Raw genomic sequence first — 72,089 nt, 5'->3', positions numbered from 1 at the left:
TATATATATATATATATACATATAATGTCTATTATCACCATGCTTACCGATGGGTGTTGGAAGGATAAGGTCAGAAGGACCTTGTCCGACCTGGAGGTAGGAATTCAAGCAGGATGGGAGCTGTTTGAAGTTAGCCATATTTACGCATGGATCAAGGCCTAATTAAGCAGTCAGCCAAGTGATTTCATTGCCATTAATAAGCGCAGTACAGGATTAGTATGAAAGGCCTGAGGTGAGAAGCAGTCTTCGAAAAACGAGGGAAATGAAGTCATCAAGAGACAGGAAAGTCAGGTTAAACCTAAAAGTAGGAGAGCGAAATGGCAGGAGGAAGTACACTTTTGGAAAGTCTATTAGACGAAAAGGGGTGTAGTCCTAAGAACCTCAAAGGAAGATTTTCGCTGAGTAAAGAGACACTCGTTAAGAATAGCGATTTGATTATGATTAACAGTGCTGGATGAGTGCGGTGTAGGGAAGGCATAAAGGGGTTTGGAAAGTATGTGAAGCTGAAAAAGCGATGATTGTGATGGTGTGAATCAACATGTACTCATCAAGTTGAGTTTTACGTGTCTATTTTATGTAAGTGTAGTTTTTAAATTATTCATTACATTTGGTTTTCCTTTTTCAGCAAATTATCTACGTATATATTGTTATATCCAAGCAATAATTGCTGTTCACCATGGACGAATGTGTTGAATGGTATTACTGCTCAGGGCGTGGCGAGAGAAAGGATTTTTGCAGGAGAAAAAACGCAAGAAAAAAATAAACCTAAAAGACCTACGATATGGATATTTTAATTGTTTTCCGTGAAGAAGGTGTAATATTTTTCTATTAGTGCCGAAAGATTCATCCTATCTGAGTTACACTGGTTTCTGGACCAGTCATTCGGTTAATATTCGCTTGGAAGAAGAATTAAGAGGTGATTGGCTTAATGGTATCACTTTACCTATAATTTAATCCTCCAATTTATCCTTATCATATTCGATAGGCCTTAAAGGATGATTGTTTTCCAAAAATAATTTAAGTTTTCCTAAGAGCATCTGTCGATATTTCAGGGTTTCATACCTTTTTCGCGACGACTCTAGTAAATTTTTTCATTTCGAATTTAACTCGGGAATTTAATTTTCTTTATGCAAACATTTATTTATATCCCAATATTCGAAAACATTATTATACCGTATTATCTACGCGCACCTATCCCTTTCAAAAGAAATATGGAAAGAGATGTTCACGTGGGTATATTTTTTTCGGGAAAATATGCGGGTCCCTTAATGCACAAATATCTAGATAGGTGTTCCCGTATGTCCTTTTTATGTTTTATTAGAGGAGCAGGCCTCCTGTATCGTTATGAGCGCTCTGAAGGAACGTCATAAAACACCCGGGAACATCCTAAATCATCCCAGCAAACATATACATAACCAGACTCAATAACTCGGGTCCCAGAGTCGGCGGCTTTTACCTGTCCGGCTGCCCTTATCCATACGTACCTACGCCACGCCAAAGTCCCAAAGTGTATGGAAAACATTTTTATGGGACCCCCAAAAGGGGAGATATACGAATATCACTTTATTTTTACTGTCAATTCACCTTTTCGATACGAAGAGACCCACTCACCCAGACAGAGTGTGCCACGCAGTCCTACTTTCTCCCTAGCGTCACCCACGGGTGCCATTCGAAGCTTTATTGGAATTTCTTGGGCGGATGTCGAACGCACTGGCGCCGAAAAAATACCGACAGCGACGGCGATGAGTATAAAAAAGTAATAACTCACCACCGTCCTCAGTGGAGGGGAATCAATGATAAAAGTAATACTCATGCAAAATAAAGCCTTCAATTCTTAGGAGCGCGAAACACGTCTCCTTTCTTCTTTCTATTCCAGCGCAGGCTCTTTATTAAGACGCTTCCATGCTAAGAAAATTCCAAGGCTATTCATTGGTGGCTGTACTTAAATTGCCAAGTTCATGAAAGGGTAAAACTGAACTTGATGGGTCTCCTAATATCGGGGCGTGGCGAGAACTAGAGTACCTAAACTTATGTAAATATTTCCTTGATTATATGGCAATCGTGACCAGAAGGCTTGGTTGTCTAGTTCATGCAAGCCAAGAAAGCTAAAAGGTGTTTTTTTTGACGTTCCCTTCTGTTTTAAGATTGGTCCAAGGTTCACAAGAAAACAGGCTGAAACTAACAGATGCTCAAGTGGTTCGAGCATCGGCCCGGCAAGTCGAAAGATCCGTGGTTCAATGCCCGGTCAAGGAAATATTAATTTTACAGTTCAACAGAGGATGCATTGAAGTGCCCTTAAATCGCCTTCCGTAGTTCAATTTACTTTCCCCACACATTTCCATTGCCATTCCTGATCCATTAGAATTTTGCGGATAATCTCCAGATACACGGGGATCATTTTCTCCTAGTGTGTGTCATGAAATATTTACCCTGGGAAGTCAATGTAGACTTTTATTTCGAAACCGCATTATTGCATGGCATGCAATAATGCGGTTTCGAAATAGAAGCAAGCACACAAAGCATATATATATATATATATATATATATATATATATATATATATATATATATATAAAACACTTTTTGAAAGTCTCACGGACGTGAATAATAATGTATAACACTTAGCACTAGTGGACACAGACAAAAACACAGAAACACAAAAAAAGAGACTCACTATTTTTCGAATTTTCGGTGGTCGTTGCCACCTTTATCAAGGAAGAGAGGGACAGAACTGAAGGGAATACGAGGGCTGGAGCGATGGATGGAAGGGGAAGGTGGGGAGGGAATTCCGAAGGGACGGGTATGGAGGGGCAGCGTTAGAAGGGTGGGGGATATGTAGCAGGTGATGGGGGTGGAAGGGGGATGAAAATATAATTAGAGCAGGGTAATTAGTGCCGAATATTAATTCCTGGCCAGTTCCATGACTCCAAAAGCCAGATGAAGGATTGCTCCAGTGTTTTCAGTTTCAGAGGAGGATCAGAGGGTGGGAGGGATGCTATGATGGATACACTATAGCATTTATCAAAGGGAGTGTTGTGTTCGGAGGCGTGTTTGGGGATAGGGAGCATGTCAATTAAGGAAGAGTTTTTGCATGAGGCTCGGTGGTTGTTGATTCTGATATTGAGGGGTGTGGTGGTTTGCCCAATATAATAGGCAGGGCAAAGTTGGCACTTCAGAAGGTACACTACATTGCTAGAAGTGCAAGTAGAGGAGGGAATTGGTGGGAGAGAGTTAAAAAGCGGGTGGGAGAGGGATGGGATTTTGGTTTGCACAACATACTTCCCGGGCTTAGAATCTATACGATCAATCCTGAAAGACCTCTACCCTATCCTAAAAAATCATAATGCCACCGCCAACCTTTTTCCCAAATGCCCCTCAGTTACTTTCAAACGCCCCGCCAACCTATCCGATCTCCTCAAATCAACAAATCCACTCCTTAAATCCCCAACCCGTCCTAAAACCACTCCAACGCCATGCAATAAACCCACATGTAAAACGTGCCCTATTTTCAAAACCAAAATCTGTATATAAAACCAAATATGAATGAGATATTCGATCAGTTAAGCGGAGTGCCTGTAGGGCACCAAAAATATCCATCATGATCAGTATTTCAATCCTAGGATTGGTTTACGAGTTGCAGCCGTCCATTCTATTCTATTTAAAGTCAATTCCCTCAATCCCTGATATCTTCTCTGTTTTACGTCCGTCTTAATTTGTCCTATGCACATGTCTCTTGGTCTTGTTCGTGGAATCTTACCTTCTATTTTTCCTACTATTATATTCCTAATCAATTCATTGTGCCTCAATGTGTGTCCGATCCACCTATTTCTTCTTTGCCGTAGAGTTTTCCACTTGGTCCTATCTCCTTCTGCTCTTCTATATAATTCCTCGTTCGTTACTTTGTCTGTCCGTTTAATCTTCAGCATTCTCCTCCAGCACCATGTTTCAAAGGCTTCTATTCCTCGCTGGTCCACTTTTCCAATGTTCCAAGTCTCGGAACCATAGAGCGCTATGCTCCACACGAAAGTCTTGACGATTTGCTTCCTTGTTCCCAGTCTTAAGTTCTTTGATCATATCAATAGCCTCTTCATCATGAATGCGTTATTAGCTTGGGCTATTCTTCGCTTGATGTCGGTCGAACTTCTTCCATCCCATGTTATGCTGCTGCCGAGGTAGATGAAGGATTCTACTTGCTCTAGTTTCACCCCTCGCATGGTGATATATGCATTCAGCTCCTCTCTCCCACGCACAAGGATTTTAAACAGATTTATAGGAGCTATTTACGGCTATTGTAGTCTTTTCATTTATTCAATGCTGCTAGTCGTAAGAGCTCAATTCAATCAATATTACAAGGATTTTAGTTTTCTTCTTGTTGATGTTCTTATTATATTCTCCCAGTACCTGATCCATAGCACTTAGAGTTGCTTGTAGGTCCTCTCGCGTTTCCGCCACTAATGTGATGTCATCTGCAAACCCTCAGCATGTTGATTTCTTCTCCATTTACCTTGAATCCTTTGATACCCAGTTCTTGTTTCTTTTATTGCCTCTTCCAGGTATACGTTGAATATTACTGGAGAGAGGTTGCATCCTTGTCTTACTCATTTGCGTACTTTGGCTTGTATTGTTCTTCCATTTTTCGTTCGCATTGTTGTAACCTGATTCTTTTAGAGGTAATGGACAATTCTTAGGTCGTTTTTGTCCAATCCAAGCACTTCTAGTATCTTGAATATATTTTTCCATTCGACGTTGTCGTAGGCCTTCTCTAAGTCTGCGAATGCCACACAACGAACGAGGTCTGTTCAAAAAGTGTCGCACCTTTTGTGTTTTTTCCAAAATTATTTATTTATTCATGAATATCTATTTTTCCCCTTAAGAGTATTCCCCATTACATGTTATACAGAATACTATTTTCTTCACTTCATAAATGTTTTCGTCTGTTGTGCATGTGCTCGGGCGTCCGACACGCTCCTCGTCGTTCACATATTCTCGGCCCTCTGAGAACATTTTGTACCACCGAGAAACGTGGCTTTGGTCGAAAGTAGCTTCTCCATATGCCACAGTCAACATTCGGAATGCGTCCGCGTACTTAATTTCGTTTTGCACAAAAAAATTTATACATATTCTTTGATCCATTTTTTGGAACAGGCAAAAATCGAAGATAAGCCAAAACACGTCCAAGCAAAACAGCTGTCAACAATTGACTCAACATTCAAAATGGGTGAAATTTTCGGCATAATTGAGAGACATAATTACAAACATAACTACAAAAAAATCGCAAATCAAATTAAATCAACCCGAGGAAATTCAAAATTCGCGATACTTTTTGAACATAACTCGTATAATGGCTTATTTACGTGTATCAGTTTTTCGGCCATAACTCTCAAACTTAGAATTGCCTCTAATGCTCCTGGGTTTTTCCTGAATCCGAATTGGTTTTCCGGGAGGTTTTCTTTTTTCTATTATTTTGCTAATTATCCGAGCAAGGATTTTTGATACTTGAGTCACTAGACTCAATGTTCTGTGTTCTTCGCATTTATCTGTTTTCGGTTTCTTCGGTATTACAATCATTATACTTTTCTCGAAGTCTTCTGGTGTCTTTCCGCTGTTGTAGTTATCTTTGATTATTCTATAGAGGACATCCATCGCTTTGATCCCGGGTGCCTTGATTATTTCTCCATTTATTTTGTCAAAACCTGGTGCCTTGTTCTTTCTCAGGTCTGCCTCGGCTCTCTCGAATTCGCTTCTTAATGTCTACGGACCCCGATCGCATCAGGATTTCCTCTTTACCTATCAGGATTTTGTCTTTAATGAAGCCATCTTCAAGTGGTTTGGGAGCTTGATAGAGTACTTCAATGTATTCTTTCCATCTAATCCCACTGCCGTCATCATCTATTATTATTTTTCCATTAGCGTCTCGGAGGCGTTGCAATTTTCTTTTTCATTCCCCGAATTGCCTCTTCGCAATTTTATTAGTCATCTCGCTATTTCCCTTTTTCATGTAGTCATCAATTTCCTCGCAGCAGCTTTCTATCCATTCTTCCTTTGCCTGCTTGCACTCTCGTGTGACCTGGTTCCGCAACTGTTTTTAGAGGTCTTCTTCATTCCCATTTCTTGGATTCCTGTATTTTCTTCTTTCCTCTATGAGACCTCTTATTTGAGCTGTTATCCATGATTTCTTAGATATTTTCGCCTTGCTCACAAGGAGCTCATCTGCAGCTTTGGTAATTATATTCTTCATTTCGTTCCATCGCCGTCAGTGCTGGTATTTTCATTATTTCCCTCTATTTCCCTTTCGATGGCCGCGGTGAACCTTTCTCTAGCGCTCTTTTCTTCCAGTATCTTTGTGTTCCATCTGGTTGTTGTGTCTCTTTCTTTATCTTCTTTTATCGCAATCTGCTCTCCATGATCACCAGGTTGTAATCGCCATTTATATCTCTTACACTTCTTAACATGGTTCTTGTATCTCTCTTCCTGACAAGGGTGTAGCCAATTTGGTATCGTGCTTTGTCTCCAGGCATCTTCCATGGGTATCTTCTTCTCAGATGTTGATCGAAGATGGTATTACCACTACCATGTTTTCTCGTTGCAGAATGGCAGAATCAGCCCCTCTCCCGTGGAATTTTTCGTTTTCCTAATCCGAAGTATCCCATGCTACTTCCCTCTCGCCCCTTGCCAACCACAGCGTTCCAATCTCCCATCACTCTTAAGGTTTTCCTTCTCTTTTACTGTTCCGTCCAGGTGTATATGATGTCGGCATATGTACCTGTACTATCACTGTATCCGCAGGTTCTGCCTTCAACTTTATCATCAATATCCTTTCATTATATTGTCAGCATGATTTTATTTTCCTTGCTCATTTCTTTGTGAGTATGATGCCTACTTCTGCAATAACGACACTTGTATGTGGGCGTGCATTGTCATGATGAAAATGACTTTCTTCTTTACCAAACCTGGCCTCATTTCGTATATCTCTTGCTGTAGTTGGTCTAGGAGGTCAGCGTAGTATTTTGCAGTAATCGTTTGACCAGTGGGAAGATAACCTATCAGCAGAATCCCTTTCGCATCCCAGAAAGCTTAAGCCATCACCTTTCCAGCCAACTGTATTGCCTTTGCTTTCTTTGGTGGGGGTGAATCAACATATTTCCACTGCTCTGACTTCTCTTATATCTCTGGGGTATAGTGGTGGACCCAAAGTTCATCTGTGGTCACAAATCGCCGCAGAAAATCTGGTTGGTTGCTCTTAAAATGGGTCAAACATTGTTCGAAAATTTCCACTCTGATTCGTTTGTGACCCTGCGCGAAGAGTCAGGGTACCCATCTAGCAGATAATTTTCTCATATCAAATTCAACTGTTAAAATGCAATATGCCCGATCAGATGGCATGCCTACAGTTTCAGCGATTTCTCTTACTTTCAGTCGTCTATCCTCCTTGACCATTTTATGAACTTTTGCGATGATTTATGGGGTAGTGGCACATTTTGACAGGCAACTACGCGGATCATCATCATCTAAGCTGTGCCGAACAAACTTAAACTCGTTTGTCACACTTGACAACAGTTGAGTATGAAGGAGCAGAGTCCCCCTAGAGTGTTTTTAAAGTCGGAATGAATTTCCTTTGCTTTCATACCTTTCTTTATGAAGTATTTGATCACTGCTCGAATCTCAATATTTTCCATCTTCACAAACCACTACACGGAAACAACAGCAAACCGAGTCTGGACCTCAGATCTCTTCCCTGAGTACTGTGGCGTTTAGTATTTGCTCATAAAGGATTACCGATTACTACGGGTGAAAATCGTTGCGCTAGCGCTGACATCTGGTGGTGATTCCGAGAACCTTTCTAACTACTCTCGCACTCAATGAAATTTGGATTTTACTCAATACACTCTCAGTATTGGTTTAGAAAATAGCCGTATCTCAACAGTGTATGAGGCAGAAATAAAAATATAAATAATTGTAGGGGAGGATTTTTTCAAATTACAGCTGTTGTAGTAGGCACTATTTTTCCAGGCACTATAATATATTTGTAGCTCACTCAAACTCCGTTCGTAAGTAGTTTCTGATCACAAAAAAATATAAATGATGAATTTAAAAATGCATTGGGGTTCAATCTGTGTCCATCAAAAATCTAACTTTAGCAGTGGAATACACACAATAATAGTAGTAATGGCGTATTGAGTACCACCAGACCCTTTTCCCTTCCTTCCCCTGTGGAAGTTAGGCCATTCAGCGGGTTGTGACAAGTGTGTAGACTAAAACCAGTTACCTGTAACCAGTAACTATTTATACTAAGATACTATATACTATATATTATCTTTGGACTCAGTTTAGGGAGATAGATATTGAGACGTTACTTTGGAACAAAATCTGAGAGGGAAACGTCAAAAATACCTTAATTTGTGAATAACGTGAAATGAAATCATTAACTTTTTGAATCTTATCTTCAAATTGAACTAGTCTGTGAAAATACTTTCCACCTACCGTATTTAACGGTAGAATGATCTAAAAGCGAATGTGCCATTCGCTTTTGAACGTGCTCACTGGAATGCAAGTTAAAAATGCAATGCTTCTACTCACGAATGGAATTTTAAAAAATAGTGAACTGGAAAGTTGTGAAATATATGTAATTTTCGGTTTCATCGAAACATTATAGATAACTTTTTCGAGACATTTTGCGACCAGTAGACACTTTTTTCCTGCGATGGACATCTTTTTGTTCGTGTACGTGTATAAAAGTCCTGTTGAACTTTTCAGTAATATTATTTTCATTCTGTTTGAATAATTTTTCTTAAACGATTGAATTATCGCATTGAAGGGTTTACGGACGGCTATTATTAGGTAGTCTAGTGTTTAAGGCATATTTTGAATGAACATAAGTTGAACAACGATGTATCTACTAAGGAAACAATATGAGACTCAACACTACATCAAACTCTTCTTAATTCCACATAATTCCTTTCTCCCTTTATTCCGTCCAAACGCCACTTAATTATGTCATATTAATTAACCTTTTTGCGCCTTTGACTGGTTTATATGATACCTATTGTATGACTTTTTCTGTATGCGTGTCTTGTATGACCTGATGTTCGTTACATGCTCGTAATGTAGTTGTTCTCTTGGGGAAAATTAAAATAAGTATTACTTGAGGATCGGTATGTGAAAACAGAAAATCCTACCAGTGCCCGCTATATCCAGATGGAAACGATATAGAGCTGGCTAAAATTACATTTGTGTAAGCAGGTAATTGTATTTCATTCATATTCGTGACATTCGGCCCAATATTTACAGCGGCCCTATGTTGTAACGGTTGGCACTCAGGACTCGGAATCTAACAAACCAAGTTCAAATCTCGTTAGGACTTAAAAGCTTTTAGTTAACATGCCAATTGGTTTTTCATTTTTTAGAAACTATGTGACCACATTTTTACCACGAAATGGTCGAAATAAGTTTGTTCATGAATGGGATTTGGTGCTACAGAGGTCGCCGGCCAGTCAGAAGCTACATATGACTGCCATTACGTGTATCACCTGGGAATGACTGAGCGCTAATTGGTCGTAGTAAGCTGATAAACTTCTTTGAACCAGAAAAACCACCCATCTGAGATTTGTTTTACGGAGCCCTCCGAAAGCATGGCGCAAAGTGTACCACATTAATGTTCGTACATCCTTGTTTATTTCCTGTAAAAACAGAATACTAAATAGGAAATGTAATACAAAGAACATCCTTATCGCATCACACTTTCGAAGATAACGCAGCGCTGAAGTCCATTGTCGCACCAACGACGAGGTGACTGTCGATGTATTTTGTGTCTGGTGGGAATATCACTGCAGGTGGTGGAGGGCCGGTGGACGAAGTAGGAGTGAGGAGGGACGTGGGAAGGAGTGGTGGAGGGGGAGAGGGTCGTGAGAAGGAAGGGTGGGGCAGAGGGTTGGAGGGGAAGAGAGAGAGAGAGGAACGTAGTTTACGCCTTCCAAAACTTCATAATGGAGAATCGATAGGTGACCGAGTCCATACGGCGTCCGTTGCCAGCGCGTCTTCTCCTTGCCTTCCGTCACTCACTCTTAGCGGGGGAGGGACAGTCATCGAAGTTGGCCTCCAATATTCCAAGATATCACTCGTGAGCAGAAGCATTACATTATCTCCCGATGACATATTATCTGTCCGCTATAAAGGAACTGGGACTATCTTTTCGACGTTGTCTACTGGATACATATAATTCTCTCTCTTATATACAGGTATATATTAGTTGTTATGAAGTGTAGCGTTCGTTTAAAAAAGACAAGGCATGGGGTAGCGAGTTAGGAAATGGAATGTGGAAGCATTAAATGGATTCACAAGGAAGGAGTATCAGCAGGCTGTAGAGAAAATCATGGGTGAGAGTAAAGAGCTAAGTACTATTGAGGAAAAATGGGAATACATCAAAAAAGGGATATCGTAAGCGAAAAATGAAACTATAGGAATTTTTAATGGGAAAAGGACTAGGAAACCATGGATCACGGATGAGATGATTAGAAAGATAGATGAGAGAAGAAAAAGGTAGAATGTAAACATAGAGCATGGTGGAAGACGCAGCGCGAGGAAATGGAAAGATTGCAGAGGAAGGGTGCAACCAGTGCGCTCTATAACAAGGTTAAATCACTATCGGGAAATAAGAAGGGAAGATATGTGCTAACAGTTAGAGATAAGGCGGGTAAGATAATAGTTGACACAGGAAAGATCCAAAAGAGATGGAAGGAATATATAGAAGAACTGTATAGTAAAGAACTTAGACCAACAAAGTTAGACATTGAAAAAGAATATGACGTAGATGAAGACAGCTTAGGTCCAGGCATACTAGACAATGAAATAGAAAGGGCATTAAGGGAGATGAAACTAAATAAGGACGTGGGGGTGGATAACATTCCCGCGGAACTATTGAAATGTTTAGGAAAATGTGGGAGGAAGAGGCTATATGGCTGATTCGTAGTATCTATGAGGAAGGAATCTGGGCGGAAGACTTCGTGAGATCAGTGTTAGTCCCTATTCCGAAAAAGGTAAAGGCTACATCATGTGAGGACTACAGGAAAATAAGTTTGATATTCCACGCAGCTAAAGTTGTTCTCAGGATCATAAACAAAAGGATAGAGAGTAGGGCAAATGATTACTTAGGGGATGATCAGTTTGGGTTTAGGAAGGGGAGAGGTACGCGTGATGCCATTGCAGTAATGAGATTATTAATCGAGAGGAATATAGGAAACAACCAGGAGGTATTTGCCTGTTTCGTAGATTTCGAAATAGCGTTTGATAGAGTGAATTGGGAAAAACAAATGAGTATATTGCAGAAAATAGGAATAGATTGGAGGGAAAGGAGGCAAATCCGCAACTTCTACATGTCTCTGACTGTTCAGGTGCGGGTGGGAAACGGGGAGTCCGGATGTGCAGTGTTAGGAAGAGGTGTAAGGCAGGGTTGCCCATTGTCACCGTTGCTGTTCAACCTGTATGCAGAGGAAATGATCAAAGAGGCATGGGAAGAACTCGAGGTAGGAATGAAAGTGGGCGGGGAATTCGTAAAATCAGTTAGGTTTGCTGATGACCAAGCTTTAGTTTGTCAGTCAGCCAAGGGGCTGCAAGCATTGCTGAGTGAATTGGAAATTCAGTGCGACAGGTATGGGATGAGAATCAATATAAATAAAACAAAGCTTATGCGATTTTCTAGAAAGAAAAAGGCCAAGCTTAACATTAAAATAGGAGGGCAAAAACTAGAGCAGGTAGAACAGTTTACGTATCTCGGTAGTGTTTTGGACCAACACGGTCAAAGTAGTAGGGACCTAAGGAGAAGAATTGCGCTAGGCAAAGAGGCTTTTACAAGGAGGAGGGAGTTGATGAGTAGGACGTTGAGTAAGGATATTAATAAATGACTCGTAAAAACTTTGATATGGAGCGTAGCTATATACGGCGCGGAAACGTGGTCATTGACGCGGGAGGATAGACGCAGACTGGAGGCTTTTGAAATGTGGGTGTGGAGAAGAATGGAGAAGGTGAAATGGACAGAGAAGAAGACAAATGAGGAAGTACTGGGTATGGTGGATGAAGAGAGGGGTTTGTTGGGAGAAATCCTATGGAGGCAGGAAAAGTGGATGAAGTGGATCATGTTGACCGGCAGTGGGATGTTGAAGACTGTGATAGAGGGTAGAATGTTGGGCAAAAGAGGAAAGGGAAGGAACAGGATAGGGATGTTGGGCGGGATGAAGGGAGGAAGAAAGTACTCAGAGATGAAGAGGGACCTGATGTAAAGTAGGATGTTGTGTTTTGCTAGGGGTCACAAATTATTAAATTAGTAATTATGTCCATCCAAAACCTACCTTAACCGGTAGATTACCTAATAATATATATATATATATATATATATATATATATATATATATATATATATATATATATATATATATATATATATATATATATATTGATGATACTGAAAGAGTAGGTTGCTGGATTGTGCTTTGTTAGGAGTTACAAAATATTTATTTAGTATTTGTGTCCATGAAAATCCTACCTTTACCTTAGTAGATTATTTAATATATATATAGTACATATATATATTTATTCGTATATATGTATGTACCTGTATATTACTTACACATCTGAATACCAGGGACGTAAGTATCGAAAAAATGTACTCTTACAGACGTCGTCGTCTAGGTAAGGAAGTGAAAGCATTGTCACTTAGCGGATAACTATGGACAAGGCCGAATACTATATAATGTCAGTTCCATCTACTCCAAAGAGAGGTATGAGACTGACAATATGGGAATGTAATGCTTGGTACATTATTTCACTTTTATTATATTATTATAAGCTTTTCCTTCCATCCCTCGTCTCTCTCCGAGGGGGTACGACGTCCGCTGCCTATACAGCGGCGTGTCACGTTCCCTACCTGTGACTTCAGGGGCGGAGACCATGAGTTACACATGCATGAAATAGTAGAATTTCTCCTTCTCACTTTTCAGTTCTACATGACCTGTCTTGGTGTACTGGAGGTCAGTTGTATAAGTGGCGGTGGTTAATGTATTAGGAATGAAAAATATCTTTGCATAACTTCGTATAACTTACCTCTTTTTTCGTATAACTAATGAATAATTTATTAGGTGATATTAACGCTTATTTTCAATTAAGTCTTTCTCCAGCATGTACACAAATTTGCACGTAATTTAAGGTTTTTTATTACATCCTTTTTTTCCCTTTTCCCTTCCTATCCCATATCCGCCCTTATCATTTACCCATCCCACTTCGTGCTTACACTCCCTGCCGCACACCTTTTTTGCTGGGTCGCGTAATATTTATGTAGATGAAGACACTATCTAGGGTGAAACTAGAGCGAGTGGAATCCTTCATCTACCTGGGCAGCAGCATAACATGGGATGGAAGTAGTTCGACCGACATCAAGCGAAGAATAGCATCAGCTAAGAACCCATTCATGAAGAAGAGGCTATTGATGTGATCAAAGAACTTAAGGCTGGGAACAAGGAAGCAATTCGTCAAGACTTTCGTGTGGAGCATGGCGCTCTATGATTCCGAGACTTGGAACAGTGGAAAAGTGGACCAGCGAGGAATAGAAGCCTTTGAAACATGGTGCTGGAGGAGAATGCTGAAGATAAAATGGACAGACAAAGTCACGAACGAGGAAGTATATAGAGGAGCAGAAGAGGATAAGACCATATGGAGAGCTCTACGGCAAAGAAGAAATAGATGGATTGGACACACATTGAGGCACGATGGATTGATTAGGAATATAACAGAAGGAAATATAGAATTGACTTTAAATAGAATAGAATGGACGGCTGCAACTCGTAAACCAATCCTAGGATTGAATTACTGATGAGACACTATCCGGAAACATTTTCTCTCTCCCCATGCGTGAGGTCAGAAATGGGTTCTCCAATTCGGGATACACACCCGAAGCAAAACTCTCCCTCGGTGCAACAAGAGCCCCTCGGAGCGCCGAGGGGGGAAATGCCCCCACGACGCACGCCTCGACGCCGGTGAGCGGTCACCCAATGGTGGGCGCGTGAAAGCCGGAATCCGCGGGGGAGGGAGAGGGCGGCGGGTGCGGCTGGATTCGGGTGTATAGCTTCGAGGGAACAGAGAATTGTGGTTCCCCGGAGTCTCACCGCCTGACAAACACTGGCCCACCACTCACATCTCCCACGCTTGATTATCAGACATTTGCTGATTTCCTGTCGCACATTTGGACCGTACCTGGATTCAGAGCGTGAATTTGAAATTAATTTATTTCGAAGGCCTATAAAATATGTAAAATGAATATATTGGTACCCACGGATAATATCAATGAGGTTTCGTCAAAATTGGGGTCCATAAAACAGTGGTAAGCTACGTCTGGTTGCAAATAAATTTAAAACAGTATCCCTTATAAGATATCCAAAACTTGGGATCTTAAAATTGCTTTTGAGATATAATTAAACCTCATATTAAGTACTTGGGTGAGCACATTCGGTGGAAATTCAATCCACCCAGGGCAGAGTATTTGTAACTCTTAAGGACAGAATCAAGCATAGGCGATTATTATTTTCGATGAATAAGTATATTACTGGGGAATATTGTCTATTTGAGTAACTACTCCGTGTTACCTTCACGTGTTATTTTCTTCATGATTGATGCCTTTATTGCATTGTAACTACTTAAAGCGAGTATTTATCTAATAAACTGGACTAAGTAGAGTGTACAGAGTTAAAAGGCGAAGAAAGCACTAAGAGATAAATAATAAACTAACAAAATACGAGCGATAAATGGCGAAAAGTAACGGGCGAATAAAGAAGTATGGAAAAATTGAAGAAGCATGGTGAAGTGGAGAGCCAAAGAAGGAAGTGAAATATAGTTGGGAATCAAAAAAGGAAAAACGATAATAAGTAAAAATTTATAAAAATTAAGTAAATAAATACAAGTATTAATCAAACAAGAGCGAACCGCCTAAGTTGAAGAATATACGTACTTATGCGCATGTATTTGAGCAATATTTTGAATTCAAGAGGGCACAGTAGTTGGGGCATAAAGGGAAGAATTCAGCCTGTGAAAAAGACATTCAGGAGGAGAAATTTGTTTCTAAGATGATCAAATGAAAGAGTAAATAAATATTCAACAGCCCGATAGAGCGTGTACTGGTCACTTTTGAGGAGGGTAGTGGAAATAAAATGAAACTAGTTGACTACGGAAGCGTGAGGCTAGACTGGAATTATTATTATTATTATTATAAATACACATGTGCTAATAGACACTGTCAGGTGGCACACAAGTCCCAAACAATTGCAAAATATAATACATAAAACCAGACAAACACAGATCTCTTTAACAAAACAAGTGAATCCCCATCCCATTTACAACCATTAACCAGCAAGAAAAAAAAAGATACATAAAAAAAAATTAAGCTATAACATATAATACCATACACCACACATAAATCAAATTTTTACATATATACCTTACATCTATTCTTAAAAGTATACACTCTGTTAGGAAAGGGCTCGAATATTTTTGCAGGTAAGGTGTTCCACTCAACAATTGTTCTATTTAGAAATGAAATTTTTTTTTTATTTGTCCTCTGTGCCCGGCATTTTATCTTAAATTTGTGATCATTTCTGCCTATAAAATTTGGGTTCCCCGCCTCTTTCCTAAGATCTGCCCAAGCTTTCTCCCCCTTCAAAATTCGGAACATTCCACAAAGTCTGCTTACTTTTCTTCTAGATTCTAGAGGTTCCCAGCCCAGCGTTTCTAGCATGTCAGACACACTCTCCATCCTCCTATGCTTCCCCAGTACATATCGGGCAGCCTTTCTTTGCACCTTTTCCAGTTTTTTAATATGACCTTCTTCATGAGGGTCCCATACAAGAGAAGCGTACTCTAAAATTGGTCTTACTAGGGTCTGATAAGCCTTCTCCTTGGTTGCTCTAACGCTCCCTTTTAGGTTTCTCATTACCCAATGAAGAGTTTTGAAAGCTTTCTTATAGATGCACTCCACATTTAGCCCCCACCCTAAGTCCTTAGTTAAATATACACCTAAGTATTTGACAGTATCACTTCTAGGAATGACATTTTCTGAGAATTTATATTCCCTATGGTTTCCATTTACCTTATTGCTAAAAGTGATGGATTTGCATTTGTTAACATTAATATCCATCCCATTTTTTGTCACCCAATCAGCCATTTTATTAATGTCCCTCTGAAGTTTGTCACGGTCTCTGTCATTTTCGACTTTCCTGTAGATAATACAGTCGTCTGCAAAAAGTCTTAACTGAGAATTAATATTTATTGGGAGATCATTTATATATATTAAAAACAATAGCGGGCCAAGTACACTTCCTTGTGGGACTCCCGATGTTACCCTTGCTTTTTCAGAATACACTTCTCCTAATTTTACCCTTTGTGTTCGACCTTCCATGAAATTTCTGACCCAAGAGATTACTCTTCCATCTGTGTGTAGTGGCAATTGGCCCATCTTAAGCATTAAGCGATCGTGGTCAACTTTGTCAAAGGCTTTTGACAGGTCGACTATTATAGCATCCACCTCTATTCCCGCATCCATAGAGTCGAACATTTCTTGGCAGAACCCTAATAGCTGAGTTTCACAAGAGTGCCCTTTTCTAAAACCGTATTGGCGACTATACAACCAATTCTCACTCTCCCACAGGTCCCAGAGATAATCAGCCATTATCTTTTCTAATAGCTTGCATACAACTGATGTCAAGCTTACCGGTCTATAATTATCAACTAGTGCCTTATCTCCTCCTTTGAAAATTGGCGTAACATATGCCTCCTTCCAAGCATTTGGCAGGGCATTATTGTTTAAGGTAACATTGAATAAATGATTTATATAATTTGAAACTACACTACCGCCCAATTTAAGCAAGTCAATTGAGATACCATCTGGCCCTTTTGATTTATTTGCCCTCATTTTCATAATTTTTTTATAAATTTCTGCGCTCGTCGTTTTAATACTTTTGGTATTTAATATTTTTTCGCCTCCTTGTTGACTCAGAGATGAATCTACAGGATCCTTTTTATTTACCATAACCTTAAATACACTTGCATACCAATTATTAAACGTATTAGCCTTTTCCTTATCATCAACGATTAGTGTCCCATCCTCTTTTTTTAAAGCTGTTATGTTTTCCCTGTTGCCTTTCCTCCTCCGGAGGTACTTGTAAAATTTATTTCCATTATCTATCCCGATTATTTTCTGTAGAAAACTATCTTTGGCTATTTTCTTTTCTCTATTCAATTCACGAACTAATTTTTTGTAAATTATGAGCCATTCCGAGCTCTCGTTCCGTTTTTTGTGAATCACTCTCAGTTTTTTCTTCAAGGATCTAATTTTGCGGTTGTAGAATTCTGGATCAGTATTTTCTTTAAGAATTTTTTTCGGGACAAATTTATTTAATCCCTCCTCCATTATCCCCTTAAATGTTTTCCAGATTTCTTCTACATTCTGCCCACCACTTACCCATTTTGAATATTTTTCCCTTAAAAAGGTCTGTAACCCTTCCCTGTCACCCCGTTTATATTGCCAAACTATCTTTTTGTTTACTAGCCCCTTATACTGAGCCCTCTCCCAGTTTAGATATATACGCACAGCTGAATGGTCACTTATTCCCGGAAGGACATCGACTTCCCCTACCCACTTTATGCTTTGAAGGATAGCTGATCAGGAGAAATTCCTAGACTATAACCATCTTCATTTGTCATAGTGACATTACGCTTTTTATATGGTACACTCACACGCTTGCGATAAATATTGTGGCTTGACCTTAAAATTATTTAGTGAGGTTTTCTCTTCATCGGTTTACAGATTTTAAGGTTTCCCCTCGAAATGGGTGAATGAGAAACTTAATTGACGCCAGGGTATCTGGATTACTCCCCCGTTGTACCAACTGGCTAAAATATGGTTTCTCTGGCTTTAAAGTCAACATCTTCATGTCCTGCGTTGCTGACTGTAACGCCAACAAAACCGTCGTCCAGCCAGATGGAACAACAAGGGAGTTACCCGAAAACCTTGGTGACATCTTTGCGGAAGCCTTCGTCATAAGGGAAACATGTTTTTGTAAATTAAATATAGGTTTATACACAGAAGTTTTGTACCTTAGCCTTAACATGAGAAAATTACAGTATATGGATATTTCAATTTCTAAGTGCAGAATCTGACATCGTAAATCCATATGTTCTACACTTAATCACTCTAATGTTATTTATATGATCTCTCTTATTGTGGTACAATGGGGCTAATAATACATTTTCAACATACCTCATAGTTTCAGGCGTAACTTGGTGGTAACTTTCCATATTGGAGGGAAATGATAATTAATAATTGTGATTTCTACCATCGTATAAAGTGGAAATCACAATTGTTATTTATCTCTTTTCTCCAACATTTTCAGCATCATCGCTAAAGAGACATAGTACTTCCAATTTATGTAAGATTTTAAATCTGTAATTTAAACATTGCCACAAGAGTGATTTCCAATCTAGTTTCGCTGATAATTTTCATTCCCTACTTAGTTTATCATTACAAAGTTTTAAAAATCTATTCCTCTTCTAGCAAATACTTTTGCTTTAGACCTCTATGATAGAAATGGATAGCAAAAAATAGAATGAAAACTCATATGCCTGTACTTAAGTTTGTCACAAATTGATACCAAAATAAACGTAAAAAAAACACATAAATTGGCGGCGCGAATATTTGAAACCTATGGTTGTCCTTGGCGAGGAAATAATTTTCCTAAAGCGAACAACGGAGCAAATACAGAAGTAGATTCAAAGAAACTGCGGGAGATGCCGCGACAGTAACTTTAAACGAAGTCATCCGCTAATATGCATTAAAACGCAGAAATTGAAACGTGTTCATCCGCCTTGACCGGGACTCGCAGTGTGTAGAAGGACGCCTCTGGTAGCTTAAATGGATTAAGCACACGACCGGACATCGAGGGATCCGGGTTCTTATCCCGGTCCAGACGAATGATTTTTACAATTTGAAAATTATCGCGCTGTACAACAATATATTGTTGTTGACCCTGATCCACGTGTTTAGTACCCAGGCGCCCCACGCATAGAACCCACATATTATCCCATTCGTGCGATGACGTTTGCTTCAGTTTGACTCTGCAAATGTTGCATCAAAATCAAATCAGGCCATAAAGGCAGTTTGACTCTTGACTCTCAAGACAGTCTTTCTTGAAGAAGGCCTCTGAGAGGGCCGAAAGCTCGAACAATTTACGGTTTGAGTGTCCTTTTAAATGTTTCTATTCTATTCTATTTGTGTTATATTGTGTCAGCCCATTATTGTGCCGCTCGGGTGAGGTTTTCCGTACAATCGCTATATATATATATATATATATATATATATATATATATATATATATATATATATATATATATATATATATATATATATACGCAAGAGGGTGCATAGTGAGCATTTTGTGGTTGTTAGGCCACAAATCAAAAGATCGCAAGGAGAAACGCATACTTGGAAGCCAAATAACGGCGACTTAAACTCAAATTCGTACAAAAAATGCCTCCAATAGCACTCGGCATCGGTGTATTCACGCCCAAGTCCAAAACTCAACACCCAGATGAGTGGGTGTCCTCGGAGAGGAAATCTGCGTCTATGAAATAAGTAATACCCATCTGAGAGAGTTCGCACAATGCTCTCTGTGGTATTAGCCTCTCATTTCCATCCGAAAGGTGTTTTTCGCGGACGCATTCTCGAAGTTGGGGGTTGGCGCTGTGTGTGCACGTTCAGCCCCCCAAACCCCTCCCTCGACCCGCCCCGCTACACGGGGTGTACGGACACGCACGAGCGGACGCGCATAATGCGATTCGGGAGGAGGGGGATGGTGCGGGAGGGTGGGGGGGGGTTTCTGATGCGCGGGAGGGGTTGAACGGGGAGCGGGAAATGATAGGCCGGTTCGAGTCATAATTCAAAAAAGAAGTCCCTTTCCATTCCATTTCCCGGGTGTCGGACTCGTGTTTCCCGGGGCCAAGAATAAAAGAGAAAAATGAGAGGGGAGGGAGGAGGGGGAAGGAGCAGTAAGTACCTAAAGAAGGTCGAAGGGTGAATGGATAATGTCGATAATGGAACCTTAAAAAAAATTAGAAAAAGAAAACGTTGAGAGGAGAGAGAGAGAGAGAGGGGGGTGTGTGAGGGTTGGAAACGGCTGGTGAAATATTTTCCGTTTCTATTTTTATCGCCAAAATCCCTTCTCCTTCCTCTTCTTTAAATGGCGTTAAAGGAAAAGTTTTCGCATCTTTCATTTGGTGCCTAATGGGTCAGACTATTAAGAGTTTTTTTCCCCTTTCTTCACGCATCCCTCCCTCCTCTCCTTCTCAGCACTTTCTCCCCCCTCCCCGCGACCCCTTCCCCTCGCCCCTTTGGAATACCCCTGGCGTCTCAGGGAATAAGGGCGGATAAGGGTGTCGTTCCACCGTTCCCGTCGGATTTGGCAAGCGTCGCATACGAGCGCCGGCACACTCAGAGGACGCTTTCGTTTTGTGGAAGCCGTTTCATAAATTTCCCTCGATTAGTTCGGGAAAAGAAACGATCAGCCTTTGACCTTTTTTAATGGTCCATGTTTATTGGGAATCAGCTCAAAATTTTACGCTCTCGGGATTTGAAATTTGATTAGATCCTAGAACTTGTTAATGAAAATTAAGATAACATTGCTCCTTCAAAATTGTTACTTTATTTAAAAAAGTAAAAATTCCGACAATATTTTCATTAAATTCAGTCGTGATTTTCATTCTTATGAATGAATGAAAAGTACTGATAATTTACAAAACCGAAAAATGCCATTTATAAACTTTTTATCAAGCCGCTTCCTTTTAATTTTCAACTTTGAATATTTATAATTTCACTATGCTATGAATTATTAATTTGGAGCGCAATTCAGATATATTTTTAAAATATTAGCCATGCTGCTGGTGCTTTCAAATATTAGGTGAGTCATTTTCAAATAAACACTTATGGTAATAAAATAAGAGAAATAATTTTAAATTCGTGCTGTTTTATGGCAGCTTGATTGAGGCACCGTTGTTCAAAGGTCTTGAAGATTAAGTGTATAACACAGTTAAAAGGACCTCGGCCGGGATTCGCTCACCGAGGGAAGGTTAAATTACGGATTCAATCTTTTGCATAAATTGGAAGGATGTCTCTTAAGCAGAGTTATTGAAAATTTATTATTAGCCATATCGCACTACGGTAGGAGAGATTACGCACTACGGTAGGAGAGACAATAAAATTCGAGAGATTAAGTGCATAGCACTTACGTGATGGATTTATCATGCCATTTCTCCCACGAACGATAATGGATTAGAATAACGATGTCCTTGCGCCCAAGGGGGGGGTATTTTGTGTCAAAGGTAGTCTGGTTTGTTATCACCCCCCGCCAAACACCCTAGTCGTAGCTTGCAGGGTACAATGTAACATTAGCTAATGAACATTATTTTCAGCATAGAACGAACTCAATTTATTTGGCTACATATTTATTGGCCGCTGGCGCGAATGCCCCATAATCATTATACGTCTTTGGGTACCCCAGCGCCCGTGATTTGCGTACGCCTCCGGGTGGTTTGGGACGCTGTGCGTGTGGTCAAGATTGCCCTAAGGGGGCGCCGTTTTCCCTCAAGGCATGCTACACACCGTGTAATGCATATCAAAAACTGATCAGTGGGTATTTTTTAGTGCTTTGCATGCCACAGTTTGGGGTTGAATATATTCCAATATATGGTTGAATACCACACTATTTTGAACCGAATATTTTTACCTCTACCACCGTCGGATAATGCTATTCTGATCCCTTATCGTTCTTGGGAAAAATGACATCTTAAATTCCAAAATCTCTTTGTTCTACACTAAATCCCTCTAATTGTATTGGCATGATCTCACCTGCCGTAGTATGGCGGGGGTAAAAATACATTTTCAACATCATAGCTAAAGAGACGTCCGTCCAATTTGCGCAAAAGATTTAATCTGTAATATTACCTTCTCTCCGTGAGTGATTCCCAGCCTATTTTCTCAAATATTTTGGATACATTACCAAGTTTATCATAGCAATATTTTACGAATTTAGCTCCTCTCCGCTGCACGCGATCCAATTCTGGGTAGAGCTTCCGTGACCGGGGAAATGTGCACATTGCATGGGCACTGCAAAGGTTATATACAACCCATATAGAAAGAAAGGTGACCAGCATAAGCCGCACCAGTGTACTAGAGAGAAGGCAGTTTCATACTATTGAATCTGAATTGAAAGCATCCAGCAAATTGCTGACGCCCTGCACGTGTCCACATTCGCGTTACATGGGATACATGGGACCGAGGAGCTGGAAATGCGCAAGGTCTGCGCGAAGCTTGTGCCAAAAGTGTAGACGGAAGACCAGAAAGAACTTCGAGTTTCGCGCTGTAAAAATTGTTGGATTTTATTAAAAATAAGCTGGACTTTTTTTAACTATGCCGTAACCGGAGATGAATCCTGGATGTTCGAGTACGACCCAGAATCGAAAAGGCAGAGCAGGGTGTGGCACACGACACCATCGAGCACCATCGAGCACCCGCCCCAAGAAAGCACGAATGAGCAAGTCTCACATCACAAATATGCTCATTGTTTTCTTTTGCGTCCGAGGAATTTTTTGTTTTTGAGTTTGCACCGCAGGGAGGAACGGTCAACTCAGCGTTTTACCTGGAGGTGCTCAAGAGATTGAAAAGTCAGGTCGCGCGCGTCAGGGCTGATACGGTGAAGCCCCACCATAGCAATGTCCCCAGCCACACGTTCTTCATCGTTACCAACTTCTTGGCCCGGAGCACCACCACGGTGGTTCCCCAGCCCCCTTACAGTCCCGACTTGGCTCCGTGGGACATGTTTTTGTTTCCCCGATTGAAGAAAGAGCTGAAAGGAAAGCATTGGGAGACCATGGAAATAAAGCATAATACGACGTTCCTGACATACATTACCGTCGAGGAGTTCCAGGATACCTACGTCTCCGTGATTACTTATCGATGCAGGGGGAGATTATTTCGAAGAATTTTAAGCCTTTGTACAAGTGCGATCAATAAATCCTTTTTTCCCAGTACATGCGCATTACTTTTGTAGCCGACCATGTATGTCAATGGTGTACATGACGGAAGAGAAGTTGATGTAAGATAGAGTTTGATTGAAAAAGTTGTAATAATTTAAACTAGGAAAATGAGAGGATGTAAATGTCATATCAAGGGATGTGTAGTGTGATTGCATATTATTGATGACTTGTTTGCGCCACCAGACCCCAGGCCAAATTATGAATCGTGGTTTAAAGTGTAGAAGCTACGTGACTGCTTACAAAAGAACCAATAATATTATTAAAAATAAAATCGATTAAAAATAAGTTAAAGAATGGAGAATTGTTTTGTGATTTAAAAATCGAAAGAATTTTGTATCTAAAATAAATAAATCTGTCTTACAAGGCTATCTACATTTACATAATGCCCCGCAAGCCACCGCAAGGGCGTGTGGCGGGGGGTGTTAGGTTACGACCCGTAAAAAAAACAATACCACTTGCAAAAACAACAACATGGAAAACTATACCCACCACGGCGCACACACTCATGCAAAAATCCCTTCATCCAACACTCATGCAAACACATATACCTTAAACCAACAAACAACTGCACCCCAGGATGCAACACGGAAGCCATCCAACAACGCGCAAGCCAGGACACAACAAGCAAGAATACGAAACTCCAACACCACATGAATATGCAACACAAAACGCTCTCTTCCCCCAGGAGACTCTGAAAGGCAGGGAATGCGACACAACGAGGGATTGAAAGTCAGACTTAAAAACGGATGAACAGAGTTATTTGTCAGGAGAATGTCCTCCCTTGATTTGGTTTGTATTTAGTATTATTACATTTTAACACCCCACAGGCCACCGGTAGGGTGTGTGGCAGGGGGTAAATGCACGGCAGACTAATTTTTATCCGAATATGACCCTAGCGTGGTCGGGAAATGTTATTCTTATCCCTTATCGTTTGTGGAAAAAATGTATTAAATATCAATCGTAGATAATAAAAATATCTTTATCTATCTGTTCTACACCTAATATCTATAATTTTATTGGCATTATCGCGCCTACCACGATACGATGGGGATAGGTTAAAATAGATTTTTAACATCACTACTAAAGAGACATCCTTTCAATATATAAACGTAATTTGTAATTCAACCTGACTCCTTGAGTGATTCCCAGCCTAGATCTAATATTTTTATTGCCACTAAGTTTATCATAACAACGTGTTACAAACCTAGCTTTGGGCAAGCCTTTAGACACCCGAATAACCCGACCCGGAAATTATTTCATAATAAAATATAATCACTAATCTTGTAATCACGAGTGTAGGACATGCCTCTCGCAATGAAACAAAAACTCCGAAAGATGTCTCCAAGTATCCAACGCATTAACACACTAGACACACTCAAAAAAACGACTAATACCAACTCCTCTGGTTACGATGAAGTACTTTGAAATTGAGCATGCGACCAGGAAAATGCAGCCATCTGATTATAATTAAAAAACTTTTGAAATCATTGAATCTCGAGTAAAATTAGGTCCCACCGAGATTTGAACTCGGATCGCTGGATTCAGAGTCCAGAGTGCTGACCGTTACACCATGGGACCGCCGTCGTAAAAATAATTCCGGTTGTCTCATTATTTCATTGGGATTTCTTCATGAAGCTTGGGAGGGGGGGATGAAAGGTTACGGGGCTTTGGATAAATTGAAGTTAAGCATAACGAAAAAGTTATTCGATAAAATTTAATCTATACTCCTTTTTAATTTACCAAAAATTCATTGTATCCGAAGCGTCCCTATTTTAGTCTTTCTTGAAGAAACTGAAGGGAGTAATGGTTAGTACTCTGGTCTCCATGACCAGTAATCTTAGTTCAAATCTCGGTGGGATCAGCTTCTATCGAAGACGCTTTTGATATTATTAATTTTTTCCCCTAGTTTGCTTTTCATTACGTTGTGTGTGACGTCATATTATTTTATAGGAATATGGATTCTTACAAAAGGAATTATTGAATAGTTGTAGAGTTAGTAGAGTTTGAGACGTCACTTGTGGGGAAGCGATTCATATTAGAAAAGAAAACTTTGTTCTTCCACATATATATTATTGTACACGACCTAGGTTTCGACTTACGAAGGAATTATCGTTTGGCAGAGTCATATGATACCTAATAAAATTTAAGGTGAATATTTAAATTTTCGGGCGTTTAACACTGTTAACTGTAACTTGGATAAAATCTCATTGTACGAGGGCGATTCGAAGAGTAAGGTTTCCTATTTTCTCATGAAAAATTGAATGTATTCTCAACTTTGTGTAAATCGTGGGAAAGGCTAAGCATTTAGCTATTTTTCTGCATAGTTGCCTTGATGATAAATCACTTTTTGCATCCTTGTAACCAGCTTTTTAATTCCGACGTCGTACCTTCCTCCCGCTGCGTCACGAAGCCAACTTACGATTGCTTCTTGCACTTCCTCGTCTGACTTGAATTTTTGTCCTCCGAAGTGTTTTTTGAGAGCGGAAAACAAGTGTTAGTCGCTGGTAGCAACGTCCGGGTTGTAAGGAGGGTGGTCGATGATATCCCAGCCGAATTCATTGAGTATGGTGGTCGTTTGATGTGACACATGTGGACGTGCATTGTCATGATGCAAACACACTCCTTTGGTGAGACACCTTGTTGTAACCGAGGACCTCCGACACAGATTCTGCACGGAGAAGTAACGACTCTCTTCATTAAGGCCTTTATTTATCTCATGAAGGGTAATTCTCCGGTTATTGCGCACCATCTCGTCAATTGGAGCCACCGTTGATTCCGGCAAACTCGGCCGCCCCGACCGCTGCTCATCGTGGGCGTTTTCCCGGCCATCAAAAAACTCCGTGCCACTTCCGCACGTTTATGATCTCCATACACTTCTCACCGTACACTTCCACTAAATGGCGATGAATTTTTATCGGAGAAGCGACGAATATGTAGAAAAATGACTAAATGCTCAACCTTTCCAACGATGTACGCAAAGTTGAGAATGAATTTGATTTTTCATGAAAAAAATAGGAGACCTTATTTTTCGTATCACCCTTGTAATATCATTTACCGCGGTGACAAATACTCCCTTTTGCATACTTAGCAGTGCTTGGTTTGTGTTTGGTGACTTTGAACCGAATTTATATCAGTGACAAGTGACAGACTAAGCTTTAATTGTCGCACGGGAGATAAATGCTCAACTTATTGTTGAAAAAAGTTGTAAATTCTGTTTTGCCATTTCCATTTACCTTAATCATAAATCAAAATGTCCTAAAATAATAGTATAAAACGGATCGGAGATAAAATGAAATTCAGCATCGACACACAATGCATCAACTATTGAACTTTGTTAGCATTAGAGCAAGAACCTTTGCAAATAAATTGTATTCTCAAATCTAATTTCAATAAATGTAGAGTTAAACATTTTAGACGTCATAAAGTTTGACTGGTCCATTTTGTTATATAAAACTAACGCTTTTACCATGCGTACCTCTATTTGCATTTTTTTACTAATCAAATAAATAGACTTACGAAATTTGCAATGCAATTGCAAATTTGGTAAGTCTATTTATTTGATTAGTAAGAAAGTAATATTTCTTTCAGTAATTCTTCTTTATTCGTTTTCCAAAAGTCGAGTACGAGTTACGCTCTTTTTTTTCAAGCCAGAATATAGAAAGCCAATTTCATAAAATCTGTGCCAAGAAGTACCAAAAGCTATGGACCATATAATATGGCTTAAGTATGACTCCATTTCAATCATCATATTATGTCTAACTTTCGCAAGGATTGTCAGTGAAGTAACCCCGCAATGACTTCATTTGTTTTTATTCCACAAAAGCAAACTGTGACTCGCATAGAATTCCTCCTCTTCGATGACTTTCCTCAGAGTGAGGATCCCTCGAACCCGTAAACTATACGTTCATTCCAGTACGTCAAAATTCTTATCCCTTGTGTTCGTAGTTCTTTTGTAAAATTCTAAATTGTTCGTAATATTTTGAAAATGGCTGCTAATGACGTCTGTCTGTTGGGTCAGCGGTTACGACACACTAGCACCGTTGATCGCTGCTTCGAAGTGAGCGATATCGGTTATGCTGTGAGAATTTCATCATTGAATGTCGCAAGAATGCCATCGAACGAGGATTAACCGCGGGAAAAAATTAATTCAGGTTTCATCCATGACAGTAAAAATCGACCTAAATTTTGGGATAACACCCAACCAATACTTAACGAAAACTTATTGCACAGAAATTCATCAAATGTCGTCTAATTTACTTTCTTATTGGCAGAAAAATAAAAACGTAAATCTTTCAGGTTCGTTTCAATCTGAATTCTGAAAATATTATTCCACAAAAACGCCGAGTTACGAATTATATGTATTGCGTATGTTGGACTAAAATCTCAGGTTATTAGCATTTATTGACGCAAGTTAAAAATGTACGAGATTATTACTAGGAAATAACCGAGCTGTTACATTTATATACATCATATATGTATAACCTTATAAACACTTCCGAAAAATTCTCCTTCTTTCTTTAATTTACGGAAAAAGAGCTGTTTAACCTTCAATAAAACTTACCGTTTTACTTGTGTGCTATTGCTCCAAGTTATATGTCCATGGCAACAGCGTCAACAAGTTTAGGATTCCAAATAAACAATATGGCGTGTTTCAGGAACGACATTTTCTCTACTCACTCGTATATCTATTCGTTTTATCCTCACCGAAGTTAGTGAGCACTGCAGCCGAAATTCTGTCGGGAAACCGAAGAGGAAGCGCTTACAGTGTGGCCTCGCCTTAAGGTCCCACAACAGGCCAGGAACTTATTCATCCATGTATCATCCACTTTGACTGCAACAATTCCCGTTTTCGATTGAGTCCTACACCCAGAGTGGGGTGATACAGCGGGCTTCGAACCAAGGGAAAGGGGGAGAACGATTACTTCTTTTTCCCTCGGTTCGAGAATGCATGCATCTCGCTTCGACGACAGGCTTTATGACTCGAAAATTAAATTAGATGAAAAATGAGAGGGAGGGGTGAGTTGGATGAATCAGGGGGTGTCTCCCTCCCTCTTTGCCTCTCGCGCCCCTCTCCACCCCCACCCCCAGCCCCCTAATGCCTAACGCCATGCCGTCGTCCCTTTCCATAATAAACGCGCGTTCGGATGAAACCTTCCCTCCACCAACATTCGAAATTAAAAGTCTCCGGTAGCCATGTCGAATGCATGATGGCAAGGGGTGCTCTCGACGGGCTATGCCAAGCAATGGGACCCCTCGATCGACAGGAGGAGTGAGGGAAACCCATTTTGTTTGTTGCTTCAGTATGTCTTCAGGAGATCTGAGAAAACTTCTTTTTTCCTTACTTACTTCCTTTTGAACATCGGAAGCTGGATTGTTTAAAATAGAGCCAATATTTCCTGAATCCTTAATCGAACAACACAATATTACCATTGCGTTATCGTCTCTTTAGACTTATGAATGAAAAGATTCGATCTTAATTGTGCACAATTTCTCTTAATTATGAACTGAATGCATGTGAAGAACTCCATTTAATTATTATGTTCAGAAAAATACATACAATTCATTTGGTATTAACATCATCTAAAGAAACATTAAACGAGGTAAGTCTCCAACGAAAAAATCTAACCAAAATTTTACTAAAAAAGTGGTATTTTGCTAATTAATTCCTTTCTTATAATTTCATATTCCCCATGCAATTGGTAGTCGGTCTCTTCTATCAAGTTCTTTGATACCGATGGCTGCATGTTGAGGGATATGATCAACATCATATCCCTCAAGCAGTACATATTGCTTGAAATGATAAATAATAAAAGATTAGACTAAAACGTATTTAAAGTCGACAAAATGGATGTGATACAACATAAGTAATGTTAATACCCATTAAACATCAAAGAGTATGCACCCAACGGAACTGAGGATAGGGTTTGAATAGGGATTTCCAAGCCTGAAGTAAGTCATGCTATGACTACATTTTAACATACAAAAACAAAGCTTTCAAAATTATGCCAAGACCACACTCGTCACTGGACTAACTTGTGGATGTGTGCATTTGAGGCTGTAATTATTTGAATTTTAAATTTGCGTAATTTGAACAGCTTTGCATGAGGTAAAAAAAATACGAGGGCACAACCTCTTATCGTGTCATTTTTGGACAATTGAAAGTAAGTACGTTGATTGAGTGAGTGTTCATACGAGGGTCATCCGGAAAGTAGTACCCGTTCGTGCCGCATGAAGTGCTGACGACGCGAGTAGCCGCTGGACGAGGTCAGATAGCTTCAGTGGCTTGTCTGCCTTCTCTGAGCCAAGTTGCGTGACGCTAGCATTGCCTGTGTTGTTTCTGTGATTGTTTACAATGTTTAAAAAAATTGAGAACGCCGCCAGTTGTGAAGTGAGGGCAGTGATTAAATTCCTCAATGCAAGAAACGTTCGCCCATGTGATATTCATCGCCAATTAAAGGAGGTGTATGGAGACAATGTAATGGACGAGTCGTCTGTTCGGCGGTGGTGTCGCAACTTCAACATGGGGAGGGGGAACACACACGACGATGAGCGTTCGGAGAGACCGTCTGTCATTACAGACCAACTGGTGAGCTCAGTTGACGAATTCGTGAGGAACGATCGGCGCGTCACAATTGATGACATCTGTGAGCATTTTCCCAATGTTTCTCGAACAATTGTTCATGAAATTGTTAAACACCATCTGCATTATGCAAAAATTTGTGCAAGATGGGTCCCTCGCGTATCTCAATGAGCTGGCGGCGAAGGACTATGCAGCAGGAATACAGAAACTTGTCACACGTTATGACAAATGCCTTAATTTGCTTGGAGATTATGTTGAGAAGTAGTTTAAAGTATCCTCTTTCAAATAAAATTTTTTATGTTTGTTAATATATTTACTTTTGTGTCTTTTTATTATTTCACGAACGGGTACTACTTTCCGGATGACCCTCGTACATACTTAAACCGTCGATCGATTGAATAATATTCGTAGTCCTCTTGCATGTGCCCTCCATCAGAAAGACACTCTATTTATCATGAATGAACTCTGACACTTTTGTCTCGAGGTCAATGAAACAATCTTGAAGAGCAAAGAACAACTTTTGAGCTGTGGTGCAATTAAAATCAGTATAAAATTAAAATCGCTGCCCATTGTGTGATTTTTTTGTTAACGTCATTTTCATTCCGTGAACCAATTTAGTATAATCCAGAAACATTAAAGCTAATTTACGATTCTTATCCCAAAAATAAATGTTGGGTGGAATGACCAGCAATAGACAAAAACACTTTTTGGATTAAATATGATTCAAACATATTATTTCAAAAAAATTTTAAGGCAATGCCATTTTATGCAAAAACGGATAAAGAATCATCCTCTCTGTTAAAAAGTGATAGAAGTTGAAAGGGAACGATTTGGAAGGATAAGAATTTCAGTTAAATAGCCTGATAAGAACCAATAAGATAACTTGAAAAGAGAGAAGCGCAATTCATTGAGGCAATCGGCTTGTTATAATAGAGTTGTGATTTTGATTTGATCAAGATTTGAAGGACTTACAGTCAAACAGCAAAAGAGACAATACGTTCGTAGTAATAATAATAATAATGCTAAGAAATGTTTCCATCTTTAAAATTATCTCCTAAATTCCCTCTCTTAAATTTCAACCCACAATCCATTCCCTATTCAAGGTATTCCATCAACTCACATATTCCGCTAATGCTTAAACGTCCTACCCAGGGAATTTTCCGAATCTTACTGATTCGAACGCCAAAAATCGTTTTTCATCGCTTGGAAATTTGAAATGAAACATGGACAGCGGGGTGCATTCTCCCTGGGGGGCGGGGAAGGGTGGAGGAGAGAGACGGAGAGGGGCGCCAGGGGTGCGACAAATGAGAGAGGGGGAATTTGACGTCTTGTTGGGAAAACTTCGATATTTATATTTTAGTTCGCAGCAGGCCTCGTCCGAGAGGGGGGAAAGTAGGGGGAATGGGGGGAGAGAGAGAGAGAGAAGGGAGGGGGTGGGGAGTTTTTTAGGCTCTCGCCTCTCTCAAAATGTATATTCATCGCCGCTTACGCGAGGAAAGGGCAATTTCGAAGTTGGACGGATAAAAAAAACTGCAGACTCGAGAAACTATGGCGCAGAAAAGCTTTTGGGGTGTGTTCGACACATTCGAGCGGGGCACATAATGAGGGTCGCAGAGTATGAATTTTATGGGCTGACACGCAGCCAGCCGATTCCTTTCCTTATATATATCTTTTTTAGCAATCACACCAGGAAACGGCGGAAAAGTTCAGTCTTGCTCCCGAGCGTTGTTACATTAAGGGAGTCTTTGTCATTCTCGGAGACATGCCTTTTAGTACTGTGAAAATGGCTTGCATAATTAAACTAATGGATGAATTGTAAAAGTTTTACTTATATTTGTAATTACACCTATATGACTTCCGTAAAAATGATAAAGTGAATATTAATGAGATCAAGAATTTTAAGATCAATTGTATTATGATAAAAATAAAATAATTAGACAGTGCTGGTACAAATTCTTTCAACGCCTGGTAAAATGCGAAAAGAGATAAGTCAGTTCATGCCTCGTTTGCCTAATAAGAAGGTTAACTTAGGCGCATTTTCTTCGAGCTAAAATGTGTACTGAACTCGATAACTCACTAGAAAACACATCCCATTCGTCGCAGATCCATCCACGCTTTACCAAGCTGCTATTAGCACGGAAAACTACCAAAGTGCAAATGCAAAATATACGCCTTTTTTACTATGAAAAATATACGCAAAGTTTTACTATCAACCACAAAACATTAAAAAGACTATTAGAAAAGCAGGGAAATGGAAAAAAGAAAATATGAAATGTATGAAAATAGCGAGGATTAGAAGGAGATACTGGAAATATTGATGAATTTTTGGAAGCTGCATTATTTTTGTACGTACTCCTCACTTCCGGCGAGATGACTCTGTGGATGAAGCTCTGTGGAAACCCCATCTGAAATTCAATAGGGGCTAGTTTTTGGTTAGCAATAATTAATAGGAAACCTAGTGGTGACAAAGGGAAAGGAGCTACCACCCCTTATAACCCTTTATGCTGCAAGCCGTATAGGAATTAATAATGGAGCGAGTTCGACCTTTAAATAATGAAAGTCAATCTTAGGGTTTCTACCTGCGATGATAGTTTTTACAGCGCTATATATTATTTTCACAACTCGGTTGCAATACAAAAGTGCCGTGACATCACGACGTGCATTGCAAATGTCCTTTGTTCCTTCTTATGTAGTTGCTAATTGGATGTTTTACTTGGTGGTTGTGGGTGGGAAACTATGAGAGAAGAGATAGGGTGAACACATGGTTAGTCCATGTTAGTCCAATCAAAACTCTTGGCCAGGGGCGGAACTTGACAACTATGGGGCGCTGATAACACTGACTTCTGGTTCAAGGCAATTATTCTATTGTACACCTGAAGATGGCAATTTAAAAATAGAATTGCAAAATTAAAGCATGCACAACTTGAAACTAACAGTAAAACGCTATTGAAACGCTATAATTGAAAACTACTGCATCAAATTTTTCCTGCACTCCTTGCACGCTATCGTGTTCGGGAGGAAATTTTATGATTACAGATCAACTGTAGTGATAATATAGGCATGGCCACATAAAACGTAAGATACCATTATTAGCTACATTATTATCTGAGAATGCTTCAAACAAAAGGAAAAAAACGACTTTGTGCTACAAAAGGTGGACGCTATTCTTCGGAAGCATTAAAAATAGAGAGAAAAATTACGTTTCGATTTTGCTGCAAAAAATAATGAAAATGATTAAGCGTAAAATTGAAATGAATTCTATGGTTTTCGACTAAACTTGATGGAGTTTCATGATGAAAGGTGAATAATAATAACTTTGTAAGTTCCATTGATTTTTATCTTAAAAACGACCAACCGAGCCTCTCTCTGCACCCAGTAATCTCTCATCTCCTATCTACCTCTCCCCTACCTAGCACCACTGTCAACCTCCTGCGCACCTATACCATCTCCCACTCCCCCTTCTTCCTTGGTTGTTCACTATCCTCCTCCCTTCCTTTTTCCAAAGGTCTCACCCCCTTCCTCCACACCACACCTCCCATCCACCCAAAACCCCTCCCACCACATCCATGCATATTATTATCATTATAAGGTAATCTACCGGTTGAGGTAGGCTTTGGATGGACACAACTACCAAATCAATATTTTGTGACTCCTAACAAAAGACAATTCAGCAACCTACTCTACATCAGGTCCCTCTTCATCTCTGAGTACTTTCTTCCTCCCTTCATCCCGTCCAACATCCCTGTTCTGTTCTTGCCCTTTCCTCGTTTGCCTAACATTCTCCCCTCTATTACAGTCTTCAACTTCCCACTGCCGACCAATATGCACTTCATCCATTTTTCCTGCCTCCTTAGGATTTCTCTCGACAAATCCCTCTCTTCGCCCACCATACCAAGTACTTCCTCATTTGTTTTCCTTTCAGCCCATGCATATATAAATGTCGAAAATTCCTGTATATTTTACCTGATGGTGTCGACTATTCAACGAAATCGGTCGTTTTTAAAATAGAAATCAGTGGAACTTAAACAAAGTTATTATTATTCACTTTTCGTGAAAACGAAATCTTCAGCTCATGACGTGACGATTGGAAATATACGTAAGAATCATATTCTGCAAACTTGTAGGATTAAAGGGCAAACAAATTGTGTTCAATGTGACGAGTCGTGCTTTCAACTCTGAGGGACACATCTCAGTGGGAATATTTCCTATGATTGCGACCGTTTTAAAAATCGGAAAGTAATTTATTCCGGGAGGGGGTTGGAGGGAAAGGTGGTGTGGAGAGTGAGAGAGGAAGGGGGTTGGGTCCCTTTTTTAGGGTCGTTATGACGAGGGAGTCGCTCCCCCTCCCTCCCACCCCCCAACCCTAGAGTGGCAGGTGGGAGAAGAACGAAAAAAAGAGAGGGAGAGAGAGAGGTTGGGATTTCTCCGAATACGATTGGAAGTTATCGTAATGCGAAGACATTTATGCACGCGAAATTTTTATTGATCGCAGAAATCTCCGCTTGATATTTTTTTCATTATTCTTCACCCTGCCCGAATCGTTTCTCGTAGTTAGGGATATCGCTCCTTATTGCTCTCTCGAAGGCAGTCTGTCCCACTTCCCTCCCTCATTTCGCCCAAGGTGGCAGCGCACTCAATCGTCACCTCCACCCCCCCCCCCCCAAGGCCTCATCTTATAACAACCACCCCCCCCTTCGGTTTCTTCCTCGCACTCCTCTCCCCCCCCCCCTGCAACCCAAAACCCATCTCCTCCCCCCCGTTCACTGCTGCTAATGCTCCCACCCATCCACGCTGTTCTCCATTTTTAATAAAAGGTCCGACGTGAAAAATTCCCCCTAATTCAATTAATGTCGATATGGTATGCCATGTTCGGAAGGGAAACGGTTTGGTGAGGTCATTCTTCACAATCAAATCTGACGACTTCTAATAAAGTTTCTCAAGATTTTTTCATTGTCCCCGGTTTCTTGTCAATGGAAGGAGATTCTTGTGATCAATCGACACAAACTGTTGTCTCCGGAAAATTGATGAGGTTTAATTTTAATCCAAGGAGCCCGAGGTCATTATATTCAAGAATGATTTAATATTCCTTAAAAGAAACCTCCCCCCCCCCCCAACCCCCCCCTCTCTATCTCTCCCCCCTCCCCTCCTTCCAGGGGGTTCGAGATCGTGCAGGGGCTAACGTACTGGCTTCCCACCCTGAGGGCGCGGGTTCAAATCCCGGCGGTGTTGAATATTTTTCAGAGGTATCTCGATCCCTACTTGAGGTGCTTTGTGGAGGGCACTTTGAGGGAGTACGCCGTCCGTCGGATGGGACGTTAAACTGCGGACCCCTTGGCGCCTTTCGCAAAGAGTAGGCTAATGCCGACGCCGGGTTTCTCTCCACCCTTCATCCTTTCCTGTCCATCCCCTATGGCGCAAATGACCTTAGCTGTCGGTCGCCTCCCCTCAAAACTACTACTACTACTACCCCCCGTTCCAGTCCGAAAGAGAACGACGCCGTTTTTCTATCATAATTTTTCATCCTGAAATACACCCAATAACGTGTTTCACTTTTGGAAAAAAATGATGACAGATATTAGTGTAATTAACTTATCGCCTGTTACCTTTCCCAAAGGATAACCGAAATATTTCTAAACCCTATTTTGGAAATATTGAATACAGTTAGACTGAATTATCTCATATCGATTCATCTCATAAAGAATTTAAAAATGCAGTTCTTATCGAAAATATCGGGCGTCAATTGGCAGTGATTCACGAAACTCACTCTTCCCTCCTCCCTTCTACAATGAGCAAAATTCATGCACCCTGAGAGAGTTTCAGCGCAGAGTGAACTTTACCCTCTCCTATTGAAATCCCTCTGAGTTGATTGCGGCGATGGTGGAAGAAGGGTCATTGATGAGAGAACGCTGTGTGAATTCACCGTTTGATTTATAATTATTATACTCGGAATAATTTGATCCATCGTTTAAAAGTTCTCGTAAGGCATTGCCCTGTCATCAAGAAGCGTACAAGATTTCACGGCTTACTGGAACTGGAAGTAAAGACACGATTTCAGTACTACTCGTATATGAAGACTGCAAATCATTTTCTTCGGAATTCTTATTCAACTATCCAATACTCTCTATTGAAAAGTTAAAATTTGGACACTTTAAGGCAGCAGGTAAGACACTTGATACTCGTTAAAACCAGAAAACGCAAAAAAACATTAACAAGAGAATTTGGGGATGAAAATTCTTACTAGCCGAGTCGTCCAGCTGTGATCGCGCATAAATCACGATCGAACCCACAATAAAATGATAAAAGGGACGCTGAACGGGAGATTCTTCACAAAAAAATCCAGGAAAGGCGTGCAAGGGATATCCTTACGAAGGAATTTGAGGGTGGGGGAACTGGGAAGGGTTTACTAATCCGCTTTCACATGTCGTATTTTTTCAAATTCACCCTCTCCGCTCTCACACTCCCGAATCTTTAAACAACAAACAGCCTTGGTTTCTCTAGCGCGGTAAACAAGGAGGGTGTGTGTGCGGGGGTGAAGAGGGGGGATGAGGGTGCGATCGGATGAGGGGGGGGCGCGGGAGGCAATAAAAAACGAAGGGATTTTCGAGAACTCTCGAACGAGCACGGCCCTCTTGCAAGCAGTTTCTATCAGAGCTTCCTCCCTTCCCCCGAGTGACACCCGAGTAATCTGCGAGCCGTTCCAAAAGCTCCCTCCCCCTCACCCCTCCTCTTCATTGGCCGGTCAGCCACCCTACGTCCCTCCCCCCCTTTTAGCCCTCCTCCCCTGCCAGACACCCCTCCTTCCCAAGCAACCGACGCTTATCCATGATCCCCCTCCGACTGTGAAACAAACCTTCAGCAGCGAGTGGATCACGCAATCTTCCAAATAACTCGCCAACAAAATGGGACGGAGAAGGCCATTTACTCGCCGGCGAAACGTCTCCGGTACCTCATGCCACTAAGTGTTACTCAGTGCTGCGATCCAACCGCCAAATCACCGATAGTAGGTGATCGGTAAATAAGCAATCAACCTATTCAGGAAATACCAATCTCTCCCCTGTGTAATGAGAATTTCCTAATATTTTGAACATGCGTCTGATCGCTGGCGAAGGGTTAACTGTCTCCATGAATCACCACACTAATCTCAATTTCCCCCTCCTTTTCTTAAGATTTACAGTGGTGTAAACAAAACCCTTTACGGCTTAAAGAAATATTATTTCATATAGTCAATCTAAAAAAGAGGCCGTAAAAAGCTCAATTGGTCCTTTCCAATAGATAGATAGTAGGCAATGGATGCCATGTCTTCTATCCAACGAATAACACATTATTATGGTTTCATGACCTCGTTAAATTCAATAAATTTGTAACAAATTGCATGCCGATTATTCCTGAAATAAAAAATCTCAAACCCAACAACGATATTTTTTAGAGCAAGACACTTGATCCGTTTCGCAACGTCCACGCAGAGATGCAAGGTGCAAGCGCCGATATCAAGTCCAAAGAAGGCATTTTAGTTAAAGAGCAGGACAGGAATATCTCCATTAAAGTAAAAATTATTCCTCAAATCCTTTTGCACTCATCGTACTAGTATTCACGAATTTATTTCGCTAATTTTGGCATTTAGATCTAATTCACAAAGTCTCAATTTCTTATTTTTCACTCAATTTTCAACACAAGAGAAGAGAGAGCTGCATTTATTTGCAAGGTGTAATAATAACGTTCATTTCGCGTAGCAATAACATTGGTAATTTATCGCTTATTATGAATCTAATCATAGCTAAGCGGATTTTCCTCGTTATTTCTGGATGACCATGAGTAAATGAGTGATGTTACAAACTCAACAATAAAAAGGTCGATTTGAAATTATTTCAAATTAAGAAAAAAACCTATTTGGACTCATATAGTCGGGAATAGCCATAAATCTTTTTAGAGTCCACCTTTAATGAGGCTTATCGTCTCAGCGTCCTTCCTCCCTTAGTATACGACCAATTCCTCTTCGGTTATATCAAAAGAATTAATTGTATCTCTAATTATTCTCCTAATTATAATACTACTCCTACGATTTGATTCATCAGCAAATATTACTGCAGATAAAAGGGGTTATCCGATATTTCTTTACTGAGATGGTGTTGATCCAGATGTTTTTCGATGAGACCCTTTCCTGTTAACTTAATCGGAATTACGAGTATTCCGATGCCACCGACAAAACAATATCAGCGCGCATATTTTTAATCTCTGGGGTTCCGGATCAAATTTGCGAATTCCAAAGAGATTTTTAAATCAGGCGGAGATTTGATATTTATCGGAAGTTTTGAATGGAAGGAAAAATATGGAGAGGGTTATTTCTCGCGTTTAAAAATCATGCTCTCCAATTCATTCTCATCCCAAATTATCATATTTTCGCGCCAGCAAATTAATTATTTCGATAACTAATAATGTACGACATGTCGTTTCACTTAGGATACCTCGAAGGGAAAACTCAGTAATGATTATGAAAAGTATTATCTGAAAATACTTACAACAGTGAACCCAGGTTTCACTGCTGATCAGCATATTACCGCGATGGAATGCAATACAGTTACATTAAAATTCATAAAAAATCAACCGTTTCATAAAACAGAATATGCCCAGAAAATATTTCGAGGAGAAATAATCATCTCTATGAAGATGAGGGGGATATAGTAAAAAAATGACGGTTGTAAATATTAATGGGAAATAAAATTGGAATAAAGTTACTGATTTGAAATTTAGATGACGTACTTACCAAAATACTACTCTCTGTTTTCTAATTCATCAATGCCAAGATTTTCACGCCCAATTTGAATTACTAAAACAAAATAATGTGATATAACTAGTAGTTTCAGGTGCACCTTTCTGGAATTTTTCCATAGTGAATAATGTTAAATTAAACCTTTGTAACTCCACAGGAAAAATAAGCTTCATTGCGACTCAGGTTAAGGCCACACCGCAGTGAAACCTGGGTTCGCAATAAAACTTATTTTTCATGCGGAGTAGCGAAGTTTTATTATAAAATAATCTGGCCAGAATGTGTGCTGAGCGACAAAGTCAAACACGTCGATGAAATGTCACCTTCCAGGGCACTAGACATTTTCACCAAGAGTGACCGACCATAAATGGAAATCGATAAAGATGCCAAGCGATGGCTATTATTTATTGGAAGGTTTTTAAAAATCAATGACGGGATTGGCTTTTTAAAAAAGCGAATAATTGACGGAAATTTCGAAATCAGTGCATCAAATCTTCTCGTTTAATGAGATTACGGCGGAACCCACCGGCGACCCAGAATGCTTTCAACGCGTCCGTGATATATGCCCCGCGACCGCCATTCCTACCAGCGTCCACAACCGCCTTCCGCCACCATCAGTCCCATCTCCCCCTCCTCCGAGAGATCCCTCTTCCAATCCCACTCTCTCTCTCCCCCCCCCCAATCTCCAAATACTACGCACTCCGTGAGCGCCACAGGAATGGCTCTTAATCACTCTTGAGTTATGAGCCACTCTAACGAACGGAACCGTTCTCTTAAACTGGTCTTCAAAAGAGGAGGGACGATTTGTCGGTCGGCCGGAGGAGAGAGGAGCGGGAGGCAAAACAAACTAATCTGCAGCCTTCTGAACTCGGAAAGCACGCTGCCTCCGTTATGGCCGGAGGGGGGATTAAAAAAAAAAAGAAAATTGATACGCGTATATCCGGCAATTTCGGAAAATAATCCTTGAATCTGCATCGTATGTTATTCTTTCATCGCACTTAGGTGGCGTGATAATTTCATTTGGACGACGAAAGCCTCCTTTTAACCGCAGGATATATGTTATGCGAGATAGGTGAAACGATTTTCGGAAGAAAAGTGAAGTTTTCCATTCAATATTATTCCATTTTTCCGAAGAAATATTTTCGTTGGATTGTAAAATATAGGAGGTAATGGTGAACGAATTATGATACCGAAGTCTGAGTAATATTTGAGGAATGCGATCGACAGTCGTTCCCTCCTCAATTTAGGATGGGGAATTTGTTGGATTCATAATATTTATGCAGTTTTATTCGAAAGAAGAAGGATCCGTAAGAAAAAGGATAGCTTGCTTCGTTTTTTTTCTTTGATCACACTGCATTAACTTGCGATATATGTGTTTTTTGTATGGCGTAGAATCTTGAACTGTCATATTTATACGAATTAGATCCATTAATTCAATGTTTGGTCGGACCACTGCAGTAAGCACGGATAGCACCGACCTTGTACGGCGTATGAAATTCACGTGACAAGAGGGTAATCAGGGGTCCTTCTTCCCTGTGCCGCCTGGAATTTCCCAGGATTATTTAAATGTTCACATATTGGATGAAGTATAAACAGATAAGTTCTGAAACTTGAAATTTCCTCGTGAATGGAGAGAAGGTCCCATGTGAAATTTCCCGAACTTTTTGCACGTTGCGTTCGCCCAAAGTTATTTAATGAGAATATGACAGAAATTCAGTGCCCAGCTCTCGAGTTTACTCATTATATTATGCACCTTATTAATGATGAAAGTAAAAGGGAATGAGATCGCATAACTGTAAGGAAGGGCTAATAGGACAGAAGATTTCGGGACAGATGAGAACATTGAGAGGAAGTGAAAAGGAATATCTCAACCGGAATTGAAAGTGATGTGCTGAACGAATTAATTATACGCTGTTTAATCTGATATTCAAAAATAAGCCTACTATGTTTGACCTAAACCTGCTATATATATATATATATATATATATATATATAGTAGTCCAGGGGGTGGAGCATTGGACTATTGACCGGAGAGTCCCGGGTTCAATTCCTGGGCAAGGCACTCTCGGCACCTGCAGCTCCACCCAAGCTATGCGATTTTTCGGGACCAGGTCTTCTTGGGAAACCATAACCGGCACAGGGAAAGGAATTGGCCCCCCTACCCTGATGTTTGAATTTTTACACGCCGTGTAGGGCTTAGTACTGGGTGAACTCTACCATCACCTACCAAACCAACCTTCGGGTTGATTACTGTGTTTATGGTTACATACATACCATAGACACAGTAATCAACCCGAAGGTCTGTTTGGTAGGTGATGGTAGAGTTCACCCAGTACTAAGCCCTATACGGCATGTGTGATTCTCACATCAGGATTCCTTTCCCTGTATCGGTTATGGTTTCCCAGGAAGATCTGGCACCCGATAAATCACACAGTCTGGGTAAAGCTTAGGGTACCCATCGGTGAATCGAAACCGGGCCCTCCGGTCAGTAGTCCAGCGATCTACCCCTGGACTACCGCGCCCCATATTAATTCTACATATATATTACTGTATAAAAACCTACTAATATGATTTTAGAAATGGCATAGGAGAACCTATTCATAAGAAATATTATCTATGAAAATGAAGTTAGGAATAAAGAGGCAAAATAAACCGCACTTCGCATGAATGAATTCTCCTTGGCACTTGAGGAGAACGGTGATTCAGGGATATTTATGAAAATATTTTATGCACAGAGTCAAAAATTTATTTTTAGATTATTCCAAAGGTTGCAGTTTTTATGAACTGACTCCTGTGTGAATTCTTCTTAGGAAGAATTTACACAGGATATAATTTTTACAAACTGATCATTATTATCTTTTTTACGTATTTCATCCACAATGTCATCCATATTCATGCGCTTTACTCCATACATATATGCCGCGGTATGACATCACTATGACATCACTCTAACAAGGTAATATAAGAAGAGGAATGCAGGGAGGCGCTACATGGAAGGCACCACGCTGGCCGCGACATAGTTTGCGTTCGGCACTACTCACTTTTATTGGTTTTTTTTCGCAAACGAAGAAATAATTCTCGAGCAGAGCGTTCGTAGTTGGAGAAGAAGGTGACCGGGAATAGGTTAAGAAGGAGTGAGGCGTTTTATTTCGGGGACGGGGCGAGAGAGCCGCTGCTGACGGCCAGAGAATCCGTGAAGATAAACAAGAGAGCAGAGGAAGGCGGCGGGGACCAAATGAGCTAAAGATGGCCGGGGAGGGGGAGGTGGGGATGCCGGGGGCGGAGTGGCCGGGGGCGCGTGACGAGAGTAAAGGATGAGACTTAAAAACTCCTCTCCCGGCCCTTAATTATGGGATTTCCTCGGCTTTCGCCACCACCCAACGCCCGGCGCCACGAGCGCCCGGAAGCGCAACCCTTCCCCGCCGCTGGCCGCCCGTCCTCGTCTCGGTTGACGACCCTGTCTCCCTCTCTTCGTGCCGTGAGTACGTAGAGGGACACTCCTCTGGAGACAAAACATGAAAGGAGCACTTTAGCACTACCAGGATGAACTTTTGATTCCTCCGCAATAAGTATTTTAATTGTTTTTAACAGTGCAAACAATTTTGTGTGTGTGTGCATGTCGGCTTGTAAATAATATCGCAAGTATATATTATTATTATTAAAATTAATCCACATATCTAAAAAAGAACGATATTGGAATTATTGTATCCAATGGTGTCACTCTTGAAGACTTGAATCAATATTGTAAGTATATTCGCGCTATTTTTTTATGTCCAATCACATGCGTATTATTTTACGACTACTGCGCTGTCGACATTTTCAGAGTTCTAATCACTTGAGTCGATGTCATTGTATTTTTCATGTTTTGTGTCAATTCCAGGACTCTGGGACTCACGCCTATAATTGAGACCTCTTCCTTCTGTGTGCATTTACAAGAAAGTTCGCTATTTTTTTTGATTAATTTTTCACGATTTCAAGTTTAAGTACCGTGTATTGTCACGTAATTTCCCATTTTGCGTCGTTAATTTGCCCCAATCAATCTGTCAGTTGGGGTATCTTCAAAATCTTGTGAATTATTTCATGATATACAAGGGCAGTCCAGAAAGTAACCTCCGTCTTCGTGTAGCGTGAGATGTAGTGTAGGGAGCAAAATGGTCGCTGTATTGACGCATACAATAGGTCGGTACGCCTCGAGCTGAAGTGGTAATTAGGTCGTGCCGCTTGTCGTTTGTTAACAATAGCGAGTCAAAATGAAACACAGAATCCGCCAAATATGAAGTCCGTTCCGGGATAGGGTTTTCACTGATAAAAAACTTTAAAGCAGCTAACGTTCATCGGGAAATTTGGGCTCTGTACGGACCAAATTTGGTGAATGACAAGAGTTGTGCGTCAGTGTTGTAGTTCGTTTAAGAGTGAAGAACGTAAATGTCCATGATGATGACAGAAGTGGTCGCCTGTCATCGGTGAACAATGAACTGCACCTGAAAATCGACGAAGCGTTCGTGAAAAGAGGCGTTTTACGAAATCTGAAATCTGTAGAAATTATTCCACAGATTTCTATGACTCTGTTGAATGGAAACACGAATGAAAAGTTAAGTTACTACATGTTTGTGCTCGGCTTAACGGGGAACTTCAAGATGCCATCATCGGTTGGCTACGATCTCAGGCGGCAAAGAAGTTTATGCTAAAGGAATTTGAAAACTAGTTCAGAGATATAACAAATGGTTAAATATTTTTGGGAAATGCGTATAAAAACAGTAGAGATACGTAGTTTTGAGATGAAAGTAATAAATTTTCTGTATCTATTCCAGGGTATTTTTTTATATCATAATGGAAGTTACTTTCTGGACAACCCTCATATGACTCACGATGGATTCTGGAGATTGGGAAAGGCAATGAGCATCGAAGGAAGTGTTTAGAGTGCAACGCGAACTCTGAAGCCTGAGATGGGTTGAAAAATTCAGCGAGATTTACTTTCGCTGTCTGTCGGGAAACGCAGCTTTCCTCGGCGTCCAAAGTGCAAGGAGCGAGCACGCTGCACGCGCTCGAAATAGCACGAGGGCAGAATATTGCGATCCTTGTCACACTGACCCTTCAGCTAGGGCACCTTTGACTCCTGACGTCGACATCGGGTGGATTCTTATCGACACACGACGAGTTGTGTTTTATGGAAATGGGGAATGCCGGGAAGGTTTGGGGAAGGAATGAAACGATCGGGGAGGAGACGGAAAGGGTGGGAAGGAAACCGAACAGAGGGCACCGCAAAAAAGGAGAGCAAGTGAAACTGACGTACGGGGGTAAGCAGTGGGGGGGGAGGCGCTCGGGGGGAGGGAGAGTAGACATGATGGGGGGTCAGAGGTGAGGTGCCATTTGCAACTTCTAGTGCAACGAATTAGAGAATTTATTGGCAAGACCTATTGCGCGAAAACATATTTATTGCCAATTTAAAAATCGCTTTCAAGTCTTAATTTTGGCTCAAAAATATATTTCCCTTGTGGAGTGAGTATACGTTAATTAAACAAACCTTATTTGTTTTTCAATTTTTGCTCAACCCTTATTATCAACAATGCAGGTCACACAATAACATAGCCTACGTATTAGCCTATAGTTTTTGTGCCCACCACTTCAGGCGTTGAATGGTGGAAGAAGTCCATATTAGAGAAAAATAAATAAAGTATGCATTTATTTCTCTTCACGCATCTCCTTACTGCTATCACTAAGGAAAAATAGGTGATACTTCGGTTCCCTCTGTATTTAGACCTATCCCTCCAGATTTTAAATCGACGGGGAATCATAAATATTTATTAAGTTTTAATGATTCCCCGTCGTAAACGAAATGCAATCTTTACGCGTTATTTTAATTGGTCAGCATTAATTAGCACTGAGATTGACTAAATATTCTCCCAAAAAATCAATTATCGATATAATCGAAAATTAACTGTCAGCTTAAGGCTGGGAAATTTAAGAGAAATGCACGTAGGAACAAGCAAGAGGGGAAAGAATGTCGAAGGGGTGCTTGGACGTAAACCGATTCCAGATCACTTGTGAAGTCAGGTGGGCCAGGTATTCATTGAAGGTATGCCTTTGGATGACATGATTAATGACAATGGAGGAAACAGAGTTCGTTCCTTGGGAAACTGAACGAGGAATTTGGATACTTCCTACAGATACGGATACTTTAGGCATGGGTCGAAAAACCATCGTCTGAGTTACGATAACTAGGCGCACAAAATATCCTCATGATCCATACTCATTTCGACTCATTATAAGGGATCAGGATATCTCACAACACAGTAAAAAGAAATACTTACTTTACTTACAGCCTAAAACTCTTTTTGATAAACGCTCATTCATTATCAAAACATGAAATCCTGAAGTTCTAAGCCACACTGAGGACGAGTGTTGCCGGTTGAAATTCTGGGAGCTGGGGTTATTGTCCAAGGGCATCTCTTTGATGGAAATACATGATCCCTGACTGGAAACTTCAGTCCATTGGTTAAGAACCAGTTCAAGCTGTCGATATACCTACTCGAAGCCACTCATTAGCTTTCTCGGGAACAGCACGAAATGTAAAAGTGCCCTAACATCATGCTTGCGTGTGTTGTAAAGGCATGGCTATAGATTTTGCAGGTTGCTTGGTCACATTGTGTACAGTTATTTGCGAAAAAACTTTTAAATGTACTTTTTCTGCTAAAACGTGGTTGATTTTTAGGATATAAACCAAGAGGCAATATCGTTAATGTGGAGTTAAAATGCCTCCAGTTTCTTTATTTTGCCATGCAATAGAGATCTTTGCAAAACGGCTTCCGGTTAAAAATTTAAGGGACTACAAGGTTTATAACTACACTAAAAGAGCCATTAACGTCTTTTTCGTGGTTCAAATGTAAAAATTGATCAATTTTTTCTCAGTTGTTTGCATGCATAACTACTCGATTCTTCCGTGTCGCAGGGAATTTGATGTTGACCGGGGATTCGAAACAAATGTATTATCTATACATTCATTTATACGCCCTGGTTACACCTATTAAACAATGGGCCGGAGATAAATTGCATTTTCTAAATTAAGTAATACTGCCGCCTTGAAATTTTTAATTATTTCAGCGCAACAGAAGTGCTCGAAAATCTCAATTTTATTCACGCATTGACACAATCCCAATTTTATTCCCGCATTCCCGCATTTTAGTTACAAATCTACATGAACATTTCGACTCAATCTTTAGAAGATTTCCTTTTTGTAAGCGTTCCAAGTTAACGCTCAAGTGGAATTAATTCCTGGAAAATTTTAAGAGAGTATTTTATCAAATGAAAATAAATCTCCTTTCTGTTTTATTAAGATAACCCTAAAAAATAACCTTTCCGTTTTTGACTGATTTACGTACTTCTAAAAAAATTTCTGATTAGAGCAGGAAAAATTTAGAGCACAATGGGAACAATTTTCGATCGTGATTAATGAAATAAATCACCAACTTACTTGGGTGGAGCGATTTCTATTTGACCCCACGGTGTAAAATCTAGTTCTAAAACATCCACATCTAGATATTTTGCTGTACTTACGCTTTAGTGTCGAAATTTCTGAGCCCACTTTTCCATATCAATGAAAGCTCGAGACAACTTGCAAGTCCGTGACTTGAACATATTTAATTTTAAAAAAACTAGAGCATTAATAATCCACAAGTGAACTAACGCATTGGACCAAAGGGTCCTCTTAGATGGGGATATTTTCGTTGGAAGAGAGCGATGTCTCCGGCACTGATTTCAGATGGTCGTCGGAGGACCATGCAATTGCAACGCCGGCGGCGGTCACGGGAAGGGCGGAGGGTACTAGGAAAGGGAGGGCGGGGCATGGGGGAGTGGTGGCAAGGGCAAGAGGGATACAGTGGGGGGGGGGGAGGTGAGGCGAGGGACGGCTCGGGCAACGGGGCTGTGCCCGCTCCCCTCCGCATCATCATCTCTTTCTATCCGCCCGGGGGCTTTTTATGCGCGCCTACTTTTCCCTCATGGACTAAGTTTTTGGCCCGCGCACCGCGTTAAATCAGAGGCCTCAGCGCTTGCGAGAGTTCGCCGGGCGCAAAGGTTTTTATAGCCTTTCCTCCTTTATCGAAAATTTATCGGTCGGAAAATATGGGCAACAATGCAGTGCTTCTTCCATGGCAAATGGCATTAAATTGCCAGAGGTTAGGGATATTACGCGCCTGCGCAAGCTGAGGGCTTATTTCGAAGATGAACCATTCTCGGTCATACGGAGCGGACGTAATTGGTCGGACGAATTTTGCTGTGATGTGAGTGCCAAGTGGTTAATTCGGTTCTCAATGTTGGAGGAGATATACGAGAAACTGGGTCGCAGTACACATTTGTCGGCACTTGGCTTCTTTATTTTGCTCTTCTTTCGCAGTCTTGGTTTCGGTGCGGAAGCGATGTTGTCGTACCTGAGCTGAAGAGCCGTCTCCATGCTTAAATTCCCTGACGGAAGAGGCATGAAGCTGAAAAAATAGACCAAGAGAATAAGGGAAAATGGGGGTAAGAGACATTTATTATCATGGAATGTCATTTTCATTGGGAGTTACTTTTGAATGTTTACGCGTGAAAATTCATAAAAAAAGGTTTTAAGGAAGAGGATCTACGTTCAATTTATCAAACTAAACGTAAACTAGCAAACAAAGGTGATTAAATGAAGGTGTTTAGGCGTGTAAATAAAAAAAAATGAAAATCCATTTTCTATCCCTCCAGACAGAATTCCACGATGATTGATATTCATTATTCTTAGATTTTAGTGAAAATCATAGGTATATGTATAACAGACATAGATTTATGCAAGTAAATGGTCACAAAGAAACATTAAAAAGGGCTAAGTTTTGCGTCGTAAATATAGTTAATGATTAAAAGCCAGAGGAACTTAATAGTTAATAGAAAATTAGCAACACTGTATAGGATTATGCTTGGATATCGGAGGCATTTCCTTCTGAAGGAAACTGCTGTTAATCGTTCGGCGGTTAAAAGGACACAGTTATTGACTGCAGACCACAGGGGAAAGTGGAGGCAGTGGGACACCAGAAAACCATTGAGTTACACCATTCAGTTGTCATCGTTTGAAATACTGAAATTTGCAATATATTAATTAAGTATAATTATCAATACAAAAGAAGATTGACATGTGAATATCTTAAAGTATTTTAGGTTGGAGGACAGAGAACATATAGAGTTGAGGTAGTAAACATTGATCAACTGTCTCAGGGACCATAGAGAATGCTAAGCCCGTTGGATGGGGCGTTCAACTGTGAGTTAATGGAGTTAATGAATAAAATAATTAAAAGACTACTAAGAGGACGATAGACAATTGACTACTTCTTTGAATTAAGCCCTGGTCATGATCACAAATACAACTATAATAGGAAGTTAGACAGTTAATTTACATCTACATAATACCCCGCAAGCCGCCGCGGGGGCGTGTGGCGCGGGGTGTTAAGTCACCATCCCTAAAAAAGAATAAAAACCACATGAAAAACCAAATCATGTCACCTCTGTACAAATACTAGTTTGATCATGCACTCGATAAATTTTAATCACTCGAAATAAAGTACTTTCATGCAAATTTGTTCAATAATAAGATAAGTATATTAAAATCATGCTGTAGAACTGTTAAAAAGATGGGTCTAAAATAAAAAGGATAACATATAGGATATCGACAATATATATATATATATATATATATATATATATATATATATATATATATACACACACACACTATCAATTCTAATTATCTCCTACTCGATTGCTGTCGTATCTATTTTGCTGTCTAATACAATGATGAAAGTATGAAATTTCAAACTTATCCGTTCTACAATAAATTTCTCTGATTTTACGTTGGTTATCTGATCTACCATTGTATGTCGGGGTCTGTAATATGTCTCAATCATCCTCTCGTTGGAGTGAATGGTGCGGGAGCTACGATCAAAGATCGACGGCCGGGTGGCTTTACTGAGGGGGGATTGAGCTCGGGGTGAGAACTCAAAAGCACGTTACATAAATAGGGCTGCACGGGTTCCCCCGAACGTTACACGTGGCCGGGCGATTACGGACCTACTACATTTCTACTATCCAAATTTGGCCAAAAAAGTTACCACGTATCATCACCATGTTAACAATACCTATCAATATATCAATAACTAAAAGTTATTTACTGAATGAATATGTTACTAGGATATTCCTTTAGTGTTGCACGATTTCAAGAATTTGGAATATTGAAAATAAATTTTATTTCAACGCTAAATCATGTAATTTCCATATAATAAGTTTTGATGTTCACTCACTGCCCAGAAATAAATTATTTTCTGACTCCAGTCAGTAAACATAAAAATATTGCATTAGTTCGTGGAAAAAAGATTCCATTCAGAATAGAGAAAACTGCCCCTCATATCCAACACGCCTTATCTTCAGAATAATACAGATATGAAGGAAATTTCATAAACTCACGTACATTGCTACATTGCTCCCTTGGCCCTTGAAACATCAACGGATGCGTACCTCGTACAGAGCGAATGAAATTTGCAATTTCACGACGTCACATCCCATTTCACGTACGTCTTATTGCTTGAAGACAAATACTACACTCTCTCCGCCCGTCTCGTCTCAACCTCCATGTTTTATATCACAGAGTGAAAGCGACGTTTGTGCACTTATTTTCGGAGCCATTAGAATGAGATGACCTGGGCCGCCTCCCGTTCCACGGTGAGCCTCCAACCCCCCCCCCCCCTCCACACAATCGTCGCACCCCCATTCCAACCCGTCCCCCTCCGCGCGGATCCGTAGGCCGTGACACGTCGCCCCTTTGCCGGTCGTAAACAGCTCTCTCCTCCTCCGATTCTCACCCCCCCCTCCCCCAAGAGAGACACCCATTCATGCCCGACCCCAACCCAATCTGGAGGCTTTTTAGCTGGGAATGGGGGAGGGAGGGATGAGAAAGGAGAGAGACACACGCTTCTCCCACTCCTCCTCCTGATGAGACGCGACAAATTCGGAAAAGGGCCCTACCCCATCCCCCACCCCACCGTCCTGTGACTGGGTGGGGGTGCAAGGCGGGTGTGGGGACCGAGGGTGCGCGGGGACAAGAAGGAGACCCGGGGGGGTGGGGGGTAAGGGGGGAAGAAAGAGAAAGGTTCGATGATTCAATTAAGCCCCCGAGGGGTGCGCGAGGTAGGGTGCAGCGGCGGCGGGAGGAGAGTGTGTGCGTGGGCGATTTCCACGGTGGCGAGGCGTGGAAGGCCGAAGGGAGGGGGGGGGGCTTGGGGGTTGGAGACACCCCCGTGGATGAGGCATCCCTAGGACAAGGACGGATGTCCCTGTCCGGGACGGCCAGGGAGAGGATGCAGATAATACGTGTCCACGCAAACGCTAATCGGAAGGGATGCTCTTTGGCAAGTAATTTTGGGGAAGACGGGCACAAGAATACGGATCCATCATAATTACCTCGACTGATGTGAAAGTAGGATGACATCAGTCGAGACATGAAGGAATCATTCTCGTACAAAACCTTTTTTTAGTCGAGTGTGATGACGTTTGGATGCGAGAGTTGTAGCATCGGAAAGCATGTGAGGAATAAAACCAGAGGATGCCGAAATGTGGACGTGGGAGAAAACTGACAATAACAAGCTGGAAACAGGAAAAAGGAACTCAATGGTACTGAAAGAAGTTCACCAAAGGAGCTGATACTTTAAGACTAAAGGAAAAAGTGAAATGAATGTATAAAACACTTGATCAGAGGGATTAAGATTTCATGAAGAGCACCTTCGATGGCAAAGTGTCGATGGAAAGACCACGAGGACGCTGCAAAATATACCATTTGAGAAAAGTCTTGGAAAAATGAATTTTCATTTCATTGAAGAAATCATAAGGACTTGGCTGAAGTAAGGCGCTATCATCTGCGGATGATGATGAATTTCTAATCTGAGATTAATTTAAATGAAGATAAAACTCAGTTCAACTTTGTTAATGAAAGTAGAAAATAAGGGATAAGCAATGTACAAAGAAAGAGCTGTGTATTGGAGGTAGGATATGATAGAGGGTACAACAGAGAAAAGAGAGGAAGGAGAACTCTGAAGAATGGAGAATGAGATAGAAGCATGTATGGAGGGAGAGCTGGGTTAATTGGATAAGGGAAGTGGAGAGGGGATATGGGTAACTGAAGTGGCGATACCCAGGACATGCACAAGTGGATTATTTCGATTGTGATGCAAACTAAAATATTACAGTTGAATTGATACAAAATCAAACCAAATGATGAAAGAATAATCGCCCTCCACATTAGCGAACTTTTTAGCGAACAAATTAGTGAAGTAAGGCGCTATCATCCGCAGATGATAGCGCCTTACTTCAGCCAAGTCCTTCTTTCATAAGCTGTCCTTATGATTTCTTCAATGAAATGAAAATTCATTTTTCCAAGACTTTTCTCAAATGGTATACAGTATTTTGCAGCGTCCTCGTGGTCTTTCCATCGACACTTTGCCATCGAAGGTGCTCTTCATGAAATCTTAATCCCTCTGATCAAGTGTTTTATACATTCATTTCACTTTTTCCTTTAGTCTTAAAGTTCGCCCATCACATTACCGAATGTTGTTAATGACCAGTTATATGCTGCTACTGTGCGCTGGGAGTGGAATGACTACGAGTTAACCCCACAAGATACGCACCTTCTGGGATATTATTAAAGGAGCGCTGCATTAGACACTCGTGACCGAACAGTAATAGATAGAGACAAGCGAAATACTTTCCAAGAACCCTTGATGCAAAATAATGTGCCCTTGGTGCCCCTTTTACGACGAAAGTCCAGTTTTATTGTTAATTTTCGCGTTACAATGCAAAACTTTGAGTTGGTAAAAATCATTCACCTTGACCGGGATTCAGAGAGTAAGTAAGCGCTATTCCGGATCTCGATAGCTTACATGTGACTATCTAACTGGCTAAAACGCTCGTCCGGAAATCGAGAAATCCGTGTTCGAATTCCCGGTCGAGGTGAATCATTTTTACACCCTGAAATTGTTGCATTTCAATGTAGTAAATGATCTTAATTGATTTCTACAACCATGCGTGTGTATCAAACAAAACATATAGAAGCACTGTGATTTTATTATGAGCCTACCAAGTCCTGGGTGTTAGGTCTCATGAGCTAGAAAAATTAAAAAAAAATGATCTTTATATGGCGTTAATGTTTGAACGCCTATGGCGTGCTCTATTCATACACTCACGGAATACGTTGGAGGTACGATTCGTGGGTACTCTAAAGCAACCAAAAGCAAGTACACTTTAGATAGACCCTTCGAATAGACTTGGCAAAACAACACGAACAGACACTGGATGATTCTCTCTGGCCACAGTGGTCCAAACCCAGAGCGTGTAATTCGCAGAACGGACGCTTTAAATGAAATCAGGAGCCAGAATTAGCTTGCAAAATTTATGCGCGAAACAATTGAAACTCCCGTTTGGGTATTTGTTCTCTCTCTCGGCGTTTACTCTCACTAATCATTCGCATCGCCATCGCCGAAGGGCAAAAAAACTCCTCTTCGGCTTCCGTAAGAAACTAACCATCAACGAAATTACGAACCTAAGCGGACCATACCGCCGCCCCCGAATCGGGCCCGGGGCTCCGTGGCGACGACGCCGGGACTCGAGGCCGCGCCGTCCGCCAGCTTCACACGACATTTGGGAAAACAAGTTTTTTGCTCAATGTCCGCTGCGTCCACAAACGAAACCCCCCCTCCCCACCCCCCGCACTCTCCCCTTCGGGGTTGGATCACCGCCCCCTGTGTGAGTCTTAAAAAAGAATCCTACTGCCGTACCACACCACAATATAACTCTTCATAAGCGAGAGAGATCGAATGTAGTAAGAGAACCGGGAGAGAGAGATGGCAAGTGGAGGAATGAAGCACCTATTCCGCATCGCTTTTTGCGCGAATAGGAATGAATGCACCACTCATTGCCGCGTTTCGCGTCCACTGGGATCAGGACGAGGGAGGGAGGAAGGGAGGGAATGCGATAGAAGGGGAGAGAAACCATTTCCGAACTCGTTTTTGCCCCGTCCTCCGGGGAAGGAGTGAAGACTTCTGCTTGCGTTACCGCGGCAATAACTCTCGGGACTATTTCCCCCTCCTCAGCGCCATGGCCGCAGCCTCTCCTCTCCACCGCTCACGTCCCATATAAAACCATCGGCGGTGATGTCGAATTGAAAGCGGCAGGCCTTCCTTTTGGACATCCTCGGGGAAACCAGAGGCCATTCATCAGGGGATGAAAGGGAGTAGGAGGGTCCCCCCCCCGCGGGTGGGGGGCAAGGGGACCCAGAGAGTGGCGCGACTCGAGCGGGGAGGGCAAAATGACCATTTCCTACATTCGTTCGTTCCTTCCTCGGCGCTTTTTTCTTGCGCGGGCGGTCGGCAGTCGGAGGAACAGAAGGGGGGGAGGGAGCGGCCCCGACGCTCTCGGAAGAATCACTACGAGCCGAGAGCGCTCCGGACATAATCTGATATTTGGATCTCTATGGCGTGAAATATCTCGCGCCCCAGAGTGCGTGGCGAGTGAAGAGCAGGCAGGGGTGCGGGGTGGGATGGATGGATGGATGGATGGTATAGGAGGGGCGGGGCAGGGCGCCGATGAAAGTTCCGAGCGCCGGGCCCACTACTTTCTCGTGTTGACGCGACCGTTTTTGCCCCGCTACACCCATCCAACCTCGCTCATTTGGTTTTCAACGACAACCATTATCGCAGCCAAGTGCGTTTTAAATTAATTAAGATATTTCAAGGAAAAACTTAAGAAAAAAACTGTGAAAGTGTTTTCGAACGGAATTCCTCTCTCAATATTAAAGTAGTGATTATATTTTTTTAGGGATTGTGACCACTGATGTCACGCTTCATTTTCACTTCTCATTTGAGGAGGAGGAGGATACTATATCTCCCTCTTGCGGAGAGTCCCTTTTCGTAAGCATCTCGCTACCCCCTCTCGGGTTTTTCCGCAGGTGAATCAAAAATACATCACTTGCAGAATCACGAGTGCTGAAAATGAACGCGTGACTCGGAATACATGTACGTGGAGGGAAATATGAAGATGTTTCCAGCCTAATTTCACTCTGAACGCCAGATCAGGATACAAAAACAGGGTGTCGCTGAGGCTTACACCTTCAAATAAAAAAATTACAGCTTTGGAATGGCAGAGGTTCTATGGATTCTAAGTTCCAATTTGTGGGAAAGATTACAGAGTATGACAATGTGAAATATTTTTTTCCTTAAGCAATTCTCCCTACCTCATATCCCCGGTCCGACGGCACTCAAATACATAGAAATATACGCTCAACTTCACACATATCTAAGGTGGTAATTAGGATCATCAATAAAAGGATGGGTATGAAGGTGGATGATCCGTTCTGGTTCAGGCAGGGGAGAGTCATGTTTGATGCCATAGTAGTAATTAGATATCCAATAGAAAGGAGCATGCGTGGGATATATATATCGTGATGAGAGACACCTAAGGAACACTTAGATAACAATCCGGCTATACTTTTTCGTTTACCACAATTCGAGAAGACGTTCGACAGACTAAATTGGGCAGAATTTTTGAATGAAATGCAGAAGATAGGTGGGTGAGATTGGTGGATTAGGTGACTTATATTCGTAACCTGTTCATGTCCCAGAATCATATGGGGGGCGGGCATCTATCTCAGCCACATGCAAGCGGAACGCGCGCAAGGAAATCTTCAATGCAAAATACTGCAGGTAGCTCACCAAAATGACTCCATTACCTAACACGAATTTCTTGATTACCAAAACAATTTAACATTTTCCATTTATTACAACTTTGATACTTTTTACTGTAGAGTAAGCTGGAAAGAATAATAAAAATTTAATATGCAATAATATAATATTATTTTCACATTAGAAATAAAGTCTGAGAGGGCAAAATTAAATTTTAACGCAATGTTATCCATTACATGCCAAATTTAACTCATGAAATGTTGACAAAAATAGAGAATAAATGAGCGGAACACTTTTACATTATAATGGGAAATAAATATATTTAATGACCAAATAATTCCTGTAACACAGGAATCATGGAATGGAGTTGAAAAGAAAAAAATTTCAGGTCCCACCGAGATTTGAACTCGGATCGCTGGATTCAGAGTCCAGAGTGCTAACCATTACACCATGGGACCATACAATTAACGCATGGTACTCAAGTTTATTTCATCTAATATCCTAATTGTACTAGGGCTCAATAACTACTAATCTCTTCACAAATCATGAATCCAAGGTTGTGGCGATACTTATTTGTAAGGACATTTTTCCATCCAAGCCATGAATGTGATCTGCTCCTCTCTGAATCAGTGCGCGCATGCGCTGTCATAATCAATACATACGACCTACATACTACACGTAGCGGAGCGTTGCCCTGGGATATGATTTCTCTTGCCGCTCAGATACTGTGCGTTACACCCACGAATGGCGCTGGGGTTACTGGACCTCTCCAGAACGATGAAATTAGTCAAGATAAGCGTCCTGCGCGCTACCTTAAGGTACATTGTTAATTATGGTTTAGGGTGCGACGACAGCTAAGGCTATTTTGCAGCATTGTCATACCGTTTAAAAGCTGGAAAACCTTTTTATTTAAATCATCAAATTATATCCAGGGATGAATAAAATTCTCGGTTATTAACTTATTGCACAGGTAGAAAAAGAACTTTTCTTAGTTTATTGTGAGCACTAATATATGTATATGTATATATATATATATATATATATATATATATATATATATATATATATATATATATATATATATATATATACATATTTATGTGAATTTAGCTCCTCCTTCATGAAAAGAAACCGTAGAACTCAGTTAACAGTAGTACTCAGTTAACTGAGTACTACTGTTTCTTCTGATGAAGACGGAGCTAAATTCCATCTAAATTATTAAGAAATAACGTGTGAGTGTTCTTTTTATGAGTTCTTATATTGTTTGTTGCTGTCCAAGTTTTTTATTCAACACTTCCGTGTTACTTCGACGAAATCATAAATATAAATAAATATATATATATATATATATATATATATATATACACATATATATATATATATATATATATATATATATATATATATATATATATATATATATATATATATATATATATTTATATATATATATAACCCATCAAAATTTATTAATATGATCATTATGATTTGCCTTATTCTACCAGTAAAATATGATTTTCATATGAATTAACATAATTTAGTTTTAAGGAAACAATGCGATATAGATGTCTTATCACCTTGTACAGAATAAATAAATTTTAAAATATAATTCTTTAAAAATATTTTAGCTATTCTTGCTCTCTCCGATTTGAGGTATTCTTACTTTAATCGAAGACTACTTCTTCGATTAAGTGTCTTCACTGCTCTACGAAGGAAATAAAAGTTGGGAAATGAAAAATGAGTTAGCACTTAAAGAAATGTCTGTAGTTAAAAATCCACGAAAAACAGTATTATTTAAAATTCTGAAGTTAGACCAGAAAACGAAAACTTCAAATGGTTCTTTCAAGCAAGTGCAAATCACAAGAATCACAGCCATGGGCAAAAGAATGGCATAGGATCTAATGCCAAAAAAATAAATAAACCTTTCATTTGTCTAAATATTTCAAAACATATGTTACTGATTCAGTAAAACCGCAAAGAAAAATAATTATCATTTGAGGAATGCCAAGATCAAAACATGAACACCGGGAACAACAAGTGTTCATTTTCATAGAGAATTTCCTTTGAGGGTAGTTTCCAATGGTTGTAAATAACCCTGGATGTTTTAAAACTTCATCATACTCATCTTCTAAAGACGAAGCCTTGTCATTGCAGCCCCAGGTCCATCTCCATTGCCGTTATTTTCAGTTCATTGTTTTCTGTTACTCCCTTGGTACGTTTTATGTCATCCAGAAACCTCTTCCTTTTTTCCTAGTACTTTTCAGCTCCATTATATTTTCTTGCGGGATTGTTATGCCACAGAATATGTCCAACAAATTTAATGTTCCTTTTCTCCATCTCTTTCATTAAATCCTATTCCTCTTTAATTTATCTCAATACTTCTTTTGTCGCATAAACATCTCGTTCTTGTTACTATTCTTCTCCAAGTCTACATTCCCATAGCGGACTTCTCCGTCTTTCCCAATGTCCAAGTCTCACATCCGTATAACAATGTCCTCCAAATAAATATTTTCCAATTCACAATTTCTCGTGTTTGTTTCCTAAAATATTCAATTTGGCTTCTTCGCCAAGGGTATCCTTCTTTTTGCTGCAGAGGTGCATCTGCTAACTCTTGTAATTACGACCGGGTAGCAAAACTCTTCCCCTTGCCTTATCCTTGATTACCCTATCATTAAATTCATAAGGGGTTCTATCCTGTTCCTAGAAAATATCATAACTTTTTTCACATTTATTTTCAGTTTCTATTTTTTCAAAGTATTGGCCAGGATTTTGTGCATCTACGTATTCATGTCTTTAACTGAATCTGCAAGGGTCATAATATCATCTGCAAAATCAATGCACTGTATCTTTCTTCCCTTTATCTAAATTCCATTGGTATCCTCTTCAGTGTCCATATAGCACCTTCGAAAATTTAAAATAATAAAAAAATTTGAAATTTGAGAGTAATCAAGAGATTTTTTCTCAAATGAGAGATGTGGTAGGCTATGTAACATGATGACAGGAAATGCGAGAATATCGCCAAGTCGGACTGAGGCTCGACATTAAAAGGGAGGGTTAGATCATTGGACTAGGCAGGTCTTAAAATGAGCTGCGGTAGGGTGGAGAGAAATCGACACTACCACAGTAGCCTTACCGTAACTAAAGGAGTTACAAAGTATTACCCTAAGTAATCTCAATGATAAGGTCTGACAAGTCGGACATCTCCGGGATCCAAATCCGGACCTTCAGCTCGGGCATTAGAAGACCTATTGCACTGATTTAATAACTACCCCCATTACTCCCAAGGACAGACTTTTGGACAACAGCACCTACATGCCCTACTATAAATCACATTCTGTGCAATACAGTGATTATTTATACCTACTGGAGTTAGTGTAACTAAACACTGAATGAGAAAGATTAATGAACACTGCAGCTTCATTCTATCACTTAAAATGTTTTCTTCAGAGACAAAGTGGATAATTTATGCAAGAATAAAAAGAGGAAAATCTATAGTGAAACTATAGTTGTTTTATTGATTTAAATTATAATTGAAGATATTTAAAATCATTCTTTCTCACCTCTGAATCCCTAAAGGATCGGAACTTCGTTGTTTTCAAGGCTAAATAACAGCCTACAAAATAAGCATACAATGATTAGCAACGACGGGTTGATTGACTGGTGATAAAACAAAAAAGTAAACGAGTTTAAATAAAGATCGAAAGTCTTGATGTCTCCAAGATACAGATTTCGAATAAAGCTCGAAATCTATATCTTGGAGACATCAATCCAAATATGTCTTATTCGGAGCATTAAGATTCTTTTCTTTGTCTCACATTCTTCAGCATCCCCGACTGTGTCCACAATAAACCATCATTAAATCTTGCTTGGACTAACAATATACTCTAGTCAGAATGGAATAAAATTTAATAAATGGATTTTCGAAACAAAGGTCCCATGGTGTAACGGTTAGCACTCTGGACTCTGAATCCAGCGATCCGAGTTCAAATCTCGGTGGGACCTAGTTTTACTCGAGATTCCATTATTTCAAAATTTTTTTTATTATTATCACATGGCTGCATTTTCCTGGTCGCCTGCTCAAATTCAAAGTACTTCATCGTAACCAGAGGAGTTGGTACGTTACTTACCAACGTTACGTTATTTTATTTGCCTTTGAACATCCTACTTATATGTATCCATCCTACAAATATGAATGAGTACTTTAAAAATATAAAAATAAGATTTTATGAGCTATATGAATAAAGGAGAGAATATTGAGGAAACCTTGGAAATGTTTTTGTTTTATAATAATGTTGCCACTTTAAAATGCTGTTTGTAAACTAATTTGAGCGAGTTACCTAATTAATGGCGCCGTTTTATACCTAAGGAATGGGATATATACTGGATATATATCGCAACTTCCTGGTGGGGGTAGGCACTTATTCACTGGCATTTGCCTTTCTTTCTTCCACTGTTAAATCACTAATACCATTAAGAGGAGATTCCCGCTTAAATGAAAATTGAGAATTAAGTTAAGTAACTGTTTAAGTCTAGAATTTGTGAAATAATATCGGGAAAATGAGTGAATTTCATTGTTGAAGGAAAACCTAAGACTAATTTTTAACATCCCTAGCAAGGAAATATCTCAGGACTTGGGGGTTATAGGATTATGAGTTTGATTTCACACGCGGGAAAGGTATTGCCCAGGATCATCAACAGAAAAATGGAGAAGAGAGCGATCAGTTTGGGTAGCAGAAGATCAGTTTGGGTATTCCTGATGCCAAAGCAATAATGACGTCATTAGTCGGAAGGAACATGAGGCACAGCCAGAATGCATTCGTATTCTTTGTGGATTTTGAGTAGAATGACTTGGCACAATTAAAGAGCATTTTGTGGTGACCAGGAGCGAGAGGCGATTTATGCGGAGTCTGTTTAAGGGGTAAATGAAAGAAGGGACCTTATAGTCTCAATTTCGCCCAAATAAAGGCGTTAACCCATCTATCTATATCTCTCAGATTACATTAGTGCGGAGAGGGAATGAGGGAGAGTCGAAACGGGGATTAGGACGGAGATGTCCATTATCACTTCTACTTTTCAATATACGTACATGCGGAGGAAATGACGACACGTTAAGACGGGCATGGGAAGGGGAGTGGTGGGCTGGAGTGAAAGTAATTGGATTCTTCATTTCAAGAAGATTTGCGGATTGTTGAGCATTAGTTAACCAGCCATTTGGGCGGAGTATTACAATCTTTACCTAGCGCATTGCAAAACTAGTACGATGGATTTGGGATGAAAATTAATCATCAGACAAGGAAGGTAAAGAGATTCTTATGAAAAAGGAATGTTAAGAAGCTCATCAAAGTCGACGGACATGAAATAGAACAGGTGGACACTTCTCATATTAGGGACATGTTTTGGAGGATGGTGGGCAGAGAAGATAGTCAATGACAAATTGTTCCAAGCGAAGACGCATTTAGAAAAAGGTGGGATTTGATGAAACGTAGTTTAAGGGGGTGGAATCAAAATTTCATGCGTTTGTCATTTCCATAAAAGTTTCGGTGTTTGTGGCACTATAAAAAATGACAATGATAGAACCGGGTTTACCGAAGTTAATTTCATCGTATAACACTCAAAATCCGCGATTTTATGCATGGTCTGAGGGCAGAGGGGGTCAAAACCATAAGAATTACGAATAGAAAGTGTAGAAATACATGTGTAATTTATGTGAATCTGATATCAAGTGAGCAATCATATAATGTGTACAATGGCATTAACGTTACACCACGCGCTTGCCTTTTCTTAAACGATATTATTTAGATGTGCGAGAAAACAGCCAAATCCGCTTGATTTTAAATCTATGCGCCTCAAAACTAGCAAATAATAGGTTTGAGAGCACGTTTTAAAAAATAAATAAGAGCCTCAGGGCTCTTAAAAGCTGTATACTAGGCCTGTCCAGAAAGTAACCTACATTATGCTATAAAAATTACACTGGACTAGATACAGAAAATTTATTATTTTCATCTCAAAACTACATATCTCAACTATTTTTATACATATTCACCAAACGCATTGAACATTTGTCATACCTCGAAACTAGTTTTCAAATTCCTTCTGCATAAAATTCTGTGGCGTACTGACCAACTGCCAATGGGTCAATACAGCGGCCATTTGGCTAACTCCACTGATTCTCACGCTATACGAAAACGTAAGTTACCTTCTGGACACCTCCCATATATGTTTATAAACTACTCATGCATGTGTGTTATATTACTTAATATAGCTCGCCATTAACACAAGAATTTAAGTGACACGTAAACTAGCGTAGTCACGATCCAATCACCTTAAGTAAGGATGTAAAGCAAAGCAGGCACTAGTGAAAACTCAATGGAGGCAGGAGATACCGAGAGGGGCAATGGGATGCTGAGGAAGACTGTGAAATAGTGGATGCCCGGAAGACAAGGAAGAGGGAGGGGAAGAGTATTAGTTTAGTGTTGAGGTGGAATTAATTGAGGCAGAAAGTATGTAGGACTAAATAACGAGTTAATGCAAAATACATTATGAGGTTTAAGGATAGATCTGTGCCACATGAGTTATGGCTGGGGAGTTTTGTAGGCTGCGGTGTGACGATCATTCAATAATAACCTAGCCTTACTCGGTAAAATATTGCTAATAATAATCACATACTGATGACGCGCTGTAAATTAGAAACGGCCTGAACTCCACGACTGACAATGCAGTTTGGATGACGGTGAAAAACTACTTGGAACATCGAGCAGACATAGTCGAGTATTCGTTTCCCATCTCCGATGTTTTTCGAGCATAGAATAAATAGATCACACTAACTGATTGACATAATTGACGTAATTTGAAACGTTTTCGGAATGGAATAGAAATAAACGAATTACCTCAGGGAAACCTTTTAATTTTTCAATATCGTCTCCCGGCACACTAATGCACTTGGTCCAGCGATGTTCCAATGTCTTGATCCCATCTCGAAAATTATATTCCTTCAGTTCTGAAATATACCCGTCTATTTCGGCTGTTAGTTTATTGTTTGATGAAAATCTCCGAGAACCTCGGACATATTTGAGTTTGGGGAAAAATGGAAATTTGATGGAACCAAATCAAAAGAATAAGGCGTGTGTGGCAACAATTCGTATCTTAGAGCACGTATTTTTGCCATCGCAACGACACGTGTGTGGGCAGGCATTGTCTTGATGAAAGATGACTTTTTTCCTTGTCAAACCTGTCATTCTTTCGTGTATCTTTCCGCATCCCAGAAAACGGAAGCCACCACCTCTCTGGCAGACCGCATTGCCTTTGCCTTCTTTGGTGGTGGTGAATCAACATATTTTCACTGCTTTGACTGCTCTTTTGTCTCTGGAGTACAGTAGTGGACCCAAATTTCATCGGTGGTCACTAATCGCCGCAAAAAATCTTGTTGGTTACTCTTAAAATGGGTCAAAAATTGTTCGGAAATTTCCATTCCGATGCGTTTGTGATTCTGCATCGTTACGTGTATACTCATAAAGGATTGCCCATTACTACGCGGGAAACTCGTGGCGCTACCTCTGACATCTGGTGGTGATTCCGATAACCTTTTAAACTTCCCTCGTTTATTTTACTTTTGGGGACTTATTCCTTTCTCTCCTCTAACCGTGGCTAATTTCTCAACAGACGCTCGTGCGGAGTAGTGCATATATTTGATGAAATTTGAACTGAATAATTTCTCAAATTTCGAAAAAAAAATTCCGAAATTTAAATTTCGAAAAAGAAATTCCGAAATTTAAATTTCAAAAGAAAAATTACTCAGCGTTAGCCTGAATTTTATGACTCGTCAAAATATTCCGGATCGAAATTCCGCAATAATTTTTCTACGCTTTTTTGCTAAATTAAAAAGGAGTATAGATTAAATTTTATCGAATAACTTTTTCGTTATGCTTAACTTCACTTTATCCAAAGCCCCGTAACCTTTCATCCCCCCCCCCCCCAAGCCTCATGAAGAAATCCCAATGAAATAATCAGACAACCGGATTTATTACCCGACGGCGGTCCCATGGTGTAACGGTTAGCACTCTGGACTCTGAATCCAGCGATCCGAGTTCAAATCTCGGTGGGACCTAGTTTTACTCGAGAATCCATGATTTCAAAAAAATTTAATGATATTCTCCTGGCTGCATTTTCCTTATAGCATACTCAAAGTTAAGCACTTAATCGTAACCAGAGGAGTTGGTATTTGTCGTTTTTTTGAGTGTCTAGTATGTTAATGCGTTGGATACTTGGAGACATCTTTCGGAGTTTTTGTTTCATTGCGGGAGGCATGTCCTACACTCGTGATTACAAGATTAGTGATTATATTTTATTATGAAAGAATTTTCGGGTCGGGTTATTCGGGTGGCTAAAGGCTTGCCCAAAGCTAGCTTCGTAAAACGTTGTTGTGATAAACTTAGTGGCAGTAAAAATATTAGAGTAGCCTGGCTGGGAATCACTCAAGGAGTCAGGTTGAATTACAGATTATATCTCTTTTATATGAATTGGATGGATGTGTCTTTAGAAGTGAGGGTGAAAAAATATTTTAACCCCCATCGTACTGTGGTAGGCGAGATCATACCAATGGAATTAGAGATATTAAATGTAGAACAACTAGGTTTAAGTTGTCATTTTTTCTACGAAAGATAAGGGATCAGAATAAAATTTTCCGACCGCCGTTTCATATTCTGCTAAAAATTGGTCTCGTCTGTATTCACCCCCTGCCACACACCATAGTGGTGGCTTGCAGGGTACTAAAATAATAAATGATATATTATTTCTTTTTGTATTTTCCCTGGCTTGAATATTACCAATCCTCCTACACCCAATTCTTCGTCATTTTACTCCAGTTCTCCGTCGCCAACTGTCAGTGAGAATCCATCCTGGTCCATCCGGGTTAGGGGGGGGGGGTGAGCGTCCATCCCCCAGGGAACTCGGGTTGAGATGGATCGGGAGAAGGGATATGAGTCCAGGGAAGGGGGGGGAGAGGGGGAGGTAAAGGGGGAGGGAGAGGGGGAGGGAGAGGGGAGAGGGAGAGATTGAGGAGTTAAGTCCGCTGCAATCCGATTTATTTATATATACGATCTCATTCTATTTTCTCTTTTCGGCACCTGCCCTCGGCGTCTCCTCCTTATGCATGACCGCCACCCGCGCACCCTCCTCCACACCCCAAAGTCCCCCGCAAACCCCGCCCGGGCCCACAGATTCCCGTGGCTGACCCCGAGCTGACCGATCCGAGGGAACGAGCAGAAGAAGAAAAAGATAGCCCGAAAAACTACTCTCAACTTTGAACACTCTTCCTCCCCCCCTCCCCCCCACTCCAAGCGGACGTCGTTCCCCTCCTTCTCGGGGCAAGGCGCGGCGCCCCCAAGCGGACACATGCGTCCCCCCCCCCATCGCACTGGGGGCTGGGTGTGACCACGCACTCTCTCCCCGCCTAACATTCACTGATCTTGAAAGGAATTCCCTCGAAGGGAGGCGGGTTGTAACTTTGGAATGCTGAGAATTGATTTCTGTAGGTTTTCGCAGAATTATATTATTTTTTCCCGGTTATGGAAATTGTGGTTTATGCTCAAATATTTTGGGACGTGGTAGCTCAGGATTAGAGCGTTGGATAGCTGACTGGAAGGTCCCGGGTTTGATTCCCAGGCAAACCTCTCTGGGCATCCTCGGCTACAGCCGATATGAGTGATTTTTCGGGTACCAGAAGTTCCTGGGAAACCATAACCGGCACATGGAAAGGAACTTCCCTTATTACCCTTGGCATAGAATGGAGTTCGCGTCCCGAATAGGGCTTAATATTGGGTGAGCTATACCATCACCTATCAAATCGGGTTGATTACTGCGTTTATGATTTTAATCTCATATTTATAAGGATTTAGTTTTAATACTATTGAATATTATATCAGTCTAAGATACAGGAACGTGGTCAGTAAGAGACCAGCCATTATATGCCGTATGCGAAATGTTATTGCATTGAATAGGTAAAGTTATCATAGGCATCAAAATATATAATTGTTAACGTAGTTTTCAAAAGGTTATTCTGAGAACAAATCGATATGGAAAAGGTGATTTCTCTACGTAAAGAGATATGCCTCTCTACTCTACACATTTTTAAACGAAAGCATAGTTTGAGTGATGGAATTTATTATTTATCAGATTAATATGGCAGGAGGATAATTATTCTGCCAAAAAGGAGGGGTAAGATAGGGTGGATTTTATGACAGGTGCGCTGAGAGAAGACAGGTGTGAAATGAGTACTAAATCTATGGAGCGTAGGGACGAGAGACCTAGTCATTGAGCCAAGGAGATGAGCATAGATCAGAGGTCTTTGAGAAGTGGCCTCAGAGGATTATTGAGAAAATGAATCGAAGAGATAGAAGGCCAAAGAATCAGTTGAATATATGGCGGGAGAGGAGACGAAATTGGTGGGTGACATTCTAAGAAGAACGAAAAAGTGGACAGAGGAAATATTGAGAGGCAGTGGGATGTGGAAGGCCACGATCTACGCAGATTGGAGATTGTTCGGGGAAGGGAAGAAAGAGAATAAATAGGAAATAGGAAGTTCGAAGAGCGGAATAAGGGATTAAAGGCAGATCATAGAGGAGTATGACATTGAGATACGTAACAGTTGCTTAGGGACCTTCCAGAACCCACAAATGCACGTAGATTATCAACGAGGAAGCAAATATGGGAAGGTACTTTTATTTGGAATGATTTTTCCAATGCACGAAGCATGTCGCAAAAAGGGCGTTTTCCTCTCCGTCTTCATTCCACGCCCTCGCCACGAAGCGCATACCATTCGCACCCTAGGGTGACCCCACCCCTCGCTCCCTTTCATCACTCTTTCAATTTCCAACCACCCTCCCCGTCCCCACGGGTCACCCACCGAAACGCCCGACCCCCGACCCCACTCTTTTTCATTTCACCCGCATATGCAATCGAAAACTCCATCCTTGTGATTCTCACCCTCGGCGGCTGAGAGCAACCTTCTCCACCCTCCCGAATCCTCCTCCTTCGGTCCACATCTCCCTCCCTCCCGTTCCTCCCCGCCCCACCCGCGACGGACAGGGGTTCCTGGAAGAGGGGTCCGAAACGTTCCTCACCACCCCGCCCCGTCATCCGGCTAAATATATATATATATATATATATATATATTATATATATATATATCGTACATATACACACACAGATACATATGTAAATATATATATATATATACATATATATTTCCATATATTATATATATATATATATATATATATATACATACATACATACATCCACACATACTTGCATAAACACTCTGTATATTTCTTCTTCCTGTGGGAGTCTCCCCGGCACATACATACGTGTGCGTCCGAGGGGGATTCCACGCCGCACATGCCAACCACTCCCACCGTCGCTTCCTCCTCGGCAGAGCGGTTCGTGGTCGGCGAGAATAATTCGAGCATCCCTCTGACCACACACACGCACGCTAGGTGCGAGGATTTGAAATAGAGACCTGCGGGGGACTCAGCGCCGGTCGGCGTGATCTACCGCAACCCCCTCCCCTCCCCCCAGAGGAATGCGCGCACGAGGAATGTGCATCGTCCGCACCAGAATCTGAAACAACTCTGTTCGCATCGACTTTCCGTAAATAGCAACTGAAGCTTGCTTGGTTATTTAGAGCTATTCCTACTTTGTCCTGCAATAATGCTTTCGGAAAGTGACCTTTGAAATGTCGTGACGATTCTTACTTACTGGATCTCCTCAACACTGCGTTTCGATTTTCGTATCTCCGTATGTGATGGATCACCGTGAATACGTGGCTACACTTTTGTTTTGTCTTGTAGACCTCCTCTTCGCCAGCTAATCATTCAATTTAAATTCCCGGCATGTGTTCCATCATATGTTCCTCGCGTAAATATCACTCTATGTTACCCAATTGACTAATGTTTATTCCACAGCGACGTCGAAGGCAGCCTTCGGAGAAAGTTTTGAAAAAATCATATCTTCTTAGCTCATCTGTTAGTTTTTGTACAGGATTTCACAATTTTTTTTCTTAGTAATTCAAGCATCCCATTATATCTGAAATTTCTTGATCAATCGCTTACTCTTCTGTCAAATCGCCCATTACACTCGACTGTAGGAAAAAAATTTAAAGTAAAAAATTAAATTTAAAATAAAATTATAAATTTATTTTTAAAATTAAATTTAAATTGTAGCTTTTCCCTAACTGCTTCAAGGACATATGATAAGAAAGGGTTTCGTAGATGGTATTTAATAAGACATGATCTGATTGACATTGATTAATGTAGTTGATATTTCTTATTCTTTCTAGGCATCATACTCTATTTCACTTAATGTGTTGAATTACCTGAGCTTTTTAAGCATTTACCTGCCAACTGTATTCATTTTTTAATTTTAGATTCCGTTTGGATATCCTAATTTGCCTTCAACTTTCCTCATTTCTAGTTTTTTCAATGGCAATAACTCATAGCCTGGATTGTTTTGCGAGCCTTAATATTCCCTCGACTTTTGCGTGCGTGTTGAGTGAAGTGAAATCACTCGAGGATTAACTATTTTCTCCTGTTTAAAATCATTGATTATCCAGTTTAAAATCTAAATAAATAAATCGGCCAACGTAAACAAACGAGCCATGTTTAGATGCAATATTTCCATCCAGTGGAAAATAACACTCATACTATTCCTCGGAGTATATATTAAAACGAGTAAGACGCGTTCCAATTTTGGAGAATTAATGAAGAATAGTAATATTTCTCTTTCAAAGGGTATCAAAAATGTTCACGTATTGAAGCTTAAAGTAGAGGAGTTCACAAAAAATCTCTCCGTTAGATGAAAATGAGGAACCTTCAACCGGCATAATCTTCATCCATGAAGCACTTTTCCACATATTTCCTATGGGTGGGAAGATCTATTCTGGACACGAATCGCGAGGCAGCCTAGAGGGTGCGCCCTAAAGGTAATGCAACTAAATTTCCCGCGCCGCTCCTATCCGTTGGAGTGGGATCAAATTACTTCGAGAAGGGGGAAGGGGGGGGGGGACGTCAGTTATTGTAAACCTCGGTGCGCCGACCGTGTCACGAAAAAAATGGAATCGACGATCGAGCAACGTTACGCGATTATTACGTTTTGTGCGTAACTGAAAAAATCACTTGAGAGGACTAACAAAATGATTCGTGAGGCTCACGGGGACTCTGCTCTGTTCTACTCACAAGTTTCGAGGTAGTTAATGGCCTTTAAGGAGGGCCGGGAAGAGGTTCATGACTGACAACGCTCTCTGGGTGGCCGTCAACTCAACCAGCAACACCGATAACAATTGTTGGAAAAATGTGTAGAGGCCCAAGGACAGTACTTTGAAGAATTTTAAGTGCTACTGCAAATATGTTCAATAAATTCCTTAAAAGAAAAACAATTGCATTACTTTCGGAACGCACTCTGTACGTGTTTCGAGCCGATGGGTGCATCACAACTGACGGCCGGGTCTTCCCTCACTCTTAAGCGGCGCCATGCACGAGGTTTTACCGGGAGGCCGAGAACGAGATCCCGGGCCGGACTGTAGGTCTCAGGCGGGGGGTGGGGCGTGGGGTGAGCTACCCTCCGATGTACCCCGGACCTCCGTCACTTCCGCCGCACTCAAATCGCCCCACCACCCACCCACCCTCTCTCGCCCTCAATCCCGAATTCAAAATCTCCCTCTTTTCATCTGTCCACACACACACACACGCAAGTCCCAACGCCTTCGCCTCCTTATATGGACTCCGGAGGGAATTGCGTCTCTTCCGACTTCTTCTTCTAAGGGGGGGGGGGCGGGCCATCTGCCACCGCTAGATCGCCCCTGAGGAAAAGTTTTCGCGCGGCGAGGGCAGGGAGGGGGAGGGATAATGCCACCGCCGCCGCCGCTGCATATGGCGCTCCACCACACACCACACGCCGCCTCCTGACGACTCAACGCTCATCTATGCATATATGTTTTTTTTTCACTCCCCCTCCTCATCCTTCGCCATCCACGCGCAATACACGGCGTGGTCAAAGTGGGGAAGATTTGCTCGCCTCTCCCAAGAGGGGAAGCGAGTTCCCCCTCCTCACCGATCCCTCCACTCCCATCCCCCTTGCTCCCTTGGGGGGCACCCGGACGGACTTCGGGGAAGACGGACCTTAGGGAGAGAGAGAGAGAGGGTGTGAGGTTGGGGATGGGGTGGGAAGGGGGAATATCCATCCGCAACTGATTCCGCCCAAGCGGTCAGGACAGAACGAGCGGAAGTGGAACTCACCCCCATTTTCAATACTTTTTGTCTCGGCCCCGGTGCCGACAGTTTAAATCGCAACCCCGAACGGCAATATGCGTGCTGGCAGAATTTTGATCATCAGCCCGACTGGGTCTGGAGAAGCCCGGAAAGACAGAGATCTATGTATTTAGTGATCATCATTTCCGAAGCATAAAAATATCGGTGAGAATATGAACGCGGGTGGACTGTTGGAGACCGCAGGTGTCTTCGGAAGATCGTCTGTGTTGAACTAATCCCATTGGAGGGAATGCTCAGAATTTGAAAACACCCACATTAGCTACTAACATGCACAATAAATCCAAATTTTCTGATAACATTTGAATAAATTTCCTATAGATTTAATAGAAATTGCGAGTAAATTCTGTGGCGATGTCAGCCGTTAAAAATTGCATGAATGTGTTAAAACCATCATAATACGAGACCTATCCAGAAAGTAACTTGAATTTTGAAATAAAATATGAACCTAGTGACAAGAAAAAGTTTCATTATATACATTATAAAGGTGCAGTCTTAAAATATATTTCTACACATTCGCGATTAAGATTGTGGCATTTACCATAAAGATGCACAAGCTTTTCAATTTCGTCTCCGAAGAAATATGCCGCTTTACATTTTAACCATTTGTTTATACCAGCATGCAACTTTGCTCTCACTGTCAAAGGGCTGTGTTGCAAGCCACGTCTTCATCGCTGGAAAGAGGTGGTAATTGCTCAGGCCAGATCTAATCGCCGTAAATCGACGATTTTTACGAATTTTTTCGTTGAATTTTCACCGTCAGTTCATCCGTCACAAAGGTAGGCCGACCACTGCGGTGTCCTCATCGTGAACATTGGTGCTGTGGCCATGTTTAATCTGAGAATGCACCACTGCCTCAATCCGCTTTCAGCCATTATTCCATCTCCATACACTTAACAAAGTTGCTTATGAATTTTAATTGGCTTATAATTTTTTGCCTGCAAAAACCTAATCACAAATGAACATCAACTAATGAACAGTCATAATGAATAATACAATTGAAACTCTTCAGTCAATCAGTTTATCTGTCACAAGGCTAGGCCGACCACTGCGGTGTCCTTGTCGTGAAAATTGGTGTTGTTGCCATTTTTAAACTGAGAATGCACCACTGCCCCACTCCGACTTCACTCCGTCTTCACTCATTATTTCGTCTCCGTGTATACTTCACAACGCTGCCTATGAATTTTAATCTGCTTGTGGTTTTGTGCAAGTATAGACCCAATCACAGACGCTACTTCACTACTCGCGGGATTTTCTATTGCAGCGCACATTTTAACAGTTCGCAATGTGAGCAGAGCATAGAAGAACCACAGTTTGCTAAACACTACCACAGGAGAATGCGTGCACTGAGTGTAGGGCCGTTTAGACACCAAGGTGGTGGTGGCTCTAACCCTTACCCACCACCACTCAAGGACAAAACGTAAGTTTCGGCCTAGAGTGTGATAGCTTATTGTCTGGGCAGCCCTCTTATACCAATTTTGGAGAACAAATTCCCACACGGACGGCGTAAACAACTTTTCATCACTGTCGTTAATTAGAAAAACACCAGGATACGAATAACACGTCCAAGAAATTAAAAGAATCAATCTATAGAAAGAAGCAAGTACCCACTCTTCATTGCGTAACATCTGCCGTTAATACTTATAAAATTTGTTGTTTCAGACGTAAATTTATGGAATTTGCTTAACATATTGAAATGAAATAATTGACTTTGTAATTCCACACTCTTTATTTAAAAAACACTGGAATGCGACATTGAACATCTTCAACAGCCGCTGCATCTCCCTTGGAGTTTTCCCGAAATTTATCAATCTTCAATGTAAGAAAACCCAATCCTCGGCTGGAAAGTTCGCTATAGGAGTAGCCAAGAAAGCCTGGCTTAAAAGGGAGTTACACGAATGCTATGTTAAACGAGATGCTATATCCCATTATTTACTACTTTTATACGTGGAATTGTCCCATAAACTTCATTGGATCGAGTGGCTATACTTTGATAATGAAGTCCGCCAGAAAAAGTCAAAGATGTAATTTTCTTTGCTTCCCAGCTACATTGTAACCTTTTTACCCCTCCAACCTTCCTCTCTGACCAACCCTCCTCCCTCGATCAGAAGGTATATATAGCTGGGCACCGAGCCAAAATACATATCAAACAGATACGAGATAAAGCGGCCGCAATAAGGTCGCAATTGGCACCGATTATCCGACAAAACGCCACCCCTAAGGAAATAAAAATTCTAATATACTCGGCAATAATAAGACCAACATTGACCTACGCAGCCCCTGCGTGGATGGGACTACTCAGTAGATCCCTAATGGACAAATTAAATAGCACAGAAAGGAAGACCCTGAGGCTGGCTTTTGGGCTCCCCCCCCTGGGAAGAAAATGAGAATGTATACCAAAAAACAGGCATAGAAAAACTCTCAGATCTCCTACTAACAAGGTGTAAAACATACTATGATAAGTTAAAAGAAAACCCAAATGGGGCTATGACATACACAAAAATAAATAAAATAGGCCCCTATGATAAATATAAGAGACCTAATAATGTCACACTCCAATAATAATACGGATAATAATTAAATAAATATAAAAAGGTCAAAAACAACGATGCTGGTGGTGCTCCAGAAAGAAAAAGGAATTATATACTGAGACACAGAGCATAAACCCAACTAGGCGACCTCTGATAAACAAAGTCGCCTAAAAACGGCAAGGCAAGTCGTCGTCGTCGTCTCATAAACACCCTTGAGAACTGGTGGCATGCAGTGGAAATGTTAGGTGTCTTAGATGAATCGAAATAAATTCCACCAGCCAAAATGAGAATACGTAGTTTGCTTGTGGAACTATGGCAACCTTGATATCGTCGTGCCGTCTATGCCAATAATATGCTGCTTCCATTCTTGGGAGGCATTCCATGGTTTGGTGAGCATCTGCTTCTCTCCCGAATCTATGGATGTCAATCAATTACCACAGCCAGAAGTGGAAGTGTCGGGGATACCAGGACGCAGTTTAGGGAAGACTAATGGATGGATCTGTCTTCATCGGTGCATGCCTTTGGAGAGCATTACTTGGGAGTGCAGGGTAATCTACGATATTTCTATATTCATGCATAAATTTTTTAGAAGAAGCGTAAAGTATGAAAACAATACATTCTATGATACGAGAAACTAAACAAGAGTGACATATACGATGGAGCAGACGATTGCGAAAAACATTTATGTACCAATCCAGCCACAGGTCTCATGAAAATGACACTTCATTTAATATTAAGACTAATACATGTACTTATACAGTAAAGAGAACGATAAATTTAAGGTTTTTGAAAATAGTTGGCATGAATGGCATTAAAGTTATTGAAGAGCCTAATATAAAATATTGTAACAAACTTAAAAAGTGTCTACTTAATTGACATGCTATACAGTTTACCTTATTTATTTTAATAAGTACTACGAGTTTAAAGTTATGTGTTTATATTAAAATTAATTTTTTGTTCCTTTCCATCTTTCTAAAATTCTAGGTGATCAACATTAAAAATGCCTACCACGGTGGGAGAACCGAAACAGCAATATTTGGCGGT

General features: G+C 40.7%; 4 non-coding genes across 4 annotated transcripts; 2 read left to right on the top strand and 2 right to left on the bottom strand.

Annotated features, from left to right (window-relative positions):
- Nucleotides 1–24,624: 24,624 nt before the first annotated feature.
- TRNAQ-CUG (transfer RNA glutamine (anticodon CUG)) lies at nucleotides 24,625–24,696 on the bottom strand. The gene has a single exon. It is a non-coding gene; the product is annotated as a tRNA-Gln (tRNA).
- A 29,886-nt stretch (nucleotides 24,697–54,582) lies between these two features.
- TRNAQ-CUG (transfer RNA glutamine (anticodon CUG)) lies at nucleotides 54,583–54,654 on the bottom strand. The gene has a single exon. It is a non-coding gene; the product is annotated as a tRNA-Gln (tRNA).
- A 3,472-nt stretch (nucleotides 54,655–58,126) lies between these two features.
- On the top strand, nucleotides 58,127–58,198 carry TRNAQ-CUG (transfer RNA glutamine (anticodon CUG)). Its single transcript has one exon. It is a non-coding gene; the product is annotated as a tRNA-Gln (tRNA).
- A 4,030-nt stretch (nucleotides 58,199–62,228) lies between these two features.
- On the top strand, nucleotides 62,229–62,300 carry TRNAQ-CUG (transfer RNA glutamine (anticodon CUG)). Its single transcript has one exon. It is a non-coding gene; the product is annotated as a tRNA-Gln (tRNA).
- The last annotated feature ends 9,789 nt before the right edge of the window (nucleotides 62,301–72,089 follow it).

Source organism: Hetaerina americana, unplaced genomic scaffold (genome assembly GCF_022747635.1).
Source record: "Hetaerina americana unplaced genomic scaffold, ioHetAmer1.1.p SCAF_5, whole genome shotgun sequence".
Lineage (NCBI taxonomy): Eukaryota > Metazoa > Arthropoda > Insecta > Odonata > Calopterygidae > Hetaerina > Hetaerina americana.
Note: the sequence above shows the minus strand (reverse complement) of the source record. Positions and strands in the feature narration are given on the sequence as shown.